The sequence below is a fragment of the Hibiscus syriacus genome, unplaced genomic scaffold (genome assembly GCF_006381635.1).
Source record: "Hibiscus syriacus cultivar Baekdansim isolate YM2019G1 unplaced genomic scaffold, ASM638163v2 tig00000218_pilon, whole genome shotgun sequence".
Lineage (NCBI taxonomy): Eukaryota > Viridiplantae > Streptophyta > Magnoliopsida > Malvales > Malvaceae > Hibiscus > Hibiscus syriacus.
In genome coordinates, this window is record NW_024061774.1 from 727,961 (window position 1) to 800,049 (window position 72,089).

At 32.9% G+C, this 72,089-nt stretch overlaps 4 protein-coding genes and 1 pseudogene across 4 annotated transcripts; 3 read left to right on the top strand and 2 right to left on the bottom strand.

Moving 5' to 3' along the window:
* The first annotated feature begins 22,334 nt into the window (after positions 1-22,334).
* Positions 22,335-24,176, top strand: LOC120149530 (annotated as a pseudogene).
* An 11,473-nt stretch (positions 24,177-35,649) lies between these two features.
* LOC120145416 lies at positions 35,650-38,600 on the top strand. The gene is made up of 8 exons (XM_039159274.1): positions 35,650-35,778; positions 35,905-36,564; positions 36,653-36,899; positions 36,985-37,457; positions 37,548-37,601; positions 37,726-37,876; positions 37,994-38,112; positions 38,220-38,600. Exons 1-8 carry the CDS (start codon positions 35,650-35,652, stop codon positions 38,598-38,600), a joined length of 2,214 nt encoding a protein of 737 aa, XP_039015205.1.
* A 3,091-nt stretch (positions 38,601-41,691) lies between these two features.
* LOC120149633 (mitochondrial import receptor subunit TOM9-2-like) lies at positions 41,692-42,154 on the bottom strand. Its single transcript, XM_039162395.1, has one exon. It carries the CDS (start codon positions 42,078-42,080, stop codon positions 41,784-41,786), a length of 297 nt encoding a protein of 98 aa, XP_039018326.1. The 5' UTR covers positions 42,081-42,154; the 3' UTR covers positions 41,692-41,783.
* A 5,583-nt stretch (positions 42,155-47,737) lies between these two features.
* On the bottom strand, positions 47,738-50,723 carry LOC120152995. The gene is made up of 6 exons (XM_039165056.1): positions 49,911-50,723; positions 49,436-49,608; positions 49,132-49,216; positions 48,813-49,024; positions 48,480-48,652; positions 47,738-47,837 (listed from the first exon to the last, which is right to left on the bottom strand). Exons 1-4 carry the CDS (start codon positions 50,706-50,708, stop codon positions 48,839-48,841), a joined length of 1,242 nt encoding a protein of 413 aa, XP_039020987.1. The 5' UTR covers positions 50,709-50,723; the 3' UTR covers positions 47,738-47,837; positions 48,480-48,652; positions 48,813-48,838.
* A 9,261-nt stretch (positions 50,724-59,984) lies between these two features.
* LOC120145511 lies at positions 59,985-61,292 on the top strand. The gene has a single exon (XM_039159367.1). The coding sequence runs from the start codon at positions 59,985-59,987 to the stop codon at positions 61,290-61,292; it is 1,308 nt and encodes a 435-aa protein (XP_039015298.1).
* The last annotated feature ends 10,797 nt before the right edge of the window (positions 61,293-72,089 follow it).

Consider the following 72,089-nt stretch of genomic DNA (forward strand, 5'->3'; position numbering starts at 1 on the left):
AATTAAATTGAATATACTTAGAAAATCATTTGTAAAATCTTAAAATTCATTTATACTTAATTTGTTATATCAAAACATCAAAATGTTTTCAACAATCTCCCCATTTTTGATATAACAAAACATTTTAGTAATTTTAAGATTTTCTAAATATTTTGAAAAATTACTTCCCCTTACTTTAACACTTCTCCCCCTTTTTTAAAATCAAAAAGACCCTAAAATGTTTTAAACAAGGTTTTTAAAAAAAACATAGCCAATTGATTATAAATAAATATAGCTTAAGTTGCTAAGATTAAATATCAAGAGAAAGGTTAGCCATTAGTTTTCATAAACAATATTCATAAACATGTAATGGATAATTGGTCATATATGTCTAATGATGCAAAAATAAGTATTAATATCAAAAAGAAAATTTAAACCAAACATATATATATATATTAAGATTTAATATCCAAAGTAACCAAAATATAAATCCAAAACAAATTCAAACATCCAACAATCAAAGGAAAACAATCCAAAAGTATTCAAAATGTTTTAACAATTAAAGGTCTAAGTTGATCCAAAACAAAAACAAAGCAATGTCTACTCGTCCATAGAAGGATCGGGAGGAGGAGGAAATCGTGCTTGCATCTCAAGAGAAAAGCATCCATACGTGCAAGCATCTCTCTTTGAAACTCCATTTGTTGAGCTTCCAAAGTGTCTAAGCGATTATTCACCGCTTTGTTGTTTGCAGTTAAATGATATTCGATGGAAGCAAACCGTAGATTAAATGTCTCCAAAAACGAACAGAAATATAGAGGCACTTGATCATCTTGTTGTGTCGGTGCATTGTCAGGATCGTCAATATCTTGAAATAACCCTTGAAGCTCAGGATCATCGTCTGCAGCCGGTTCCGGTGGAGGTTGAGTACAAGAGGAGCTAGGAGTAGGAGGTGCTCGTGAAGAACTCACTCCCGGAGTTTGATTAGAGGGTCGATAAACCCATTGACCAGTTTTCTCATCCTGTTTCCAATCTGCTTTCTTCAAGGATGCGAGATTGATTTGGTTTTGAAGAGGAATGAGATTGTCAAGAGAGACGTTAAGACCGAGTTTGATAAAAAGATTACTAAGTAGACACCCATAAACTAAAGTTTCGACATGTTTAGAAGGGACAACATTTATGGTATCTACTAGTTCACTAAAAATGATTTGTGGTAAATTGATTTTCCTATTATGTTGGATACAATGTATCCATCATAAATCCCTAATACGAAGAGTGGAATACCTACTTCCGGATGGTCTAAACCACCTAGAGATCATTAAATATAGAAAACGATCGTGATGTGTACGTAAGGTACTAACACTAGCATTAGAAATATAGGAATATGCCACAGTTTCTTTTTCATTGTATAGATCATTATTATCTAGCCCAAATTGCCTAGCGATAGACTCGGAGTCAATATGAATATACTGTCCTAAAAGGTAGGATCTAATTCCTATAGTCCCACATTGAGTCTAGTTTTGAATACATACAGCATTAGAGTAGAAAATGCGGACTAACTAATGATAGACGATTGGTTTTAGGTGAAACAATTTATCAAACTTCTAGGATTTGAGAGTTGGAAGGTATTCGAAGTTGGTATCTATCATGGCTTGAACAGAGGGAATACGTTCTTCCTGAATTTTGTAAGATTGGAAGGAGTTCAATTACCTTTGATAGAGTTCATCCCTACGATGCTCAGGCATATTAAAACATGAACTTATAATGGTCATGTTTTGGTCAGTCGGGTTTGGATTTTGAGGTTGAGGAGGAATGGGAGGTCGGTTTGAACGACTCGATGAAGACCTAGGGCGTTTTGGGTTTGACATGATTTAGGAAACAAAATTAGAAATGTAACCTGTAATTTTGAAACACATGTATGCAAAATAATTAATCCAAAAACTCAATTAAGTCCGCAATAATTCTAGATTCTCTAAACCGAATCCTAATGGGCATGATTTTGAAAACTATTTGAAAATAACATTAGAAATATCATAATACATATAGTTTTCATGAAAACAATACAATTAAATAAAAAAACAATAATTTTTGAAAATATCATTTTTTTTATTTCAAAAATTCAAAGACAATGTTGAAAAATTGGTTGTTTTTGATGAAATTGATTGTAAAATCTAGTATAGAATCATAATATAATTAATGCCCGATATAATGTTCATCCTAGAACTAATCAAAACTAGTTCTAAGTTCAAAAATCAATAAAATAGAGGTTTTGAAATATTACCTTGAAAATTTCGGATTGAGATGAATGTGATGTTGTTTTGTATAATTTGATGATAAAAGCAGGATTGGGAGATGAAGAACGATTGAAATCCATAAAAATTACGTTAATTTTAAGCGAAAGGAGATATTAGAGAGAGAGAGGGACGAACGGTGCAATGGAGTGTTTTGAAGAGCTTTGAGAAAATAAAGAAAATCAGGGTTTTTATCCAAAAACCCGACTGATGCATCGATGCATGGCCTTGTGCATCGATGCACATTCAAGGAGTGCATCAGTGCACCTTCATGGTGTATCGATGCACATTCAAAGGGATACATCGATGCACTGTTCAGTGTATCGATGCATTAAGCACAAAAATGTCAAAAATCCGTTTTAAACATTCAAAATGCTAAATTAATAAGCTCTAGTGGTATTTGGCAACTCATATATTGAAAATTGATCATGTTCAATCAATCAATTTAATCGTTAAACTACATTCGAACATAAAATTAATTTTCACTAAGAATCATAAACTCCCCCTAACTAATAGCAAAGAATGTAATAAAAAAGTTATTATTATTATAAGCAATTTTAATTTATTCTTAAAAGTACTAAAGTTAATTTAAACATTAAGTGAAGATAGGTCAGTTAAACCTAATTATCTCCTAAGTGTCCAAAATCTTTCTTTGTCTAAAGGTTTTGTAAAGATATCCGCTAATTGGTGCAAAGTATCAACAAATTCTAGAACTACATCTTCCTTAGTGACATGGTCTCTAATGAAGTGATGTCGAATTTCAATATGCTTAGTTCTAGAGTGTTGGATGGGATTTTTAGTGAGACAAATAGCACTAGTATTGTCACACTTGATAGGAATAGTATCTACTTCAATTCCATAATCAAAAAGTTGTTGTTTCATCCATAAAACTTGTGCACAACAACTACAAGCTGAAATATATTCCGCTTCAGTGGTAGATAATGCAACACAATTTTGTTTCTTTGAAAACCAAGAAAGCAACATATTTCCAAGGAATTTGCAAGTACCGGAGGTGCTTTTCCTATCTAATTTGCATCCTCCATAATCCGCATCAGAGAAGGCATGCAAGCTAAAGCTATAGTCTCTAGGATACCAAAGTCCTAAACTAGGAGTGTCCTTAAGGTATCTAAAGATTCTCTTAACAGCTAGTAAATGTGATTCCTTAGGATATAATTGAAATCTAGCATATAAGCAAACACTAAACATAATGTTCGGTCTACTTGCAGTTAGATAAAGCAAAGAGCCAATCATTGACCTATATAATTTAACATCCACACATTTACCTCCTTCATCTATGTCAAGCTTTGTTGATGAGCTCATTGGAGTGTTATGAGGTTTCCCATTTTCCAGTCCAAACTTCATGAGGATATCTTTGACGTACTTAGCTTGATTGATGAAGATGCCATCTTTTCTTTGCTTGATTTGGAGTCCCAAGAAAAATTAGAGCTCCCCCATCATGCTCATCTCGAATTCACTTTGCATTAGCTTAGAAAATTCTTGGTAAAGAACATCATTAGTAGAACCAAAAATTATATCATCAACATAAATTTGAACTACTAATAAATATTTACCTTTATGCTTTAAAAACAATGTAGTGTCAACCTTCCCTTTTGAAAAACCTTTTTCAATTAAAAAATTTGACAATCTTTTATACCAAGCTCTAGGAGCTTGTTTTAAACCATAAAGAGTTTTTGTCAATTTAAGAACATGATTTGGAAATTTTGAATCTTCAAAACCAGGAGGTTGTTCCACATACACTTCTTCTTTTATAAAACCATTTAAAAAATGCACTTTTAACATCCATTTGATAGAATTTAAATTCATGAAAACATGCAAATGCTAATAACATTCTAATTACTTCCATCCTAGCTACGGGAACGTATGTTTCATCATAGTCTATGCCCTTTTCTTGAGTATACCCTTGAGCAACAAGTCTAGCCTTGTTTCTCACTATATTACCACTTTCATAAAGCTTATTTCTAAATATACATCTAGTACCTACAGTAGATTTATTACTAGGCCTTTCAACTAATGCCCATACTTTACTTCTCTCAAATTGATTTAACTCTTCTTGCATAGCCATAATCCAATGTTCATCTTTTAATGCTTCTTTGATGTTCTTAGGCTCTATGCATGAAATAAATGCAACATAATTACAAATATTTCTAAGAGAAGATCGAGTAGTTACCCCTATGGATGGATCACTTATAATTTCACCATCCTTGATATAGTTGTACTCTCTTGGATAAGATACTTCCCTTTCTTCAATTGTTGGATTCTCGAGAGGATCATGAGTTTCCTCATCTTTTGTTTCTTCTTTTGATGATGATTCTCCAATGTCATGTCTAATTTCATTTGCTTGCATAATACCTACATCATCATCAACACAAGAATCCTTCCTCGGAAGGGGATTATCATCGAAAACAACATGTATAGACTCTTCTACAACTAAAGTTCTTTTATTAAATACTCGATAAGCTTTAGAATTTAAGGAATAACCCAAAACAATTCCTTCATCACTTTTAGCATCAAATTTGCCAAGGTTTTCTTTACCGTTGTTTAAAACAAAACATTTACATCCAAAATAATGAAAATAGCTAATGTTAGACTTTTTATTTTTGAAAATTTCATATGGCGTTTTCTTTAAAATTGGCCTAATCATTACTCGATTTACAATATAACAAGCGGTATTTGTGGCTTCCGCCCAAATATATTTTGGAAAATTATTTTCACAAAGCATGGTTTTAGCCATTTCTTCTAAAGTTCGATTTTTCCTCTCAACAACTCCATTTTGTTGAGGGGTTATAGGTGCTGAAAAATTATGGCTAATACCATTAGAATTACAAAACTCAGTAAATCCAAGATTTTCAAATTCAATGTCATGATCACTTCTAACGCTAGTGATAGAGTAAACTTTTTCGTTTTGGATTATTTTTGAAAATGTGATAAAATGTTCTAATGCTTCATCTTTAGTACTTAAAAATAGAACCCAAGTATATCTAGAATAGTCATCTACCAAGACAAATGCATATTGTTTTCCACCCAAGCTAGTAGTCCTAGTTGGCCCAAAAATATCTATATGGATCAATTGTAATACTCTACTAGTTGATACATCATTACTGGATTTAAAAGAAACTCGCTTTTGTTTTCCTTTAGCACAAGTATCACAGATTTTATCATTATCAAATTTTAGTTTAGGCAACCCTCTTACTAAATCTCCTTGAATTAGCCATTGCAAAACACTCATACTGACATGTCCTAGTCTCCTATGCCATAACCAACTATCATGCTCATCCTCAGCAACTAAGCATAAATTAGTCATATCTATAGAATCTAAATGCACCATGTAAATGTTTCCTATTCTATGACCAACAAGCATAATCCGATTAGATGCAATGTCAATAACTTTACAACCATTAGTTTCAAACATGACATTGAATCCTTATCACAAAATTGACTAATACTCAAAAGATTATGCTTTAATACATTCACATATAAAACATTCTTAATTTGTATGGAAGAGGTATTACCTATAGTGCCTATACCTTCAATGTGACCTTTTGAGTTATCACCAAAAGTCACCTCTTCTCTATTTTTGGAATTGAGCTCTATGAACCGACTTTTTTCACCGGTCATGTGTCTTGAGCATCCACTATCAAGGTACCATGAGTTTGAATTTGTTTCTCGTGCCTTGTAGCAATGCTCTTTTTCCTACAAACATAGATTAATTTTTTATTTTTGGTACCCAGATTCTTTTGGGGTCCAAATTCATTAGTTTCCAAAATCCTAGTCCCCTTAGGTATCTATTTGTGTAGGATAACCTTATCTTTAGTAGTAATGAGTTCTTTAGGAACCCATATATTTTTAATGATTTTTTCCATTAGAGGTTCTTTGGGGACCTCTATGATTGTAGTTTCTAAAACTTTTTCTAACAAAGTTGGTTTTTGAATTTTCTCCTTTTTCAAAACGTTTTGATCCAACTTTATCCAAAGAAGCTTTAAGATCATCAATTTCCTTTTGATGATCATCATTGACTCTTGAAAGTAAATTTTGTAAATCAAAATTTTCTTTTCAAACTCTTCTAGTTTGATTTGTAAATCTTTTATTTTACTTTCAAGATCATTGTTGGTCTTGGATATGAGATTATTTTCATTTTTCAATTTTGAAATATCATTTTTGTATTTTAAAAACAATTTCTGATAATCCGAAGCCAACCCATTATATTCCTCTAATAACTCATCATAAAATAAATCATCTAAATCAAATGAGTTAGAGGTTACCTTAGAATCTTCCCCCAATACCATCAAGCACAAGTTTGCTACTTCTTGTTCCTCTTCATCGGAACCTTCTTCATCGCTCCATGTAGCCACGTGAGCCTTGTGATTATTCTTTGATTGACCTTTTCTCTTTAATTGTGGGCAATCATATTTGACATGCCCCAATTTTTTGCATTCATAGCAAATGATCAAGTCTTTTTCTTTTGGTTCATTCTTGAAGCCTTCATTTCATTTGAATTTTCTTTCTCGGTTTAGCCTCATCATTTTTCTGAACTGTTTGGCAAACAATGTCATCTCCTCGTTATCGTCATCTTCATCCGAATCACTCTCATCTTTTGTTGATTTGAGAGCAACTCCCACGTTCTTCTTCTTCTCATTCTCCTTTGGTGTCTCATCAATCTTATCGAGTTTCACCTCATCTTCAAGCATCATTTTTTGGGTGAAAAGGGAACTGATTATCTCTTCAAGAGTTAAGGACTTTAGATTCTTAGCCTCGATGATTATCGTCTTATTTGATTGTCACGATTTTGGAAGTGAGTAAACTAACTTTCTCACAAGCTTTTCGTTTGGAATGATCTCTCCATATGATTTGAGACCATTGACAATCGTTGAGAATCTATCCGTCATAGCTTTGATATCTTCATTTGGTTTCATCCTGAAATTTACATAGCTATGTGTTAGAAGACTAATTTTAGATTTTTTTACCTCGTCTGTGCCTTCATGAGTGACTTGTAGTTTATCCCATATTTCTTTAGCGATTGTAAAAATGAAAATCTTCTGTATTCATCTGGTCCAATATCATAAAATATGATATGAATGGCTTTGGAGTTGAGCTGGACATTCTTGTCTCCCATTCACTCCACAATCTTGGATGAGTGAGAGGCTTGATATATCTGTCTTCTACAACATTTCATGCTCCCATGTCACTTGCTTGAATGAAATACATCATTCTATTCTTTCAATAGGTATAGTTAGCTCCATTGAAGAAATGATGCTTGTTGACGAGTATCGAATCGAGACTGGAGTCGAAGTTTGAAGTGGAGGCCATTAATGACTTGATAATCGATGTAACTCTTCTCGAATCTACTCAAGAGGTGATTAAACTTTCAAATGAGTGAGGCTCTGATACCAATTGTTGAGTTAATCTATCGATGGAATCGGCCAAGAAGGGGGTGAATTGGCAATTAAAAATTCGGTGGAAGCTTTTGTAGAAAATTGAAAAGATTTGCACATCGATTTAGAGTGGTTTGAATTTTTTAACCAAAGTCTACATCCACTACCTTAGCTATCCACAGTAAGGATTTTCCAACAAATTCAATAATTTTTTCTTTCTTTTGAGGCCAAAGTGATAACCTTACAACTCCCTCAAGAATATACCCCAATTCTTGATAACACTCTTTCTCAAAGAGAAGATTACAAATTTGCAAACTTAATGAAAAACCTCACAAGGTAAATGTGTTTGCATAATTCTAGAATAAAGAAAAGAACACTCAAGAATGAATACAATTGAGTACAAGTAGTGTTCTTGAAAGCAAAATGAATATTGAATGAAAAATAGGATTGAAATGCTCAAACTTGAGGTTTGATGCTTTCTCTTTGATTCTTTCTTAATTCTTGATTCTTGTTGTTTCTTCTTGTTGATCAATGGCTTCTAAGCTTGTTTAAATACTCCTTCAATTGATTCTGAACGTTGGGGATGATTAGTGGAGTCAATAGAGTCATTTAAGTGTGAAAATAATTAATAAAACAGTTGGGAGCGTCTGGTGCATCGATGCATAAGGCTAGTGCATCGATACACTATGTGTAAAATTCAAATATTTCGACCGTTGGACCCTAAAGTGCATTGGTACACTAAGAGTGCATCGATGCATGAAGTGCATTCGATGTTTCAAACAAGCCCGAGTGCATCGATGCATAAAATGCATTCGATATTTTTATAAAAACCTGAGTGCATCGATGCATATAATGTATTCGATGTTCAATTTATTCAATGGTGCATCGATGCATGGATTGGTGCATCGGTACACTCTTTTGAAAAAATTGATTTTAAACTCTTTTTTGTTCGAAATACTTTGTGAAAATTGTTTCAAAAATATTTTAAGATTAAAACACAATTTTACACTTTAGTAAGGATTGAATTTGATCTTTGAAAGACTTTGAGTAATATTTTGATATTCGAGTAATTAAATCGAATATACTTAGAAAATTATTTGTAAAATCTTAAAATTCATTTATACTTAATTTGTTATATCAAAATATCAAAATGTTTTCAACAGTTTCAAAATAATGAATAGAGGTTGATTTCATGCTCGAATCAAGTGAAAACCATGGAACCCTAACCCCTATGATTTTCGACCCTGAGGAAATAATTAGGGAAATTTTTTTGATTTTTTTTTCATGGCTTAGAAATGATGTTTGAAAGATTCTTCAAGGTTTAAAAAGTTATTTGGGCCAATTTGTAACTTTGTAAAAGTTAGGGAACCTATTCGATAATTATGAAAAATTAATGGTTAATGTGTAATTTTTTAATAGTTGTTGTACTTTGCTGGAAATTAATGTTAGAATGTTGGAATTGATGTTAAATTGTGAAATTGGACCACTTTGGAAAGTTGGCAAAAGTTGAGTATTTAAATTACAAATATGGAAAAGTTGGGAACTTATGTGAAAGTGTTATGTGAAGTTTGGATAAATTGGATAAAAAGGAATTGAAATGGTCAACTTGAAGTGATAAAGTCAACATTTATTTTGTGACATGGAAATTGTATCAAATGAGCATCGAAATGTTTTATAGGAAATTATTATCTATTGTGTGCCTATTTTAGCGAGATTCTAACATGTGGTTTGAAATGTATATGTCTTATAATGATGTTAATTTAGATTATGATTGAAGTCAAGATCAAGCAAAATTAGAGTTAAGGATGAATGTGAATTTCTAAGGTTTGTAAGCTAAGGACACCAAGTGAGTGAATATTTATTTGTATTTATGCTATTGTGTAGACATTGGCTTGTGATGAGTCAGTTACGGAGTTGCTATGGTAAGAGTGACTCCTAATGTTGTGTGACTTTGTGATTCATGCATATATGTGCATTTGGTGAACTAATAAAATTAGTGAATAAGCTGAAAATGCAAATTGGTGAAATCTGCCTGGATTTGTGATCGGAGAAGTAAATTTAGAAAATCATTGGAAATTCTATAGAAATTATTAGAGGATGAATCTTATATTGTTGGATTTGTTTATCAGTCTAGTTTGGTTTAGAACAAACAATTACTGATTTCAAGAAGTATAAAAAATATATGAATTTTTAATCGATGATAGGTCAGAAAATAGGGTAGTAGATTCTACTTCAAACAACTTCTATAAGTCAGCTTTGAAAATCACTATAAATTGTACAAATGAAACTAGAAGAAGTGCCTTATATGGTTGGATTCATATTCAAGTCTAGTTTCTATTAGTAATGACAAAATAATTTTTGCATGAGTAGATTAATACAAAATAATATTCCTTTGAAGGTAGTATAAACTGCCAGAATAGGAAGTTGATATAAACTTCATAATAGAAGCAAATTTAAAGTAGAGGATCAAGCTTAAAGCTTAGTGAGGCTTATATTTTGACTTGTATATAAAGTATTAAAGTGAGTGCATTTATTTATGTACTTATATGATATGAGGAAGACTTACGATGAGTCAACCTCGAATGTTTTTAATATGCATATTTTCAAAGCATTTTGAAGTATTTTCATCAAGTTTTATGGAAATGATTTTATGAATGATTTTAGGGTATGAACTACCCTAAAACAAATGGATGTATTTTATACTATTTAACATCTATTGATGTATCAGAATAAATGATTAATCTGCGATTTGGATTTAATAGCCTAATATATATACATTGAGAGTCATAGGTGCAATTGTTAATACCTTAAATAAAGTGATTATCGATCAATTTTGTTTAATGCATTATTGTGTTCTTGTAGTAGTACTTTGTGTACTATGGTACTATGTGTGCAAGTATGGTTTTCACAATGAGTTAAGTTGTGAATTACCATTTCGAAATGTTAGTATAATGTCGTTGTATACTACAATACATATACTTTAGTGGAGCACTTCGGTGCGAATAAGGTACCTTGCATTCTCATATGTCATACATTGGGCTGTGAATGGATTTTGAATACACCGACTGATAAATATATTATGCATATGAAATAATATTTCGCAGGTTATGTGACGAAAACTTGGCTTATCAAGTCAGTTTTATATATTTTATACGATTTAATTCGTATTTTGATCTTTTATGGTTTATTTAAGTTTTTTTAAAATGCTTTACTTAACTTCTTATGCCTTATTAAGTGTATACTTAGCGTGTGATGATTTTCACTCTTAGGTAAAAGAAGTGAGTGGAGTAAGGAGATGACCTTGGCATCAATCATCGAAAACTACTTATTGGTATCAGTAATGACATTCTGCTGTTGTTAAATTTCTGGTTGGCATGTATACGTGTAAAAAAAGTATGTATTATTTGATATGAGTTTGATACATGTTATAGTAGAAATATATATTATATTAATAAACCGTATTATTTTAAGAAACAAAATGTTACTAATTTTCGAGTACGGAAAATATTTTAAAAAGCATGTGACATTTCTGACTCGTGTTTGAGGATGTATACGGGAAAGAGTTGCTACATGCTCCATCAACAATTATATTAAAAACCAATCATGGAAACTTTATCCGAGAGTTGGGAAATTGTTTGCTAATTAGACGACAGAACAATAAGAAGGTAAAAGGAATACCATCAGGCCGCTTGGAACCTAAAGACTATATATGTTTGATAATTAACCTTAACACGACTCTCACACTGGAGAAAAGATGGAGAGATTCTTAGCAGCGAAAAGACGAGAAGAGTAAGGAAGTTGCACGGATTTGTATAAAATTTTAATCACATGGAGAAGGCATTTATGCTTGTTGATCCATAAGAGACTTGGCACTTTCTCCTACCACCCCTTTATGTGTTGCAATTTCATTCGTCGCTCCAAGCTACTTTGTTTCGCAGTACGGACAGAGGGCTGCCTCATGATTCTATTCTTCTTTTCTATAAAGGAGGTTCAAGTCCTAAGAAATATTTCAATTTTAAACTTATTAGATAATAATTCAAGTTTTTTAATCTAACATTACGACGCAAGGATTTTTCATCGCGATGGGTGTCACTGTTTTCCTTAAAGTATGTTGTTTCTCAAGAGTGGAAGAGAAATAAAAAAATATTAAGATTTAACCTAATTATTAAGTATCAAGTATATATTGAATATAATCAAAATTTATGTATGATATCATATATTTAATTATAATTTATAAACAATTTTAATATTTATCTTTAAAAATTTATAAATGTCTAAATCCCAACTTTAATCTTACTCATTATTACTATTATGTAAAATATATAATATAATTGAATTAAAATCGAAATATTAGATACATATAGGGACAGATATATCGTTTTATTTAAGAATCGAACTTATAAAATCTTAAGAAGAGAGAAAATATATAAAATTTTATGAATGAAAATAAATTATCAATAAAAGATTTGTATATTATATGGAGAAAAATTATTCCCTCAGTTTCCTTCTGTTCATAGGTGGATATGCACTGACTTGATATAAGAAAACTCTAGAGATCGAGTGTGGAATTAAGTCCGGGCAAAAGATAAAAAGAGGAAAAATAAATTCCTTTCTAACCATTAAAAAATTATGGGAGTGAAGAAACATTCTTTTCCTCTGTTTCTCTTTAAAGATTTAACCAAAAACAAAAAGGAGTTAAAAAAATTACCGAAAAGTTTAATTCTTGAATCCCTAGCTTTTGACTAAAATATAATATCTACAACGGTTAAAGAAATGATAATTTTTAATCATTAGTATCTGATCTATTAATATACTAATTCAGATTGGGTACTGCAGAGGTTAGGGATACCCTCCCAACCCAATTTGCTCCATTCGCAAATATCAAGATTCGAACACCTAACTTTACTTAACGAACCTAATGTTTCATCCAACTAAACTAATTTATTATAGGTAAAATGATAATTAAATAAATGAAAAGTTTGATATTAATTAATATTCTTTTCCATCCAATGATTTCTCAACAGCCATTTTGCTGTCTCATCCTCTTCCTTAAAGCAGCGTCTCCAAATCCAAAAAGAGCAATGGATTTGTTCCTCACTCCTTACTTCAAACCAGTACTTATCACTGTTACAACTTAGATTCCAAAAGAATACATGTACGAGAATCTTTCAGTCAAACTTGTTCTTTAAGCATATATAATAACTTTAACCTATATTTTGTTCTACTTTCCGCTTCATTTTGAACACCTGATTCTAGTTTTCCTTTTCCCTATTGCATTGACTTGATGGTCGTGTTCATCGAGATTGCAGAAAAAATAATGACCATAACCTCGGTTTATCAGTAATCCAATCTGTCGAGACGTTTCTCTGTCCTGGCAACGGAGAGTGTAAATAGTACACCCCAGACGCTGTAACTAGTCTCGAAAAAGTAAGCGTTTATCTTCTATGAATCAGATTAAATATCAGAGTGTAGAGTTGCCACCAATCTTTTTATTCGGTGAGATTGATCACCAAAATGTCATATTATTTTAAAAAAAAATTCTAAGAAAAATATTAAAATAATACAACTCGGGTCTGTTTACCAGAAAAATGAGTTCGGGAGTCAGCCTCATATGGAAAAGAATTAGCATTCCCACAACGCCCAAAATTAATACCGGTATTTATTAATCAAATGTCTTTGCAGTAATTAAAAATTTGTTTATACTAATTTATAAAGGACCTAAATAAATTATTAATTAATTCTATTAATAATTAAAATAATAAATATATAAAATATGGGTTAAATTATAAAATGTGTAATTTACTAATCATGATATAAAATATAAATACTAATAATATGATTAATATTATAATAATAATTAATGGTTAAAATATAAAATATTGATACTAATTACTATAATTTGAAACAATATTGAGTTAATACACTAATAGTGTAATTTACCCTAAATCATTAACAAGGTCGGAATGTAAGGTATTAAAGTATTAGGGGTTAAATAGGATATTTATCCTAAAGTATATATATATAAAGTAAGGATCGAAACATAAATAAATAAAATTAAAAGACAAAATTAATATATACGAAACATGCTTTTGATGACTAAATAGCGAGGTTACAAAATTACAGGGACCTCGGACTCTATTTTCCCACACCCAAATTACACGCAAGTCCCTCCCCGAAATGACACCATTTGGGGAAGGGTATAAATAGGCCTTAATTAGGCCTAATGAGGTATCATACCTCATTCTCTCGTTGTACTTCTCTCTCTTTAGAGAGAGAAGCTCTCACATCTCTCTATAATTCCCTCTCTAGAGGGAATTCAACCCCGGTTGGCATCCGCACGCCACCGTCAACCTCCACCACCCACGGTGGTCGGATATTAACAAAATACACCAAATCACTCCCCCTTTTCTCCTAAACACAAATCTAGCAACATTTTTCCCCAAAACACTCTAGATCGCAGTAGATCTAAAACATATACCTTCGAAACTTGGCTTCTCCGACGACGCTATTTGCTTCTGTTGATGGTCGAAACTTCGAGGGTAAGACTATTTTCTCTCTTCTCTCTATTTTATGATTTCTATGGTTTGTGTTGCTGCCTTGGCTTGCTTTGTGGTTGGTTGTGTCCTCTTCTTCGCAGGTTCGACCCTATTTATAGGGTTTTTCGATGCACCCTATTGTCTGGTTAAAAGACCATACCCCGGTGAGTCACCGAAGCTACGGTGGTGACTCACTCTAAGGGTGGTGAGTTGTGTGGTGGAGAGACTGGGTGCATTAAATGCACCCAGATTGCTTCGATCTGGAGAGGATATGGCATCACCGTGGCATGCACTGGTTAGAGCATTCGTCGGTGGGGCATCATCATCCCTATGGCGGTGCCGGAATAGTCCTAGGGTTCCAATGAGTACCCTAGGGTTTGGCTGGTTCACTGTGGATCGTTGATTTGCTTCTGGATTGGACGGCTGTGGAGGCTTGCGGCACTGGAACCTTATGATGAAACCCTAGCAGCGCTTGGATTTGCTTCTGGCGTGGGCTTGATGGGCTGTTTGGTTCAAATCTGGGCCTGGATCGAGACTGCTGGGATGCTCGAATTGGATCCAAGTTCGAACTTGGATCATGGTCTGATAGTCTTGGTTTGTAATCGGGCTTTAGGATTTGTACTTTTTTTGGGTCCTGTAAAATATCAAGAATAATAATAATATAAATATAATAATATTTATTATATTTATTATGTATATAATAATAATATAATTATAATGATAATATATATAAACGTCACTTGGACGAAAACCATTGTCGACACAATCATGTTGATCGATAAAAATTAGGCTAGAGTATATTATATAAATGATATCGATTATAAGACGTTTTTTAAGTCTTTCAATTATTAAAAGTTATGAAATAATCTTCGATTATAAGACGCTATTTTGTTGAGTTTTTAACTATAAAAGTTAGAAAATAGTCAATTGAATATTCATATGCTTCAAACTCTTCATTTTCTGTTAAAAAATTAAGAGTTGGACATTAACCTACTGACTATGATATAATAAAATTATATTTTAATTATGTATACTGACACCGTTGTTGCTTTCAAGCATTTGTGTACTTACCCCTAAAAATTAAAGTGATTTATTCACTTATAATCTTAAATTCCTTTAGTGGTGCAAGGGAACCTACGGGTCAGATAAATCATCAGGCATCTGCATTATTTTGCAGACAATGTTCCTTTACTTATAAAACAGAATTCATACATATATATATATATGTGCGAAGGAGACAAGACATTGACATGCAATCTAAGATGTATATATACCAACTTAACATCAATTTTTTTTTTTGCAGAGAATAGTATATATTTGTGTTTTTTCTTAGCTTGATGTCCAGTAGTCGAAAGTTGTGGGTTGAAAAGCAGTATATAAATCGAGATTCTGAATTTCTGATGAAATAGAATGTCTCACTTCTTTTTAACGCAAAGAAGTGAGGAAACTGACCAATACACCTGTCAAATATTCTTGTTTCTGTCTGTTCAATGTTGTTCCGGATCAGGGTAAATCCCCATATTCTCGACTACTCTATGGTCTACACAGTATTTGTACAAGTTTTTTCCCCTAAAGAACAATGTTAATTTTGCTGATATTTTCTTCAAGAGAATTTCTACCCCTCTAATTTATAGGGATCACTAAGAAAATGTCATTTACAAGAACCTATATTGTGGTTGAATTTATCATTATGATCCTATATTGTGTAAACAAAGTTTTAACATGCTCAACTCATCACGTGACTTCAATAATAAAAAAATGTTATTCTTTTTAAAAATTCTGAATTCGAATAGTACATTTGCAGGGTATGTGTCTCATTGTCCCATTTAATTCTTGTATCCATGTCAGGGTGTATCCTCGTCCCATTGTGGTGCACTCTAACAATAGTTATATTTCACTTTTCTCTTAATCGCATTAATGCCCAACTCAAATTTAAACTCCAGAATTACTTTAAAAGGAGAAATTATTTGATGAACTCAGCTCACTACGTCATATGTAGTCTTATTGAATGAGAGACACAAATTTTAAAATAACTTCCAAATAACTATCTACTTCTTATTTACACATAAAAAGAGGTGAAGATTCACTTTGAAAAAAATGATCAGGACAAATATTTTTAGTTGGGACCATAGATAACGTGGTTATCTAGGATCATCTAATAAATTTTCCCTCAAAATAGTTTTTTTTGTCGAGGTTGATAAAATGCTACAAAAATGATGTAAAATCTCTGTTTTGAAAATCGGACCGAACCGGCCGGTTCAACCGGAACCGTTGCCTAGTCCGGTTTAATCTAAACTGGTTGAACCGCTACTAGTGAACCGGCCAGAACCATTGAACTGTTCGAACCGGACCGGCTGAAAACCGGAAAAACCGAAAATTTTGTTTTATTTTTAAAATTAAACCAAACGTTGTTTGTTAGCCAAGTCGAACTCGAGTATTGCTAAGCTCAACTCGAACTTGAAAACTTTAAAAGTAAGCTCAACTCCACTCAAACTCACAAGTTAAAAATTATCAAGTTCAACTCGAACTCGAAATATAATATTGAAACTTGAACTCAAAAAGGCTTGAACTAAAAAAAAATTTAGAAGCTCAATTGAAGCATAAAATTCGAGCTTGATTGAAGTGGAAGAATAGTTCACTCAATGCTCACCAAAAGGCTCCATGATTTTGAATGCCAAATTACCTCTATTATTTATAGAAGTTAGTTGTGATGTTCTTCTATGTTTCTTAGCAATGTGGGATTGTTTTGTTCTCATATTTTTACTCTTTAGACTTTTGGGATGCTCTTCTATGTTTCTTAGCCATGTGAGATTATTTTTTTAAATTAAACAAAACAATATCATTTTGTTATGATTTTTTAGCCCCAAATTTATTTTTTTAATTATAGTTATATAATTATATTTATTATTTAATATGTTTTACCTTAAATATTATGTTGTAGTTAATTTGAATAATTTTGTTTCACTTGATTTTATGGTTTTTAATTTATATATGTTATGACTTGCTTTGAATATGACTTGTGATATAAAAAATTATTTTTTATTAAATATTTTTGGTATTTTTATTTAATTTTTTAAATAATTATGATATCGTCCGGTTCTTCCGACCGGTCGAACCGGTTCGACCGATTGAACCAATAAATTGATAGCATGACCGGTTCGCTAACCGATCTGATTCTGAAAACCATGTGTAAAATGCATTCTAACCCTAAAAAGTACATTTTCACGACTTATGATGCATAATGATGTATAAAAAAGGGCGTATCTACACCTAGGCCTACTTAGGAGCCCACCTCATGTCCAAAAAAGAGTAAATTATTTATTTAGTCACGTACTATTTAGCTTTTGTTTTCGTTGTTTAACTATTATTTATTTTAAATCATACCTAACATTAATTTAACTATTATTCATTTAATCCTTTATCATTTATTAACAGTGTCTTCTCGTCCACCATCGGCAGCCTTTGCTTCTTGTTTTATTTCTTTCTTTGGTCTTCCGACCTCCTGGTGGGCGGTTGTTGTTCTCTTATTTGGGCCCCTCTGTCGACTTCGGATTCTTTGGGTAACTACATGTTCTCTATGAAAATGTTCTCCATGTATTGGATCTTGATATTAAGTTGTTGGATTGTTATTACCCAGTTTGTTCCTAAATTATTCGGCTTTGGTCTTATTTATTTTGCTCCACTTTTTAAAATTTTAAAATGATACTCTAGAAAACATATTCTCATAAAAATAAATAGGAAATCTATAAACGAGACACAAAAAAGGATAGGACATTTTCTATAAATTTGTATTTTGTTCTAATAGGGAGAATACTAAATAATCGTCTTAGACTAAACTAATTTCTTCGTCTTGAATCGTCAAAGATATGATATCTGATGGCTGGGAAAGTTCTTGTAGTCTTACTGGGATTGTCCATGCAATGTCTGTCACCTTATTTCATTCTCTCATCACATGTGTTATCGAGACAATCCTATCTTTAAGTAAGAGAACGGCAATATGTTGTAGCAGGTGAGTTATCTTCCTCTCGAAGCCTCAACTTTGAGTAGTTTGACGGCTTCATCATTGTCTGTTTTGAGTATAATTCTCCTTTCTCCGAGTTTTCATGTATCCCCGAGAACTTCGTATATTTCCCAAAGTTCTGCTTCAAGTATTGTACAAGGACCAATGTTTTTTTTCCTTATAAAAGCCCCACTTCCAGGCTCCAGCAACCATGGTTATCACATATTACTCCTCTGTAGGTTGTGTTTTTTGTTGGGAGATAGTGTGCTGGTATTGAAATTATTATGTTTTAAGTTTGTTGAGTATTGAAATTATTATGTTTTAATTTTGCTTAGTTCTATGTTTTAAGTTTGTTGAGTATTGAAATTATTATGTTTTAATTTTGCTTAGTTCTATGTTTTAAGTTTGTTGATTATAGAAATTATTAAGAGTAAAGGGACACTAATCACTAGCTCATCTTTGGAGCTTCCTACCATAGTGGACTAAAAACAGTGGCGGAGTCACAGCTTGGTTAGTGTGGTCATCCGAATTTTCTTCGATTAGTTACTTATTTTACTGATGGTGTTCACCTTGAAATTTTTATTGCCCACCCTGAAATCTGAATTTTTTTCGATTAGTTACTTATTTTACGTCGACCATTGACTTTTGTCGTCGATGAACCTCCACCCGATCTCACCTCCATCCAACAACCGATAACCCCATGAAAAGCCATCGCAACATGAGCCAACCAACGTGTGTACCCCGACGAACCTTGACGCTACAAATCGCGACCTCACACGATCTCAACGGTCAATCGACGACAATGATTACGATGTTTGACTAGGAATATGACAAAGACGATATCGACGACAGTGGTCATGTCCGACAAGGACGATATTAGTGAGTTAGGTTTAGGGATTTGGGGTTTTTTGTAATGTAAAGGAAATTAGGGTTATTTCTAAATATAATAATATTTTATTTTAAAAAAATAAATTTCTCAAAATTACCAGAAGTCACATATCATTTAACGGAGTTTTTTTACGGGACGTTGCAGTCGGGTCACTTAAAGTGGTAACGTTTGTAACGTCAGGCACCTAGAAGAATCGGGAAAAAAATTGGACACCTATTTGAGAAAAACAACATAGTTTAGACATTTATTTTATAATCAAGTCAAAATATTATTGTTTGAAAGTTGTGTAGTAATAATTAAGCACATTGACAAGATTATTGTGTTCTTGTAGTATAGTATTTACAATTAGAATGACATTGTTTAATATTATATAGTTGTGATTCATATCAACATGGGTAACTGCTCTTCAATATATAAATAATTCTCTTGCTTCTTATGAAGGTAACTGCTCATATTTTCTTTATGGTTCATATGATGTACAATCATCAATTGAGATCTCCCGACTCTATAAAATCTTCTTCTATAATTGACAGTAACTCATCAGTAGTTACCCAAGATCCCACCCACACAACAGCCATTGCACAAAAAAAAAAATTAATTCTACTTTGGAAAAGAATGCATCGCCTAATAAATGCTTCATGTGATAAGCGTTTAACCATGTTTAACATTTGTGGAGTTGAAGACTTCACATGGTGAAAAAACTTTATTATACCAACAAGCAAATTTGAGCAGAACATGGATTGAGAAGACTTGCATCATATAAAGTTTTGCAATTTTATTGTTGTGAAAAGAACTGGGGGCTTATTGGTACACGTTTGAGAAAATTTGAAGTTATTTGAAATACATGGAAGCTTTGTTAGAAAAGCAAAAGCAAAAAGCCTTGTTTGGTAATCATTGAACCCAAGTATAAAATATTAATTACAAGTTAAAATGTAAAGGTAATATTAAAAATGTATTGAATAATAATCATGAAAACTTTCAAATTTAAAATAATGTGTTTATAATACAATTGACATAAATCATTCATATTATCTACATTTTTTTGAGGTATCCTATTCTCTACACTTACATAAAAGAATGAGTGACATCAAATTTTAATTTAATTCACCTATAATTAGATACTTATTTTTATCTTAAGACTTTTAGAAAATAGGGTAAATTACATAGTTCCTCATTGAATTTTACCAGTGCTTCTATTTTGCTCACTCAACTTTTAATTTTTCCAATTTGCTCACTTAAATTTCGAATTCTCATATTTTGGTCACCTTGCCGTTAAATAATTAACGGCGTTATGACATGAAAACCAACACCAAGACGATGTAGTTTTGGATCCCTGTAGAAAATTAAATTTAGACCAAAACGACGTTGATTTGGTCTAAATAAAAATGTATTTTTCATTTTAATTCGTTTTCTCCTCGTTCCTTCTCACTTCTTCTTCTTCATCCTTCCATTTCTTTTCCTCTGCTTGAATAAATCCAGATTCCGACCATTTTTTCGGCCGTTGTTCTGACCACCGTCGGCTATCATCGTCAGAGACCAATGACTCCCAAAATTTCTCACAGGATGCATCTCACCATTCTAATCACTAATCCGATGTTCTTTTGGTCAAAAACACTGCCAAAATCTTCAGTCACCATTAGTGTTGATACAGATGCCGAATAAAATCTTTTCCTCTCATTTTTTAATCTTTAAGTTCATACATTATTGAAATTAAAGCAAAATTCACAAAAATTAAAATCAAAACTCCAACCAAATAACTTTGATTTGTGCCATTTTATCCCAGAACCAACAGCCGCACTTATTCCTATAGCAGACAAGTTTCTTGAGTTCTAATCAAGTTGTCATCACTAATCAACCAACAAATGCTCTCTTCTTAACAAGTCACTACTCTAATCATTTGCTAGGATTTTTCCCTTTTTTTATTTACTTGTTGGTTTATGTTTTTATTCATTTTTTGGTATTGTGTAGTTGTTGAAATTTTAGTTTGGAATATTATTTAGATTATATAATATTATTGAAGGTTTGACAAGTAGAGAAAAAAATTGGGTTGAGCGATGACAATGGAGGTTGAACGTGTGGAGGTGATAATCGGGTCATCTTTGACTTTAAGTGGGTATGGAGCATAACTAAAATCATAGTCGGGGCTAGAACGTTGGAGGCCATGTGCAAATTCTTAAAAAGGGGCCTTTAAATCTCAATTTTTTTAAAGATGACTTTATTAACTAAAAAAATGAGATAATATTTACAGCTGCAGCACAATACTAATTATTGGTATTTCCCATATGGCTTCAATAAGATTCAACTGCAGATTCTGTGGTTTTAGGTTGTCTGCTTTTTTATTGTAACAATAATAATAAATCTAATTTTTTGGGGCCCTTGCTATTCTGGGGCCCTGTTTCGTCGTGCATATTGCGCTGTCCTAGTCCCGCCCCTGACAAATATAAAAATAAAATTAATAAAATATTTATTGGTGCCTATATGACGGTTTAAAAATTAATAATAAAATAATAAAATACCACGTGCTAAATAAAAAAATGACATATCATCACAACGATAGAGAGATAAAAAGAAAGTGAGCGAAATAATTCAATTTGTAAAATTTAATGAGCAAATAAAATAAATAAAAAAAATATAGTAAATAAAACAAGAGGGAATAAAACTCAATAAATAAAGGTGCAATTTATCCTTAAAAAATATTTTCAAAGTTGTTGTCAAGTGAGATGTGCTCGAGTCTATCTTCAGGCATTATTGTATTAAAAACATCATTTTTTTTTGAGAAATAGCCTACGTATAAAATTAATTAAAAAAATAACCCCTAAATTATTTATATAAGATACCTCACGTCTTGTAAAAAGTGAGTAATACCTTACATTTTATGAAAAAACAAGTTTTAAGTATTTATCATTGGTTTTATCTAATATTAAGTTATTTTATCTGAAAAAATTGATGGATCTTGAGTCATATAAAATACGAGATCAATTAAACATGTTTTTTTTATAGGAAACGAGATAATATTAAATAAACTGTTTGAGGTTATTTTTTTAATTAATGATTAGTTTTCAAATAAAAAATAATTAATGGGAGGATTTTATTATAATAACGCCCAATCTTCAATGCACTGTCCAGTTTCCTCACACAAAATCACACTCCCACATTCATACCTCCATTTTACACAAAGGGAATATTGCTTCAACCTTCTCTGCCCTTTTTTTATTCTAAAATTGGCTATCATTTTGTTCTCATTCTCTTCAAACGATTAAACTCAGTTGTTTAATAAATTAATGGCGTCTTTCTGTGTGTGTGTGTTTTATCATTTTCTTTTGTGCACTGTCCCCTCTCTCTCATGTCTTGTGAATAGCAAATGATAAACCTTAGTCTCTCATCTCTCATTTTTTTGAGAAAAAGTGAAGTTAGAAATCTCAAATCCCTTTTCCCAAAGGGTGAGTGAATCTTGGGGAATAAAAAACCCATCAATCTAATTTAGATCCCTACCAAATCTGCAACAAAAAGACCATGATTTGATCCCCAAAAAATGGGTTTTGGTTTCTCCTCAAAACCCTATTTTCTTTTCCTCCCTTTCCTCCTTTTTTTCTTCTCTTCTTTACCTTTTTTCCCCAGTCGAATCAGCTCCAGACTACACAACTCTAGTCTACAAAGGATGTGCAAAGCAGTCCTTCACAGATCCAGCCGGGATTTACTCCCAGGCCTTATCGGCCTTGTTCCAAACCCTGGTTTCACAGTCCATGAAAGTGAAGTTGTACAAGACAACCACCGGCACCGGCCAAACCACAATCACCGGTCTTTTCCAATGCAGGGGAGACCTCAGCAACACCGACTGCTACAACTGCGCCAGCAGGCTCCCGACTTTAGCCGACAAGCTTTGCGGCAAGACATTAGCTTCAAGGATCCAACTTTACGGCTGCTACATTTTGTACGAAGTCGCCGGCGTTGCTCAAATCTCCGGCATGGAGATGCTGTTCAAGACATGTGGCGCCACCAATGGGGCCGGAACGGGGTTTGAAGGGAGGAGGGATGCCGCCTTCTCGGTGTTGCAAAGTGGGGTTGTCAGCAACCATGGATTTTACACCACAAATTACCAATCTGTTTACCTCTTGGGGCAATGTGAAGGAGATGTGGGGGATTCTGATTGTGGGGTGTGTGTGAAAAGCGCTGTTCAGAGAGCTCAAGTTGAATGTGGGAGTTCCATTTCAGGTCAAATTTATCTCCACAAATGCTTTATTAGTTACAATTATTATCCTAATGGGGTCCCTAGAAGGTCATCATCTTCTTCATATGCACATTCATCTTCATCTTCATCAGGTAATTTTATTTGATTTCTTTTGAATACTGATGGATACATAAATTTTGAGTATAAATTATTTAGGCATAATACCAAAAACAGCCCCTACCGTTTACTAAAGTAGTCATTTTGATCCTTAGTTTTCTTTTTGGAGCATTTTAACTTTCATTGTTTCATTTTGAGATAAAAAGGCTCCTCCATGGATATAAACCATTAATTAACAAACATTAATGCTCCAAAATATGACATTTTTACTCAAAATGAGATTTTAGGACCATAATACTTCTTAATAAAAGAATAAAAGTGAAAATGACTATTTAGTCAAACAATAGGGACTTTTTTACCCAAAAAAATGTTGGGATCAGGATGCTTCATAAAAAAGACTAGGGTTCTGATAGTTAATTTTGGCATTGTGCCAATTATGTATTTGATCGGTATAGGAACAGAGCAAAACACAGGGAGGACAGTGGCTATAATCTTGGGAGGGGCTGCAAGTGTGGGATTCCTTGTCATTTTGTTGATGTTTGCAAGGAATGTCATGAAGAAGAAACATGATGGTATGTGCAAAATTTGATCTCAATGTTGAAAATAATTGGTTTTTTTTGGTGAGATTCATGTTTTTTGTTTCCAGATTATTGAATTTTGAAATGGGTTTGTTGGTGAGGAAAAAGAAGCATATGAATTCGGGTTCTCACTTATCAAAATGAATTTGAAGATATGCAAACTTTTGTTATTTTAATGAAAATGTAAACATGATTTTTTTTCACAAAAATGTGAAAAAAGAGAGGATTTATTGTAAAACAACTATTGTTCTGTTTTTGCTTCTTCCTAATTTAGCAGCTTTTTACTTCGTGCCCATGTGGGTGGGTGTTTGTCTTTCTTTCCATCTTCCATTTTCTTCATGTCTTTATATGCTTTCCGTAAAGTACTTTAGCCATGGTGCTTCCTTTTTTATTTTGGTTAAATTATACAATCTTTTTCATGGAAATGTCGCCCTAGAATAGTAGTGCTGTACTATATTTTACATAATTTTGATAGTCAGTTTCATATTAATCTTATCATTATAATTGTTTTTTATTTATTTTAGTTTAATCATCGTATTAATCGATTAAAATAACCATCATAAACCCAAACTTCTTTATACATTTTTGAACCCTTTCTTTCTTTTTATTTGAATATCTCTCACTTGTTATTTTTATATTTAACACTTCTTCATTTAATGGTTTAAATATAAATTAATTATGAGCAAAAACATTTGGTTGGCCGGTTAAATTGTTCACCTTTATTCCCTTGCATTTCATTAGGTTACGGATTCTAAGCCCACTAGAAATATTCACTTTCGTTATCGTAGAGTCCCATCTTCCCTCCTCAAGATTAGATTTAGAATTTATTAAATAAAAATATAAAGTAATTATATAAACCAATATAACTTATAAAGAAAATTTAATTCACACATATGATCTCTGGCGCACGATAGTTGGTTTTCTCTGGTGCACGTTAGTAGGTCTAACGTTTTCTGAGATCTCCGTCGTCGCTCCGGTGGGTTCGTCTGGTTTGCTCGTTCTATCTCATTCTCCATCCTTCGTTCCCACATGATATTGTTTTCATGGATTGGAAGAAATTGTTCATTAGCTCGATAGGGCATGACTTGGAATTTGTTCCCTCAAAATCGCGCGATGGTTCTCCGTTGGTCCAACCTCCACCGGAGGTCTTTGAAGAGGGATTGCTAATTGGAAGCTTTTGTTAGTAGGACAGTTCCTTGGGCCTCCGCCTAACTTTACCACTATGTAGAAAATTATTGATTCCATGTGGAAGAAAGCTCTCAATGGCAACAGTGCTCAAATTAGTTTGGCAGGTAACAAAATTTATGTTTTCTCGTTCGTTTCTGAAGCTGCTAGGAATTGGGTGTTAGAAAATAGCCTCTGACATATTTTAAATAAGCCTTTGATACTTAGGAAATGGGAGCCAAATCTGAAAAAATTAGACTTTGATCTTACTAAAATCCCAGTATGGATTCATCTTTACAATGTGCCCTTAGAACTATACTCTAGAGCTGGACTAAGTTATATTGCAAGTGGCATCGGAGTTCCTCTTTCTATGGACTATGTTACTGCATCTAGGAAGAGGTTAGAGTATGCTAAATTATGCATTGAGATTGGTATGAATGATAATATTCCTGAGTATGTGGATGTGCTTCTGAATGATGGATCTATTACCTCTATTCTTGTTGAGTTACCTTGGTTTCCACCACGTTGTAAGAACTGTAGAGTGTTCGGGCATAGTGATAGAAACTGTAAAGAACAAAAACCAACAGCTCAAATAACTACTCAAGTATGGAAAAAGAAAACTCTTAATACTTATGTAGTACTTATATTAGATGGAGGAGTTGAACTTATTCAGGAGAAAATGCAAACGAAAGATAATGGAGCTGAGGAGCATATTCCTAAAGAGAGTTGTTCTGATTCTGATATAATCAATGGCCCTTCTGATCACATTGATGCTACTGTTTCTAACACTGTTGTTAATTCTGTTTCTAATGAAAACACCATTACTACTGATACTAATGTAGCTGTTACTTATGATCCTAATGTACCTCCTCTGGAAAACATTATTACTGCTATTGAACCATCTGTAGTTAAGAAGGGTAGAGGTAGGTGTTGAAAACATTTTGATATTTCGATATAACAAATTAGGTTAAATGAATTTTATGATTGTGCAATAAGGTTTTCTAAGTATATTCAATATAATTATTCGAATATCAAAACATTACTCTAAATCTTTCAAAAATCATTTTTAATCCTTACTTAAGTGTAAAATTAAGTTTTAATCTTAAAACAATTTCAAAATAATTTTACAAAGTATTTCGAACAATTTCAAAGCCAAAAAATTCCAGGTTGCTTAGAGGGAACCGATTCCCCCCAAGGGGTACCGATTCCCCCTGAATGGTTTGGCTCCGAGAATTTCAGTATGCTCGGAGGGAACCGATTCCCCCTTGTGTAACGGTCGAAATATTTGAATTTTACACTTAGGGAACCGATTCCCCATAGGGGGTACCGATTTCCCCCACGCTCCAAGCTGTTTTATTAATTGTTTTCATACTAAAACGGTTATATTATCTTCTGTAATCATCTCCAACGTTTAGAAGTGATTCAAGGTGTATTTAAACAAGCTTAGAAGTCATTGATCAACAACAAGAAAACATCAAGCAACTAGAATCAAGAGAGAATCAAAGAGAAATCATCAAACCTCAAGTTTGAGCATTTCAAGTCTATTTTTCATTCAATATTCATTTTGCTTTCAAGAACACTTATTGTGTTCAATTGTATTCATTTTTTGAGTATTTTTTTCTTTGTTCTATAATTGTGCAAACAATCTACCATGTGAGGACTTCCTTGTAAGTTTACAAATTTGTACTGTTCTCTTTGGGAGAGAGTGTTCTCAAGAATTTGGGGTATAATTCTTGAGGGTTTGTAAGGTTACTCTTTGTCCTCAAAAGAAAGATAAATTAGTGAATTTGTGAAAAATCCTTAGTGTGGATAGCTAAGGTAGTGGACGTAGACTTTGGTTAGAAAGTCGAACCACTCTAAATCGATGTGCAATTATTTTCAATTTTCAGCAAAAGCTTCCACCAAAATTTTATTGCCAATTCACCCCCTCCTGGCCGATTCCGTCAATCGATTAACTCAACAATTAGCATCAGAGCCTAACACATTTGAAGGTTTGATCGCCTCTTGAGTCGATTCGGGAAGAGTTATATCGATAATCAAAGTCATCAATGGCCTCCGCTTCAAACTTCGACTCCGATCTCGATTCGATGCCCGTCAACAAGCCTCCTTTCTTCAATGGGGCTAACTATTCCTATTGGAAGAATAGAATGATGTACTTCATTCAAGCAAGTGACATGGGAATATGGAATGTCGTAGAAGAATGATACTTCAAGTCTCTCACTCATCCAAGATTATGGAGTGAATGAGAGACAAAAATGTTTCAGCTCAACTCAAAAGCCATCCGTATCATATTTTGTGATCTTGGACTAGATGAATACGGAAGAGTTTCATCTTGTACAACCGCTAAAGAAATATGGGACAAACTTCAAGTCATTCATGAAGGTACCGATGAGGTAAAGAAATCTAAAATTAGTATTCTAACGCATAGTTATGAAAATTTCAAGATGAAACCAAATGAAGATATCAAAGCTATGACGAATAGATTTTCAACGATTGTCAATGGTCTCAAATCATATGGAGAGATCATTTCAAATGAAAAGTTTGTGAGGAAGTTAGTCTACTCATTCCCAAAATCGTGGCAATCAAAGAAGACAACAATCATCGAGTCTAAGGATCTAACATCCTTAACTCTTGAAGAGCTAATCGGTTCACTCCTCACCCAAGAAATGATGCTTGAAGATGAGGTGGACCTTGATAAGATTGAAGAGACACCAAAGGAGAAGGAGAAGAAGAAAAACATTAGAGTTGCTCTCAAATCCACAAAAAATAAGAGTGATTCGGATGAAGATGACGATGAGGAGAAGATGACATTGTTTGCCAAACGGTTCAGAAAATGATGAGACTTTACCGATGAAGAAAATTCAAACGAAATGAAGGCCTCAAAAATGAACCAAAAGAAAAGGACCTGATTATTTGCTATGAATGCAAAAAGCCAGAACATGTCAAATATGATTGCCCACAATTAAAGAGGAAGGGTCAATCAAAGAATAAACACAAGGCTCATGAGGCTACATGGAGCGATGAAGAAGGTTCCGATGAAGAGGAACAAGAAGTAGCAAACTTGTGCTTGATGGCATTCGGGAAAGATTCTAAGGTAACCTCTAACTCATCTGATTTTGATGATTTATCATATGATGAGCTATTAGAGGAATATAATGGGTTGACTTCGGATTATGAGAAATTGTTTTTGAAATATAAAAATGATGTTTCAAAATTGAAAAATGAAAATAAACTCATATCCAAAACCAACAACGATCTTGAAAGTAAAATCAAAGATTTGCAAATCAAACTAGAAGAGTTTGAAAAGAAAAATTTAGATTTGCAAAATTTACTTTCAAAGGTCAATGATGATCATCAAAAGAAAATTGATGATCTTAAAGCTTCTTTTGATAAAGTTGGAACAAAACGTTTTGAAAGTGGAGAAAATTCAAAATCCAACTTTGTTAGAAAAAGTTTTAAAAACTACAATCATAGAGGTCCCCAAAGAACCTCTAATGGAAAAATCATTAGAAGTATATGGGTTCCTAAGGAGCTCATTACTACTAAAGATAAGGATATCCTACACAAATGGATACCTAAGGGGACTAGGATTTTGAAAATTAATGAATATGGACCCAAAAGAATTTGGGTACTAAAAATTAGAAATTAATCTATGTTTGTAGGAAAAGGAGCATTGCTACAAGGCACGTGAAACAAATTCAAACTTATGGTACCTTGATAGTGGATGCTCAAGACACATGACCGGAGATAAAAGTCGGTTCATTAAGCTTAACGGCAAAAATGGAGGAGAAATAACTTTTGGTGATGATTCAAAAGGTCACATTGAAGGTATTGGTACTATCGATAATACATCTTCCATACAAATTAAGAATGTTTTTTATGTGAATGGATTAAAGCATAATCTATTGAGTATTAGTCAATTTTGTGATAAAGGATTCAATGTCATGTTTGATATTAATGGTTGTAAAGTCATTGACATTGCATCTAATCAGATTATGCTTGTTGGTCATAGAATAGGAAACATATACATGGTGCATTTAGATTCTATTGATATGACTAATTTGTGCCTAGTGGTTAAGGATGAACATGATAGTTGGTTATGGCATAGGAGACTAGGACATGCTAGTATGAGTGTTTTGCAACGGCTAATTCAAGGTGATTTAGTTCGAGGGTTGCCTCAGCTTAAATTTGATAATGATAAAATATGTGATGCTTGTGCTAAAGGAAAACAAAAGCGAGTTTCTTTTAAATCCATTAATGACGTATCAACTAGTAGAGTATTACAATTGATCCATATAGATCTTTTTGGGCCAACTATGACTACTTGCTTGGGTGGAAAACAATATGCATTTGTCTTGGTAGATGACTATTCTAGATATACTTGGGTTCTATTTTTAAGTACTAAAGATGAAGCATTAGAACATTTCATCACATTTTCAAAAATAATCTAAAATGAAAAAGATTACTCTATAACTAGTGTTAGGAGTGATCATGGCACTGAATTTGAAAATCTTGGATTTATTGAGTTTTGTAATTCTAATGGTATTAGCCATAATTTTTCAGCACCTAGAACCCCTCAACAAAATGAAGTTGTTGAGAGGAAAAATCAAACTTTAGAAGAAATGGCTAGAACCATGCTTTGTGAAAATAATTTGTCAAAATATTTTTGGGCGGAAGTCACAAATACCGCTTGTTATGTTATAAATCAAGTAATGATTAGGCAAATTTTAAAGAAAACTCCATATGAAATTTTCAAAAATAAAAAGTCTAACATTAGCTATTTTCATCCTTTTGGATGTAAATGTTTTGTTTTAAATAACGGAAAAGAGAACCTTGGCAAATTTGATGGTAAAAGTGATGAAGGAATTTTTCTGGGTTATTCCTTAAATTCTAAAGTTTATCGAGTATTTAATAAAAGAACTTTAGTTGTAGAAGAGTCTATACATATTGTTTTCGATGATAATCCCTTCCGAGGAAGGATTCTAGTGTGAATGATGATGTAGGTGTTATAAATATAAATGACGTTAGACATGACGTTGGAGAACCATCATCAAAGGAAGAAACGAAAAATGAGGAAACTTATGATCCTCTTGAGAATCCAACCATTGAAGAAATGGAAGTATCTTATCCAAGAGAGTACAACTATGTCAAGGATGGTGAAATTATAGGTGATCCATCCAAAATGGTAACAACTCGATCTTCTCTTAGAAATATTTGTAATTATGTTGCATTTATCTCATGCATAGAGCTTAAGAATGTTAAAGAAGCATTAAATTATGAACATTGAATTATGGCTATGCAAGAAGAGTTAAATCAATTTGAGAGAAGTAAGGTATGAACATTAGTTGAAAGACCTAGTAATAAATCTACTGTAAGTACTAGATGGGTATTTAGGAATAAGCTTGATGAGAGTGGTAATATAGTGAGAAACAAGGCTAGACTTGTTGCTCAAGGGTATACTCAAGAAGAAGGCATAGACTATGATTAAACATACGCTCATGTAGCTAGGATGGAAGCAATTAGAATGTTATTAGCATTTGCATGTTTTCATGAATTTAAATGATATCAAATGGATGTTAAAAGTGTATTTTTAAATGGTTTTATAAAAGAAGGAGTGTATGTGGAACAACCTCTAGGTTTTGAAGATTCAAAATTTTCGGATCATGTTCTTAAATTGACAAAAGCACTTTATGGTTTAAAACATGCTCCAAGAGCTTGGTATGAAATATTGTCAAATTTTTTAATTGAAAAAGGTTTTTCAAAAGGGAAGATTGACACTACATTGTTTTTAAAGCATAAAGGTAAAGATTTATTAGTAGTTCAAATTTATGTTGATGATATAATATTTGGTTCTACTAATGATGTTCTTTGCCAAGAATTTTTCAAGCTAATGCAAAGTGAATTCGAAATGAGCATGATGGGGGAGCTCTCATTTTTCTTAGGACTCCAAATCAAGCAAAGAAAAGATGACATCTTCATCAACCAAGTTAAGTACGTCAAAGATATGCTCAAGAAGTTTTGGCTGGAAAATGACAAATCTCATGACACTCTAATGAGCTCTTCATCAAAGCTTGACTTAGATGAAGGAGGTAAATGTGTAGATGTTAAATTATATAGGTCAATGATTGGATCTCTACTTTATCTAACTGCAATTAGACCGGACATTATGTTTAGGTTTTGCTTATGTGCTAAATTTCAATCATGCCCTAAAGAATCACATTTACTAGCTGTTAAGAGAATCTTTAGATACCTAAAGGACACTCCTAGTTTAGGTTTTTGGTATCCTAAAGACTCTAGCTTTAGTTTGCATGCTTTTTCTAATGCGGATTATGGAGGATGCAAATTAGATAGGAAAAGCACCTCCGGTACTTGCCAATTCCTTGAAAATATGCTGATTTCTTGGTTTTCAAATAAACAAAATTGTGTTGCATTATCTACCACTGAAGCCGAATACATTTCAGCTGGTAGTTGTTGTGCACAAGTTTTATGGATGAAACAATAACTTTTTGATTATGGAATTGAAGTTGGTACCATTCCTATCAAGTGTGACAATACTAGTGCTATTTGTCTCACTAAAAATCCCATCCAACACTCTAGAACTAAACATATTGAAATAAGACATCACTTCATTAGAGACCATGTCACTAAGTTCTAAAATTTGTTGATACTTTGCACCAATTAGCGGATATTTTTACAAAACCTTTAGACAAGGAAAGATTTTGGACACTTAGGAGAGAATTAGGTTTAACCAACCTATCTTCACTTAGTGTTTAAAATAATTTTAGCATTTTTAAGACTAAATGAAAAATGTTAATTTTTAATTGCATTCATTGCTATTAGTTAGGGAGAGTTTATGATTCTTGATGGAAAATTAATTTTATGTTTAAATATCATTTAAAGAATAATTTGATTATTTGAACATGATTAATTTCAATATATGAGTTGCCAATACTACTAGAGAAAATTAATTTAGCATTTTGTGTTTAAAATCAGATTTTAACATTTTGGTGCAGAGAGAATCGATGCCCCCATGAGGGAATCGATTCCCCCTTTGAAGGGGAACCGATTCCCCCCCACAGGGGAATCGATACCCCTTGGGGTTCTGGTTTTATCGGGCCGAACCTCATTTTCTTTGCTCAAACCCTATTCTCTTCACGTTGTTTCTTCCTTCTACTCTCTCAAATCTCCATTCTTGCCTCAAATCAACGTTTTTAATCGAAATTCACTTCAAATATCATCTTCTAAACCTGTTGGAATCATCAAAAACTTGCAAACTTCATCTAATCTCACTCAAATCTGAAATCCTTCAAGGTATTTTTCCAAAACTTCTATTTCATCAATTTATGAACATATAACTAGTTTTAATTAATTCTAGGTTGAACTTTAGATCGGGCATTGATTATTTTGTGATTAGAAACTAGGTATTACAACTAATTTCATCAAAAACACGAATTTTTCAATAATTTTGAAATTTTCGAAATAAAAAAAAAGTTTTTCAAATTATTGTGTTTTGATTGAATTATGTTGTTATGAAAACTATACATATATTGTTTCTCAAAATTGTATTTTTCAAAAGTTTTCAAAAAACCTTGCCCATTAGGATTGATTTAGAGAACCTTGAAATATTGAGGACTCAATTGAGTTTTGGGATTGATTGAATTGCATACATGTGTTTTCTAAATTGCAGGTTATTCATTCTATTCCGATTTCCTAAACCATGTCTAATCCTAAACGTGCTAGGTCGTCATCTAGTCGCTCACACCGTCAACCAAATCCACCTCCAAATCCTCATCATATTCCTAAAAATCCAATTCTTAATCCTAATCCCATTGATCCTAATTTGACTATCCAAAAATTCGTGCTTTAATTATCATGGTCCTAGAAATCATTATTTTTGGTATTATCAATATTTCGACTCTTACAAAATTAGAGAAGAACGTATTCCTTCTCGTCAAGCTATGTTAGATATTAATTTTAAATATCTTCCTCTTTTACAAGAGTGGAAATTTGACAAACTTTTTGATCTTGAACTCATTGTCTACCATCAACTTGTTCGTATTTTCTATTCTAATGTCGTTTGTGTTAAAAACCGAACTGAAACCAAAACCATAGGAATTCGTTCCTACCTCCTAGGACAATTCTTATATATTGACTCGACTTACATAGCCAATGCATTCGGATTAGATAATAATGGTATTTTAAATGAAAAACAAATCTTAGGATCTCGTTATAAAAGAATGGATATTGCAAGTGTCTTAGACCTTCATGAACGTTTTCTTCATCTAATGATTTCTTGGTGGTTTCGACCATCCAGAGGTCGTTATTCTACTCTTAGAGCCTTGGATCTTTGGTGGTTACATTGTTTTGAAAACGGTATTAAAATAAATCTACCTCATATTATTTTTGCTGAAATTGTTGAAACTGTAAACCTTGTACCTAACAAGAATCTCTGTTCAACTCTAGTTTATGGTTGGATTTTGAGTAACCTATTTTCTAAAGCCGGACTTATAGTAGGTCTAGATGCCTCCTTTCCTATAAAGAAACAAATTAATCTTCTTTCCTTAACGAGAGCAAGATGGATTAAGGATAAGGAAACTGGTGAATGGATTCGATCGTCTGAAAGTACTCCGGGAGCAAGTTCTTCACGAGCACAACCAGAAGCTGACGACGATCCCGAGCTTGAACAATTAATGCAAGACATCGATGAAGACGAAGATGATCCTGAGCAGCCCGATGAGCAAGCACAACAAACGCACCAAATGCCTCCATATTTTCAATCTTTTATAGAGACATTCGATTTCCGATATGCTATCTTGGATTCGCGCTTTACTTCTATAGAGTCCCATTTATCCACAATAGGAGCTCAACAATTAGAAATTCTTCGGGAGATGCGTACAAACAACGAAGCAACCAACGCGCGTATTAATGAACTCACTCACGAAATGGCTGCTATGCGAGCTCGTTTTCCTCTTCCTGATCCGGATGTTTGATTCTATGCTTAGTTTTTAAAAACTTTGAACTAAAAGATTATTGTTTTAACATTTTGAATATTTTAGAATGTTTGAATTTGTGGATTGATTGATTTTGAATTTGTTTGGATTTATGAGAACTTATATATTTGGTGTGGTTAAATTTATTCATTACTGCATCATTTACATCATTTTAGCAATATGACCAATTTTGCCATGTCACATTAATTATGAATATTGATTATGAAACTAATGGCTAACGTTTCTCTTGATTGTGATCTTAGCAGCTTAATCTATATACTCAATTGGCTAAATGATTTCAAAACCTTGTTTAAATTCTTTACAAATGTCTTTTTGATTTAATAAAAAGGGGGATAAGTGTTAAATGTGTTAAATGTTTTAAAAGATGAGTAAGTGTTAAAGTAAGGGGGAGTAATTTTCAAAAACGTCGGTTTTTGATTTCAAAATCTTAAAATTACTAAAATGTTTTGTTATATCAAAAAGGGAGAGATTGTTGAAAACATTTTAATATTTCGATATAACAAATTAAGTTAAAAGAATTTTAAGATTGTGCAATAAGGTTTTCTAAGTATATTCGATATAATTATTCGAATATCAAAACATTACTCTAAATCTTTTAAAAATCATTTTTAATTCTTACTCAAGTGTAAAATTATGTTTTAATCTTAAAACAATTTGAAAATAATTTTACAAAGTATTTCGAACCATTTCAAAGCTAAAAATTCCAGATTGCTCAGAGGGAATCGATTCCCCCCCAAGGGGTACTGATTCTCCCTGAATGGTTTGGCTCCGAGAATTTCAGTATGCTCTGAGGGAACCGATTCTCCCCAGGGGTACCGATTCCCCCTGTGTAACGGTCAAAATATTTGAATTTTACACTTAGGGAACCGATTCCCCATAGGGGGTATCGACTCCCCCAACGCTTCAAGCTGTTTTATTAATTTTTTTCACACTAAAACGGTTATATTATCTTCTCTAATCATCCCCAACATTTAGAAGTGATTCAAGATGTATTTAAGCAAGCTTAGAAGCCATTGATCAACAACAAGAAAACATCAAGCAACTAGAATCAAGAGAGAATCAAAGAGAAAGCATCAAACCTCAAGTTTTGAGCATTTCAAGCCTATTTTTCATTCAATATTCATTTTGCTTTCAATAACACTTATTGTGCTCAATTGTATTCATTTTTTAGTGTTCTTTTCTTTGTGTTCTAGAATTGTGCAAACAATCTACCTTATGAGGATTTCCTTGTAAGTTTGCAAATTTATATTGTTCTCTTTGGGAGAGAGTGTTCTCAAGAATTTGGGGTATAATTCTTGAGGGTTTGTAAGGTTACTCTTTGTCCTCAAAAGAAAGACAAATTAGTGAATTTGTGAAAAATTCTTAGTGTGGATAGCTAAGGTAGTGGACGTACACTTTGGTTGAGAAAGTCGAACCACTCTAAATCGTTGTGCAATTATTTTCAATTTTCTGCAAAAGCTTACACCAAAATTTTATTGCCAATTCACCCTCCCTCTTGGCCGATTCTGTCAATCAATTAACTCAACAGTATGCCTCCAAAAGATAACACTAAAATTGTTCTTGCTGGTTCAAAGAACAGATTTGCAGTTTTATCTGCATCTGAGGATTCTGTTTCTCCTACAGATCTTGTTCTTAAGAAAAGAGCTGCTTCTTCTGGAGTGGCTGCCCTTTTAACTGAACTAAAATCAAAAAGAAAAACAGAATGAAAAAGTTAAGAATGCTGATGTGAGTAGCATTGTGGCTACCACCTCTTTTCATTCTCAATGATTGTTGGTTTTTGGAAGATTAGAGGTATAAATAGTCTTTTAAAGCAAGTAGGTGTTCTTAAGAGAGCTATCCTTAATAAAATTGATGTTTTGTGCCTTTTGGAAACTAGAGTGAAAGCAAGTAATGTTGCTGCTATTCTTGACAATAAATTTGAGCACTGGAATTCTATTACTAACTATGATTTTGTTGATAATGGAAGGATTTGGATCATTTGGAAAAAGAATCTGGATTTTTCTGTTATTCATGTTTCTAGCCAATGTATTTCCATCAAAGGTCATTACCTCAGTATCCCTCTGATCATTACAGTTGTCTATGGAAGTAATCATGGAATTCTTCGAAGACAACTTTGGCAACATCTTTTTGATTTGGGCAAGTTGTATGGTAATCTTTCTTGGGTTCTGGGAGGAGATTTTAATGTCATTCTTAACTCCAATGAAAGCTCTAACTCTTCCAGTTTAGGACCTTTTCTTTCTTCCGACATGAAGGAATTCCAAGATGTTGTCTTTGATTTAGAACTCTCTTATCACCCTTTCTTTGGCCCCACCTTTACCTGGAGCAACAAACAACAAGACTCTTACCTTGCAAGGAAGCTTGGCAGAGTCATTGTCAATCCTAAGTGGTATAGATCATTTCCGAAATCCCATGTTGAATTTCAAGCTCCGGAATTTCTGACCATTGTTTGGCTATTACTTTGTTAACTAAAGAACTCATGTTGATCATCCAAAGCCTTTCAAATTCTTTAACTTCTGGGTTCAACATCCAAAGTTCATGGATGTGGTGAGACAATCATGGCAAACTCCTTCACAAGGCAGCCCCATGCAGAATCTATTTTTCAAGTTAAAGCGCTTAAAAAATAGCTTGAAATCACTTAATCAACTCTTTTATAGTGACATTTCAGCACGTGTTAAACAAAAGAAATTAGAGCTGGAAACGCAACAATTGTTATCTTTAAGAGCCGAAGATTCCTACCATAAAGCTTCTTGTGCAAAACGAGCTGAAAATCTTAGAAGAGGCTGAAAATATTTTCTTAAGGCAAAAGTCTAAAGTCTAATGGCTTAAAGATGGTGACAAGTGTACAAAGTTCTTTCATTCGGCAGTTGCTATTAAAACAAAGAGGGAAACTATCAGAGTTCTTGTTGATGACAATGGAAATAGACTTGAGTCGTATGATTCAATGACTTCCGAATTGATAAGGTATTTCACAAACTTGATTGGATCTGAAAATCCTGCAGTTAAAGTATGTGACCAGACTTTACTTCAAGAACTAATTCATTACTCTCTGCCTTCTGATGCTTCCAATGCTCTTATAAAAGAAGTAACTAGGGATGAGATTAAGGAAGCATTTTTCTGTCAAGGTAATGAAAAAGCTCCAGGAACTGATGGCTACACTCCTTATTTCTTTAAGAGCATATGGTCTATTATTGAAGAAGATGTGGTTGCTATTATTACTCAATTCTTCAAGGATTTTACTATGTTGCCTGCTTTCAACTCGACTTCAATCACTTTGGTTCCTAAAGTCCCAAATCCTTGTAAAGTCAAGGATTTCAGGCCTATTTCCTGTTGTTCAGTGGTATACAAAGCTATTACAAAATCTTGGTTAAAAGACTCACTTTTTTACTCCCTGATATTATTTCACTCAATCAATATGCTTTTGTTAAAGGAAGGAACGTTGTTGATAACACTCTTTTGGCATAGGAGCTTGTCAAAGGTTATGGTAGGAACACTATCTCACCTAGGTGATCTTTGAAAATTGACATTCACAAGCATTCGATTCATTGCATTGGGGATTTGTTTTGGCGGTTCTTAATGTTATTGGCCTTCCTCCTACTTTCATCAAGTGGGTTAAAGCTTGGTACTCTATCTCGTTCAATGGAAGTCTCATAGGATATTTCAAGGGGCCAAAGAAGACAAGTGATCCAAATTCTGGTACTGTCTATGAACGTGTTATCAAAATTCTCACTGCTTTCGTCGATGATCTACTTATTTTTTGTAAGGGGATGTGAATCTGTTGTGGGAATTATTAGTGTTTTGGAACACTTTTATGTATTTATGGCCTTAAATCAATGCTAAAAAAATGTGAATTCTATGCTGCTGGAATATCCCTAGGCAAATTGAGGAAATCAAGCGTATTATTGGGTTCAATCAAGGCTATTTACCAGTTTAGATACTTGGGAGTTCCTCTAGTTTCTAGGAAACTCTTAGACAAGATTGTGTTGCTCTCATCGGTAATATCAGGGAACGCTTCATCAATGGTCACGAAGACACTGAGCTATGATGGTCGATTAGAGCTTATTAAAATTGTCCTGCTTAGCATCACAAATTTTTGTTGTAGGCAATTAATCCTACCCAATCTGTCCTTCATAGAATTGAGCAACTATGTTCACGTTTCTTTTGGAAAGGTTCGGACAAGTCAGCTTCGGGTGCAAGAGTGAGCTGGGGGAAACTCTGTTTACTTAAATCTGAAGGGGGTTTAGGACTTAAAGATATAAAGTCCTGGAACAAGGCATGTATGATGCACTTGATTCGGAAGCTGCTTGCGGGTGGTGGTTCATTATGGATAGCCTGGATTAGGAGTTATATTATTAAAAATTCAGATTTCTGGAATCTGGAAATTGGTCTTAACATGAGTTGGATTCTCCAATGTATGCTTAAAATGTGGTCTCAAGCTTCGAATGTTCTTTCAACGGGAGCTCTTACTATTAAGGACTGTTAGCTTCAAATCAGAAACAAGGAGGATAAAAAATTTGGCATAAGTTAATTTGGTTCCCTCTCCATATCCCAAAGTTTAGCATTATAACTTGGATGGCTTTGCTAAATAGACTTCCAACTAAAGATAGATTGATTGGAATGGGATTTCATATTGATAATCAATGTGTGCATTGCAATGACTTTTTGGAATCTAGGAATCATTTATTTCTTCATTGTCCTTTGTCTAGCTCATTATGGGATGCAGTTTTACACCTAAATGGCATTCGAAGAAGATCATGCTCTTGGGATGATCACATATCTTGGGCTTGGGCTACATGGAAAGGCAAATACCTACTCTTCACTATCATGAAGCTTGCTTGGACTTCTTTTACTTATACAATATGGGAATAGAGGAACAAAAGGTTATTTACAGGTTGCTCAAGATCTTTTGAAGCTTTGTTCCATGCCATTCAAGATATAGTGGCTATAAAATTACGGGGTAGAAGCATTAATAGGAATGATAGTGTTAATATCTCACTTTGTAATTAATGGGGTATAGTTTATTGAAGTTATTTTGTTGTAAATATTGATTGTAAGTTCTTGTTACTGTTGTAAGAACTTACTGCTTTTTGTAGCAGTTAACGACTCTTTGGATAATAAAAATGATTTATCCACACACAAAAATATAACTTATAAGGGTGACAAACTTCGTATTTAACGACGTTACAATCCAAAGGTTTTTTAAACTTGACACTTCATCAAATGGATGTTCTTTGGTATAATAACCTTTTTAGCCCCTAATTTTATCGGTTCAACCATTTTAGCCTTAAAGTTTTATTTCATCTCTTTCGGCGTTGCACATTTATTTTATTGTCAATCTGGCCCAAATATGATAGGCAGTAACAACTTCGTTAGGATGATATTAGTTATTTTACCCTTTTTTCTATGCCAACAAAAAATTCAAAAATAATCTCATAATATTTATAAAAATAAAAGTTCGAAGAAGCTTTTAAAACGCTATAGAATAAAAGTAATATTAGTTGAATTAATTGGACAGACCAGATAATTTTTTTTTGAAAATAACATTATTGCATTAACCGTGAAGGGCATCCCAAATAAGAACATCAGAGATACACATAAGAAAGTCATGAGCATAGAAAAAGAACTAGATAAAGATAAAACATATTGTGCAAGACCATGTACTGCAGTATTGGCCGAGCCGCGGATGCAACGAACACTAAAATTCTACTTTCATTTTAAATTAAGTTATTAAAATTTATAAACGAACAATATATTAATTATTTTTAATTACATGAAATATATATGTATATATATATACATATTTAATTAAAGTGAAAATTAAATGTAAAAATACATTTGAAATGCACATGTCAAAAGAAATTAGGGTAAAATACGAAAATGATCGCTTACCTTTTATTTGTATACTTTACTCACTAAATTCAAAAAGGTTAAGTTTTGGTCACTTGTATTATCGTTTTATTGATTTTTGGTCACTAGGACGTTGATTGCCATTAATTGGATGACATAACACGTTAGTAAAAGAGTTTACTTTTTATTTTAACCCTTATACTTTATATAAAATACTAACTATTGACCTTTTTGTAAATTTAAAGTAGTTTAAGGATTAATTTTTAGTTTGCCCTTTTTCAATAAAAGTTTAAGTATCAAAAGAATAAAATGAAAATTTAAGGGCTCAATTGATTAAATTTGTAGAGTTGGAGGACCAAAAGATTTTTTATGCGTTCTTTTGTATTGAATGTCTCACTCATTCATCAAATTTGCATTGTTTCATCCCGAAACAAACACCAAATAATTTAGCCTTATGTCTCAAGCATTGTCTTTTTTTTATCCTCCAGTTTCAAGGTTTTGCCTTGCCTAATCTGAACTGACTCGAGTCACACACCTGACTTTGGTGGGTGAGTCTCCCAACGAAGATTTTCTGCATACACAAGGACTCGAACATGAGACATTACTTAAGCGATATCAAACTGTTTATCACTTGAATCAACTCGTTGGTTGTCTCAAGCATTTTCTTTAAACCGCACATTTATATTTTTTTTCCACAAAGGAAAATTCTCTTTCTTTTCCTTTTTTTTTCCATTTTCAACTGAAATTATTGAGTTAAAATGGGTAAGACTGTATTTTTGAAAACATGAATATGATGAGATGCTTTTTTTCTATTGGTGAAATTTCATTAAGCTCTAAGTTTAGGTATTAAACCTTAACGTATGCATGAAGCAACTAGTGAAGTGGTTGGTTCGAGTAGCCGATTAGAGAAACCACAATCACTGGTATTTAGGGTTACATCTTAAAGCAGCCCTCTTTTAATACTAAACTTTTATTTTAAGCCTTTAAATCATTTAGTTATAAATGGAAAATTGCACTCCCAAACCTTCCTAAAAATTAATTATTTAATTCGAGTCCTTTCAAATAACTAATTTGGTCCTAATTACACGTATTAAAGATTTATAATGAATCTCTTCTATGGGTAAGACCCCATAGAGATTGGCTAAGTTGGAATTGCTTATTTATGTTCATTTTCTTTTGTTTTTTGTGTTGTGTATCAACTAGTGTTCCACCTAAGATTCCAACAATAGATAGCAACATACTTATCAACTAGACTGTAATTTCACATGGATGTAGTCTATTTGTTAAGAGTGGTTAAAATAGTTAAAGTTTTTCTTAGGTCTTTAATATTTTCCTTGGATGATCATTGCGTGTGTGATCTTGAGTGAATAGTTTCTTGTGTTTATGGTTATAGGAAAATATTCTTATTATGTGTTTAGTTTACGGTTATAATTGTAAACCTCCGTTGTAATTCTAGATATTTTCTCATTTTTAATAAAACTAGTGGCTTCTATTAATAGAATGTTAATGGGAGGTATAGTATCCACACAAAGTGATCGAAGCAATAGATAGAGTAGAATTTTGAACGATTGATGGTGATTCTAGAATATTTGGGAATCCATATTCCTTGACATTTATATAATAAATTAATGGTGAATTCGAGTGTGACTACGATCATAAATTAATGGTGATTTTCAGCACAACAAAACAATAAAGCTCAATAGTTGTAAAACAATAAAATTCCATATTCCTCATATTCAATCTAATCCAATTAAAAACAACTCTTCAAGTTTTTAAATACCCTTCATACTCATCCATGGAAGCGATTTATCTCTTCATTTTACTTGGGAGGAGGGCGTGAGCCAAGGAGGCCCTGCTGCTGCAACTGAAGCTCATTGAATTGCTGGTCACGGTCCATCTCGATGATAAGTGGCACCACAAGTATAAGGAGCGTTGTCCCCGCCAACCATGCCGCTTTTCCAGTGCTCTTCATCAGCTTCTTCGAGACGTAGGCGGCGTCATTGGCGACCCTCTTGGTGGCGTTCGTGATTCCGGACTCGGATACTGCGCGGGACAATCTAGCCACGATGCTCGTGCCGTCGTCGTTTGCGGTGGAGCCTTGCCCGAAGACCGACATGCTTTCTTTATAAATGAAATCTCGAGGATAGAAAACCAAGCGAAGGCTTTTGTCCTAGAGATAACGTTTTGGTTTTAACATGGTTGGCAGTGGCGTAAGGCAAGAGGGGCTAGTGGGAGCCATGGTCCCTCAAAATTAGAAAAAAAAATACAGGCCCTTAAAATCTTCAAAAAAATTTAATTTGGCCCTCTCAAAATTTTTAGAAATTTATATTAAACTTTAAAAAAATTTAATATTCTTGATTAAACCCCTTCCCATGATTTTTAAAAATTCTCATTAAGCCTCTCAAATTTTCAAAAATTTAGTTAGACCCTAATTTTTTGGAAAAAATGTAAACTAAACCCTTCAAATTAAAAAGAATTAATTTAAACCTCTAATTTTTTAAAGTTTTAAATTGGTCCTCCAAACTCTATCACCAAGTTTCGTTTAATGATGGTTGGGGATTTTCATTTTTTTCTTCATTGAGATAAATTTTATTTTTTATTGCACTTAAAAGAATGTCTGATATTTTTACCAGGTATATTGGTAATGAAATTTAGAAAAAGTTTAGTGGGATGAAGTACTAGAATCATTAAGTAAGGTTAGGAGTTGAGTTGGGAAGGTCGTTCTCGCATGTACAGTACCCGATCCGAATGAATCTATTAATAAATTAGATATTGATGGTTATAAAAAAATATTTACAAGTTATATTTTAAAAATAAATAAATAAATTTTTGATAAATTTTAATTAAAAATCATTATCAATAAATCAAAGTTGTTTTTGAAGTTATATTGATAATGAAATTTAAAAAATTTCAAGAATGAAGTTGAAAAATTATCCAATGTCTTCAAATTATATTTAAAAAGTTATCCTTATTTAGATTTGTTACTAATTAAAATATTTTTATCAGTTAAATAAAAGTTTAATTATTTAAAAGACATTATTGATTATAAATTATCGATTGATCTAGTAAGATGAAATATTAAATATATTTTTTCATTAAAAATATTAATTTTTTAAAGGTTTGGGCTTTCATTGTCAAATGGTTAAAGGAATGGTTGTTATTCTCAGAGGTCTCAGGTTCAGACACCAGTGACTCTAAGGTATTTGAGCATTCACAGCCAAATGGTTAAAGGAATGGTTGTTATTCCTAGAGGTCTCAAGTTTGAACACCATAGACTTTAGGGTATTTGGACATTCATTATCAAATGATTTAAGGAATGGTTGTTATTCCTAGAGGTCTCATGTTCGAACACCAAAGATTGTAGTGTATTTGAACATTCGTTGTCAAATGGTTAAATGAATGGTTGCTATTCCTAAAGGTCTCAGGTTCGAACACCAAATGCTAGTATTTAGGTGTTTATTATTAAATGATTAAAGGAATGATTATTATGCATAAGTCTCAAGTTCATGCTCCAAAAACTACAAGATATTTGGACGTTCATTGTCAAATGTTTAAGATTTGAATCTTGAATTTTTGTTAATAGAACAATTTTAATTTTAAGAATTGATTTTATAGTGAAAATTATAATACATAAATTGTCATACCCTAATTTAGGGACTAAATTACAAAGCTATAAAAGTTTTTATGTTTTTTGTGAGCTCTCAATAGTGTAGGGACTAATGACATAATTAGCCCATTAGTTTAGGTTAAAACCCAATTTTCTCTCTTTCATTTTTTTTTTCTTGTTTGTGTAAATCCTCCAGGACTTTTTTTTTCTTTTTTTGGCCAATTCATATTTTGTTTAATTCATCGTTGCTCAGTCCGTCACGGTTGTCATCGTCGAAGTTATTATGGTTGGCTCGTCATCCTTGTTTATCCGGTGTCCTTGATTCATCGTTCACCGTCGTTGTTTGTAGCCAGGGAAGAGTTGAACGTTCGATTTTGTTAAAAACTCTCTCATCATAATTCTTTTCTGGAAAATAACGTTTGTGACTCATCGTGCTTCAAAACTCAATTCTGTAATTTTCCATATTTTCCAGCCCCTACAGCATGCCTCACACGTCCTCACGCATCGATTTCACGTGTGGGAGTGTTTTATCGATTCAAACAGTGAACTGGTCTGACCCTAAATCATTTTTGACCCAAACTAAACCGTTGATCGTTGATTATTGACCGTTAATGTAACACCCCAAATTTCGGGCTAGTAGTTTCGGGTTTATCCGAAAGGTAAGTGGACCTCTTAAAATTTATAAATTAAGTTGTTGGGTTTAATTGGGTTGGTTTTGAGGCCCAATTAGACATAAAAAGGAGATTTTAAAATAAGGGACAAAATGCAAAGGACCAAAAGAGCAATTAGACCATTGATGGAAATTGAAACTAAAATTTAACATTTTATACCATTTTGGACGTGGGTTTCTCTCATTTCCTCTGCATCCTTTTACTTTCTCTTTTTCCTTCCTTTCCTATCCAAGATCCATAGCAAGGTAAGATCTTGAGCTATTTTGTACTTCATTTTCGTCCTAATAAATCTCCCAACAACTTCATTTTTGAAGATTCAAACTTTTGCAAGAAAAAAGGGGTTTTCATCATCCAAGCCTTGAGGAAGGTGATTGCTAGCTAAAAGAGCTCTATTTCGGGATTCAAACATCAAGGTTGTGTATTTATATTCATTTGGAGTGTTAAGCTTTCATAAATTTAAAGATTTTGCTAAGATTTGAGTATTAAGCATTTTTAGGTTTATATTTGATTTTATGATCAAATGACGTTTTAGAGGTTTAAAAAACTTTTTTATGCCACTTTTAGACCCTAGTTAACTCCCTAAAGCTTTAGTGGACATATGTATTCATAGGACCTTACTCATGTATTCAATTTATTAAACTCAATGTTGTATTATTTTGGTTTTAAAGTATGTGTCACGGACCTCTGGTTTTGTAAAATGATTTTATATCAGTTATTTATGACTTATCATGATACCATTCAATATGTTTGAAAAGAAAATGAACAAGTTTTTAAAATCAGGGTTGCCTCGATAGCCTAGTGTGGCACTTTATGCCCAATCGGGTTTAGGGTGTTATAATTAACTTTGATTGTTAGCCGTTGTCTATTGACTTTTACCGTTGACTTATCGTTTTAACCCCATACCCACATGTTTTTCAATGTTCTGAGTCTATTTTCATAATCAGTTTTGTCAAATTCTGAACCAAAAACCGCATTTTGCGTCATTTATTGTTTTAATTCATAATTATGTTGAGTAAATTATGGAATTTTGGGCTCACTTTTTGGTATTATATTCTGAAGGTGATCAGATTAATGAGTCCTCGTATTGTTTTCCTGTAGGTTCCCACCACCCTAGCTTAGCTCAATTTCATTATGCATATTCATCTCGAGATACGTGTAAGTGTTGTTTAGTAAACTTAATAGTCTGTTTCTTTTTAGATATATGATTCCCGTACTCATATAATAGGGTATTATTTTTAGGTTCCCATTCCGCAAGATCTAGTATTACCAACCGTGAAAAGCGTAAGACTTAGTTGGTATTGATCAGCTGCTATAGAAGTGCCCCATTGACCCACAAGATGTATTTAATAATTTTATGTTATTATATTGTATGATGATATTTGTACGTATGTTCTTATTCTAGTTATGTTTATCTGTGAAAGGTTCGATTTTTGATTGTTGTTACATCACCTTTAGTCTGTGTTTTAATGTATTTTTTCATCTGCAATGGGATCTTCTACGGGGGTAATATCTTCGTCATGTTTCTGCATGAGATTTTCTACAGAGGACAATATCCCCGTCTTGTTTCTGTTTGATATCCTTTTCGGGTGGCTATATCTTCACCTTGATTTCTGTTTATGACTGGGATCATTTTTTTGAGGGCATTATTCCCATCTTGATTTCTGTAATATGATTTGGGTACCTTTTCGGAGGGTACCATCCCCATCATGTTTATCCGCGGCAAAATAAAAGGTTGTGTGAAATTTTTTGTTAAAATATTCTTGTAATGGACTGTTAATTTATTGTTGCATGTGTTTTGATTTATACTTTATTTCTTATCTGAAGTATTTAAAGACTTATTATCAATATCTGATGCATTTAGAGGACACATTGAGCTCTATAGCTCATTCTTTTAGTTTCTGTCTTTTCAGATCCTTCTTACTTTTAGGATTGTTACTGGTATTTGGAGGATCGGCTAGTACCACGTTTTTATTTTAGACATTGTATAGATGTTTTCAGACTATTTTATTTCCTTTTCCTTTAACTTTTATATATTTATATTAGGGTTTTGGAATATTATATTTTATGAACTCATATTTCTGTTTACAAATTTACATCGATTTTTGATAAAGCATGCTATAATTTGAAATTTTCATGATTTATATAATTTGAATCATCGTGATCTTTAAGATTCGGTCGTAATGTCCAGACCAGGTCTAGAGAATCACATAAATCTAAATTAATCAATTATTATATTAAATATTAAGTGATTATAGAAAATTTCAGCTTCTTCTGAACTCCTACTATATCTTGCTTTTGATGCTAAAATGTTCCGGCGTGTGCAGGATGTTGGTGTTTGTTATGCATTCGTTGAGTTCGAAGATATAGTGAGCGTCCATAATGCAGTCAAGGTCTGAATTTACTTCAAGCATCTACCAAAAACACACTTTTCTTGTTTAAGTAATATCTTAGCTTTTTCATCCATTTTTCTTCTTTCACACTGTGTCCTTCCTATTTGTTTTGGTGTTTAAGATATGATATCAATGTAATTAATTCATGTTCATATAAAATTTTCATCTTGATAGATATTATTTACTAATCTAGTGAAATCATGTGTGCATATAGGCAGGAACTGCACAGGTTGCTGGACAACAAGTGTACATTGAAGAGCGGAGACAAAACGGCTATATCCCATCTCAAGGAGGAAGTACATATTTCTTTCCCTTTTCTTTTAATGGATGTATTATTTCCGTATTGGAATATGTTTTATATTTTCAAATTGATACATTTGTTTCCCATACTTATTCGGCAGTTAAAATGTTCTGGACAGGGAGGGGTAGAGGCCGGGGAAGCTACCAAACAGAAGCTCCGATGGGGCACTTTGGCCCTCGAAGTTATGGCAGGGGAGGAGCCAATGATAGAAGTGAGAGTCTACAGTAGGTCCAGAGGAAATAGTTTTTACCACCCAACTCCTAGACAAGATCGAGTCTTATCCGGCCAACAAGTATCAAAAATTGGACAAAGTTCATAGAGCAAGAATCTTTTATCATCAATGAAGGGATCAAACTATGGTTGCAACCACCACAATTCAACATATTTATTTATAGTTAGATTCAATAACTGATATTCAATAACAATATATCAGGTATTTTCGTTAGGTAGCATACTATGAATAGGCAATATGCTTTTATAGTTTGGTGTACTTTTTCAATTTAAAGGAAACTAATCCTATTTTTCCTCTACATTGTTCATGCTTGATCTAAAGTTTGATACTTTTTTTCTTCTTTTGGATGTATTTATCTAATCAACAGGCTCATTAGAAAGACTGACAAAAGGAAGATATTGCTATAATAGTGAAAGGATGTAAGATAAAACATTAATATATGTTTTTTTTCCCAATATTGTTTGATAGATGACAAAAACATTGGTAACTTGAACTACTGATGCAGTACCTTAAATTTAAGCTTTTTATGAAATATAAGAGTGTATGGCCTATGAGTTTTTTGTAGGCAAAGCTCCATTCTGAAGAGAAACTAGAATGTGATCTTGCCTTGTGTTGTCATCTTCATCTTCTTATGTTTCCCAGAGAAAGCTAGCATATGCTCCAAGAATATTGCTGTGGAGGAGAAAACGGGACAAGAATTTCCCAGGTAGATCATTAATAACATTTTCTTGTAATTGATACCCTAATAATGGATTTTTTTAGGGTAAACTACACATTTAGTACCCCAAATATAATTTTTTTTCTGTTTGGTCACCAAACTATTTTTTTCAAAATCACACCTAATGTTTAGTTTTGATTATATTTTGATCACCTATTGTTAAAAAATAACGATGATGTTGACGTGTCATCATAAGGTAATGTCATGTCATCATTAACAAAAAAAAATGTCACGTTAGTAGTTTTGTTATTGTTTACTATGGATGACCAAAATGAAATCATAACCTAACGTAACGTTAGGTATGATTTTGAGAAAAAAATAGTTAGATGACCAAAATGATAGTTGGATTACTAAATGTGTAGTTTACCCTTTTTTAACTAAAGAACAAGATTAAAAGATTCCCACATTTCTCAAAATCATTAAAGAATAAGTGTCAGTTTACTAATCTCGTTTATGGAGTATAAAACTCATTTGATGGTGGATGGAATCATTTTTCTTAAAAATAATCATTTTTATTGATAACTAAAATCACTTTAGATCTCCAAGGCATTGCAGAAAAATAGAACAGGAGTCGAGTTAAGTAAAGTTTAAATTACCTATTTCCAGGATTAGTTTCAACTGCTAGCTCAAAGTAGTGTGAAGCTTTATCATGGTCATGGCGAATATCCCATACCAATTTGGCATATTGTGACATGGTTTCACCATCTCCAGGGCCTGCTTGTATGGCTCGTAAATAGTATTCCTCAGCTCCCTCGAGATCTCCTTTAGACTGCCAATTAACAAATAAAGGGCGAAAATGGCAGTCAAAATGAGAACCATCCACTTATGTTGATGAATACAAATCTCTGTTGCATTATGTTTTCCTATGCACTCGTGCAGATATTAAGCAAATTAAACTAAAAACGCGAGTGAGAGAAAGAAATTTATACCTGGTGTAAAAACCGAGCATAATTGTTTAAAACTGAAAGTTTCCGGGATTTTCCTGAACCATCCTCCTATAATAATCCTCCATATCAAGATCCTGGATATCAGTATGAACCCCAGAGCCTGCTGGATTTGGAGGGTGCATGGATAGGTTAGCTAGCTTAGTTTCTTCAGGTAGTAAGTTTTTGGATGCCTTCATAATTTCATCTCCTTTAACCTGAGAAAAAGTAAGAGCCATTATAGCATTGCCAACAGTATGCCACATGTTTATTCTCTATAAGAAAATGAAGATGGCTGCTCTATAATTCAAGAATCAAATGCGACCTTCAGGTATTCTTGCTGGTCTCCATGTTCCTCTCCATCATCCCCTATTTCCCAGAGGAAACTAGCGTATGCTCCAACGACATTGCTGGAAAACAACGAAAAGAAATGAACAAACTAAACTTGGGATCTGGATCTGACCAGTTCATCAAAAATGCAGTAGGCAAGTTCATCTTACCCTTGTTCTTTTCGACAACAAAATCATGCCAGTTAAACAACAAATTTCGAAACACAATAGTAATTCGCTTGACGAGACATTAGATGACTGATTTTTAAAGTGCCTGCCCTAGCATAGATAAGCACTGACCTATCTTGAGGAGAAGCTTGAACAGCACGTTCAAAGTAACTAAGGGCTCTATCTTTGTCATGGTGAAGATCCCATACTATTTTGGCATACTGCATGAGATTTTTGCTATCTTCGGGGTCTGCTAGCGTTGCACGATGATAATAGTCCTCTGCTCCTTGAAGATCTCCCTTGGACTGTAAGAAGAGATTCAATCATGTTCCAAAAAACCGAAAGATAAACCGTTCTTTCATTCTAGAAAACAAAAAGGGGAAAAAGAATCCAAGTTTCATAAGCTATCTGTGCATTCTGAAGCAATTTACATGGGATCATATGATCATCTTCTGTAAAACCTACTTTGAAATAGATCTAAAATACACCTAAAAAAGCTAAAGCTCGGTCAAATTTTGGATACCTTGATAATTAGCTTGTTCATCAGTCACATCGCATATATCAAACAGATTACTTTATATCTACAGCAAACATCAAATAGTCTAACCTGCAAGAATTTAGCATAATTCCTTAGAAACAAAGGATGACAAGGGTACTCATCAACCAGCCTCCTATGAAACTCTTCAGGATCTTCAGTCTCATCAAGCTCCATGGAACTTAAATCAGCACCATCAGCCATGGAACTAAAGCCAACACAATCAATCCCAAGACCTGCAGCAAGATACATGGGAGGACTAGGTGGCATAAGTTCAACTTCTTCATCATCATAAGTACTTCGAATTCGGTTCAATCCTTCCTTTTCCTCGTCTCCTTCTTCTTCCTGAATTAACTCCATACACTTCTTCCGGAAGCTGAAATCCAGATTCCCCGCAGCATCAATGCCCTCACCAATTGTAACCGTTCTCTCCAATGCCTCCTCCCCCACTGGGCCATCTTCAACCCCTTCACTGAATATCGAAAAAGACGGTGCACTATGCAACATTGTTATATCATGCCTATGGAAAGATCCTTTCGATGTTCTGATATCAAGAAACTGACCTATATCACAAGAGCTGTAATCTAATCTTTCTAAGCTTCCTTCAGACTTAGATCTCCGAAAGCATTCAAGGCGAAAACTAGCCGATTCCGAATCGAATTCAAACAACCCTGAAGTTGAATGAGACACGGCAAATGAACTACGCGAAAATGGTGTCAAGTTGAGTCTTTCTTGACAATGGGAGTTGAGGTTTCCCCCCTGTTTGCCATGAAGTAACCTGTAAGTAGCATCAAGATCTTTTTTTGAACCATCGACAAAAGGGAAGACAAGGTTTCCAATAACTGGGGTCGATGAGCTTCTTTGAAGCATTTCTTCAGTAACCTTAAATACTGATCTCTTTTTACCTAGATTTCTGTGCCAGCGAGCTGTTGAACAACAAAAAATATGATTAAACTAAACTCAAATTGACTTCCAAATTAATAATACATTAAAAGGGGGGAAATTCCAATATGCATATTCCTGCAATCTCAAGTAATCTTTGATCATTTGCCTCATTTTCTTCACTTCTTACTCAAAAATACCATTCCTTTATCATAACAAAACATACACCAAGTGGGAAAACAAAAGCAAAACACATTTTTTATCAGTTAAGTACAAATTGAAGAAGAAAATAACTTGGATTGATAAGAAAGTAAAGAATAAAGAAAGATGCATGTGATTCCTTATTGAGTAAACTTCATTAAAGCATCACATGAGGTTTACCATTTAATTTATTGTTGAATCTAAAAAAGGAGCAAAGAACCCAAGTGCCAACCTTATCAGATCAATTATTATTAAACCACTAGTCTAGATAATGGAAACTCATTAGAAAATAAAAAAAAAGGAAGAGATGCTACAGCAGTTTGTAGTAATGGTAAAGAGATGATAGCTCCACTTGTGGACATTTTTTTCCCGATTAACACAATTCCCAAATCCCACAACATAGTCAGAAAATGCCGCTCTATTTTAAAATATTAAATTATATTATTATCATAATACTTTTATGGTTTTTTAAATGAATAATAAATGCAAGGGGAAAATAGGATGTAGTTTGAGAGAGAGAAAACTGTAATATGGTATGATTGTAACAACGGTATTTATTTAATCTGTATTTAATAAGATGTTTGTTGATATAATTTTTAATTAATAAAATATCTTGATTATTTTTAAATAATAATAATAATTTTACTGAAACTCCAAATTCACCCTTCACTTTAACTTACAATTTTTCTCGTACCTACATTCTTTAATTTTTTTGTATTCTAATCTAGCTATTAAAATATACTTTTATAATCTTTGTAATTTGGAGATAATCTCAACTTTGTATTAAAAAATATTTTTTAGTTTTTAAAAACTATTCACTTAAAAATGATTAAAAATATAAAACAATCATATTTGATCGATAGTCAAATTATTTGTCTTTGTTTCTTCATATTTCTTTAGATTATATGTTTCACATTCATGAGTACTTTCTGTCATTCTCTTAAAGTTTCCCTTTCACCTCCTTTTTAAATAGGTTTAAGATTAGGATAAGTCGCTCGATGAGAACTATTGAACAACACTAACGATGAGCATCGTTGAGCACAATTAAATTAATTTATAAAAAATTAAAATTCTAAAAGAGTATAATTATAAATTAGTTAAAAATTTAAAGGTAAATTATTTCATATAAAATATTAATTACATTATTTTTTATAATCTTTTTTCTAACAATAATTGAATCAAATACCAACCCCTAAATTAAAAAACCTTAAATAGTTTTTGCCATTGAAGTCGCCGTCGCCATTAGCCTCTTCCACCAGCGAGATAATCTCCGTCATTTCTCCCCTATGTGGTCGCTGCTTGAAATAATGTAATTAATAATTAATATTTTATTTGAAATAATTTACCTTTAAATTTTTAACTAATTATAATTATAAGTTATGTCCTTTAAAATTTTAAATTTTTATAAATTAAATTAATCATTAGTGGTGTTCAGTGGTACTCGTCGAGCGTTATAGAATTTTTCTTATGATTAAATTTAAAATTTATCAGAAAAATGATACTATAAGTTTTAACAAATAAATTTAAAATTGTACATTTTAATATTAATATTTTAATTGTTTAAACTCGTAATACATCATTAAATATAAAATTATTGTTTAGTCTTTTCTAATTTCATAAATTAATTTAATTTTATTATCATATATTTTATTTATTTTTAAAATTAATTCAAATATATAAATATATATATGAAAGATTTATTTTCTCAACTAAAATGTTTGTTATAGTATAAATAGAAAAAGAGAGTTTGATATCTTTGAAGAAGACGCATGAAAAGTATGACGTTTTTCAAAAGATGCATGAAAAATATGACGTCTTCTCTATTTTATATATAGCTCAGTGAGCTATACAAACTAAAAATCATCGGACCATTTAAATATAATGATGTACATGTGTTGGGTTGGGTCAGGTTTCTGGCCAACCCGATCGACCCAAAAATTTTACACTGTCCACCCGAAATCCGACTTGACCTGAGTTTAAAGTAATTTCACCCAACTCGACTTTTGAGATAAAACTCGACTCCGACCCTACTGTAACACCCATGGCTTGTATACGTCTTGAAATATGAGCTAAAGATGTTACTTCAACTTGTCAGACACTCATTGAACATATATGGTTAAAGTTTTCTAAACATTCATATTTAAATTTATAAAAATGTATTCTTAGTTGATAAAGTCAAAAACTAATATAAAAACATCGAAAGCAAATCCATTTTCTGAACAATTACGTAGTTTAGTGATGTTTCATAAACTATATAGTACTGCCTAAACACTATTTAGTTTTAAAACCATTTAAAATATGATAGCATAAATAGTGGTTCGTTCATAAATACGAATATATCTAGTCTAATCAAAATAAAATGGTCCTAGTTATTATTACATGTCATTTAGAATAAAACTGATAAAGCAGACTGATTATATAAATATACATGTCATTACTAGTCAAAAGTAACATCAAAGATGTCTTACTGATACTGATAATGTAGACGATCTTCAAAAAGATGCTTGGGAGGGTCATCACTGCACGTCTGTAACTCTATTCGAACCTACACAAGAAAATCATTACGCACTAAGTATAACTTAGTGAGGCAATAATAACCTAAGGTGAGATAAAACATGAAAATATCATAAATAAAATAAAGCATTAAAAGTAAATTTAAACAAACGTTAAATTTTCAAACCGACTTATTCAAGTATGGTACTTCATTGTAACCTGAAAATCAACTTGTTTCATATTCTTGTAAAAATCATAATAAATAATATCGAATAACATGAACATATCATATTTTCTGCCAACTTAACATATTCTTAATTTGCATATTTATTTTTCTTAGCCCAAAGTATATTTAAGAGAATATAAGGTACGTGAGTAGAACATAATGGACATGAGCACCAACGGTGCAAATCATATTGTACATGAATGTACCATAACTTAACTTGAAAGTACTCAACTTAATGGCATGTGAAATGTACCTACGACTCTCAATGCAACATGCAATGGGCTTTTAATTCATAATATAATCATTTATTAATCAACGTCTGAAAATCATAAAAATTTAGAATTCTTCCTAATAAAATTCGTACTTGGGCAATTCATACCATAAAACATCCATAAAACATTTATGTAAACATTATGGAAATAATCCATAATTAAAGTAGAAAACATACTTGAAAAGTAATATGAAATTGACCTATTGCAAGTCATCATCTATCAAAATAATTAAATAAATAAATTGCACTCAACTTTGCCTCACTACCGAAACTTTTACACGATATTCCTAATCACGTGCTTTGTCCTTTCCTTTTGGGTCGTTTGAATCACTAGATTTATCGTAGTCTGACAACATAACATAATAACATATTATATTCAAACTATATGTTAGTATCGAACTAACATAATCTGAACTTAAAAATATAAAAGTCTATGAAATAAAATTGACACTTAATTGATACAAAACTAAATCATACTCCCAACATAAATTCAAACTTCTCATAAATACTCATTCAATTCCATAATGTTTATTTCATCATCAACCCTTCAACTTTTACTATGTAACCCCCTAGACCCGACCTTTGCGTTACAACCAGATCTAAAGGATTACGATAAAGTTTTCCAAAGCATTTTTCAATAATGTAAAACCATATTACAAATAAATATCGTTAAAAATATGGTTGATAACATTAAAATTCAATTCCAGATAATTAAAGTCATAAAAACTTAATAAAATAAAATATTCCAACATTTTCAAAAATATAGGCACATGTCACCCAAATTAAATGCAGCTCGGAAGATAAAAACATTACAACAAAAAGTATTGTATGAATGTGTCGATCCTCTAAGTGCCAAGTACGGGTCGCTTATCCAAAATATATGAAAGAGAAAAGTTTGGGGGAATGAGCTAGGAAGCTCAGTGTGTTCCAACAATGCAGAAATAAAGCATGTAATTAAGTTTTTTTTAAAATCAATTCAAATCACAGTTATTAAAACATCAGTAGAGTTTTTAGTTTAAAATTTCAGTATCGCCCTCCAAGTGAACACCATATGCAGTTCCCCAGAACTGTATCCATAAGGACTTACCCTAGGCCCGAAGAGCGTAGGTGCCAACCTAAGGGAGCACCTTGGGTCCATAAGGTCTTACCCTAGCCAAAGCATAGGTGCCCACCTGAGGGGAGTGCCCTCAGGCCCATAAGGACTTACCCAATGCACACAACAGATGTATCACCACTAAGCCCATTAGGCCCAGGAGCCCACCCAAGAGTTGACTTAGGTCCATAAAGAATTACGTCCAGTTCGATCAGTCTGATCCTATATAAGGAATTACCAATTTGACATAACTGAACTTGCAAAGACTTCGTACTAAATCCTAGAGTACCCCGGAGAAAAATATTTTTCATATAGTAACTAATGATAGTAGGAAATCAGAGTTCAGACATATTTATTTATCAGTAAAAATAGTAACCAGAGAACAGAAATCAGACAATCAGGCTTACTTTGGTAAAATAAAATATCAAACTTTAAATCATACGAAATCAAGTCAAACAGATAGTCACAATGCAAAGCAGATAAAACTTCATGTGCACATGATTTTTCAAACAGATATTTAAAACAGTTGTGTGGCATACAATGAACACACCTTGCAAAAAGTATCAGTTCGGGAGATCTATCGAACACCGGGTTCACTTGGCTCTTCGATTGAATGAGAACCTAAGTTATTACAGAACAATGTTATAATCAGAATAATAATCTAAACTGAATATTTAACAAGATCATAGAACTATATAAGTAATCACGGGCTGGCGCAGACGGACAGATCGGGAGGAATCGGGTCGAGCAGGCGAACGGCCAGGAGTTCCACGAGTACCTTAAATATTCAATAACATTAATTAGTCATTAACCCTTCAGTAAAATTTGATGCACTGAAATAAATACTTAATTTACACATGCACAATCGGATTTAACGGTCAATTCGAAGGCTTTCGGGTTTGAATTTGGCAAAACAGACTTCGGATTTGGACTCATGACATTAAAAAACATAAAATATGACTTTTCGAAAAATTTAACTTTTTGGTCAAAGTCAACAGTCAAGGTCAAGGTTAACGATCAACTCTGGTTAAAGTCAACGGGTCAGGTCAAGTCAATGGGTTGAGTTGGGTTGACTCAGTTCGAGTCAGACAAACCCGATTCAAACCAAGTTAGGCTGGTCCAGACCGATTGGACCTGTCTAGAAGGTTCCCTAAAACGTGAGAGAGCCCCACGCGCACACGACGGCGCGTGGCGGCACGTGCGACAGGCAAAACTTCGGTAGAGGTTGCCCAACTATCCCCCAAAGTATCCTTTCAACATCACAAACCACAACAAGCCAATAATCAACATTAAATCATTTCAATTTAACAAAAAATTAAAATCGTTCTTACCAACGTCGGCGGTCGGCAAAAACAACAACGATGGGCGACGACCCGGTCAGGTTTTGGTCGCACGGAGCTAGGGAGTCCGGTGCTCGGGGCGGTGAGGAGAGGGAACGATCGTGGCGGTCAAAAAATTGCGAAAACAGTGGCGGTGATGGGTTCTAACGAAACTTCAATCGACGATTCACGGCGTTTCACGGCGTTCTACAACAAGTCACGACGAGTAACCGGTGGGGTTTTGTTCTGGACGAGATGAAACTCCTACTGGTAAGGACGATGACGCTCATCGTTGAAAATCAACGGAGATCAGAGGTATCGGGTTCGAACGCGTTTTTGTTGTTTCATGCATAACGATGGTGGTTTAGGTGTTGATGGTCGGGGTTAGGTTCTCTAGGTGTCGTATGTGCTTGTGGTGGTGGCAGTGTGCGCCACTGCTGGTCGGAGACGGCTGGATTGGGAGGGGCGATAGGAGGCTTGGGTGGGTTGATTTGGGGTTTTTGGTTCACTGCACCGGGGGGTTGGTTTTGGAAATAGGTTATATCTCGGATTAAAATAAATTAAATATTATATTTTTTAAATTATAACAAATAGTGGCATAGTCTAAGTGGTAGATGCATGGTTGGCCATACCCTAGATAACGGGTTTAAAGCCTATCAACCTCACCTTCTTCAAATTTTTTTATTTTCTTTGCTGACATGTAAGGGTCAAATTCAAAGTTAAGTCACTAAACTTTCAGAAGCTTTAAAAATTGACCCCAAGTTTAAAGTTTTACAATTTGGTCCTCAAAATTAATTAAATAAATTTAAATTAAAACAATAATATTGAGGGTGTTACATACTAAATACATAATTAAGCCACTAATTTTAAATTCTTTCTAGAATTCTCTTTAACTTTTCCATTAAATTCATAATAACCCTCACCATTACCATTATGACCATGTCACATTAATGGAATTGAACCCAAGACTAGGGAGTAGACAAAACACGCGCCCAACCACTGTGCCATCTTCCACATACTTGCTTTTAAACTACTCAATAGTATATATATTTCATGTTGTAGGTAATGCCAGAATAGGAAATCAAAAGAAATCAGAGAATAAATGAAAAGATTTTATATTTTATTTATATAAAATTAGGAGCAACAAACCATTGAAGCAAATCATAAATTTAGATAATAAATGAAAAGATTTTATTTATATTTTAAACATTAGTTTATATAAAATTAAAAGGAAAATATAATTTAAGATTTATATATTTTTATATGATTTAAATTGAGTATTTTTAAATTAATTGATAATTTTATTATTTATTATAAAATAAAATGTATGAATCATTTTATATTTTAGTTAATTTTTATTAGGTAATGTAGTTCAAATCGACTTTAACTTAAGTTTCATTAACATGATTAAAATTGAACATTATTAAAATCAACTTTAAATTGTACAATTTGAACTACACAATCTAATTAAAAAAATATTAAATTTATTTTATTTTTTAATAAAAATAAAATTATTAATTAAATTTAAATTTATTCAACTTAAATCATATTATATTTTTCTTTTAATCTTATACAAACCAGTATTAAAAATATATATGAAGTGTATTCATTAATTAAATAAATTTAAGATTTACTTTAGTGGTTTTGTGTTTCTAAATTAGTCAATGTCCTAGCCTAGGACATTATTGTGTAAGAAAAATACAAATGTGGAATTCGGTTCAGTGGTTGGGCGAGTGGTGGGTGCTCATCAGTTTCTTTGATTTCCTCTAACCAGATGCTGAAATTAAAATATAAAAACCCTTTAATCTAATGGTGACACATGTCATCATATAATTGATAGATTAAATTTATTAAATTAAATTAAAAATAAGACTAAATTAATAAAATGTATAAGTATTGATGACTAAATATAAATTATACCAATTTTGTTAACATACACGTTAACACTTTTGTCAATTCTTAACGGTTAGTGGATTGATTGACAATAATTAAATAGTTAAGTGATCTGATTGACATAATTAAAATATGACAGCAAAAATAAAATGACTAAATAGTTAGGTGATCAATAATATAGTTAAATCTTAAAAAAATATTAGTAACATATTAAAGTTATTTAATTTAGATATAAATTATTTTATATTTTTATTAAATTGCGTTATTAATTTTAAAGGATTAAAATTAATACTATCAATAGATATAATTTTTCTAATATTGATACATATCGGTATTAATGTACATCGATCTATCATTTCTTTCAGGTTTATCATGTTAAAAATAAATTTGATATATAATATAAAACAAATATATTTTAATTACGTAAATAAAAGTATAAAAAAATTATTTCATATTAAAATTCCAAACTTAAAGATTGAATTATTATTAATTTTTATAATTTATTTATTATAGATATATCCAATTGTTTTGGGGCATAAGGGGCATGGCTCAGGCAGATCTAGACTTGGATACTCCCTGATTAGGGGTGAACAACACCGGGTACTCACTTATTTTTTTCGAAACTGAAACCGGAACATGTTATACCGGTTCCTAAAAAATGGAATCTGGAATAGAAATCTGTTTAACTGGTTCCTAAAAATTAGGATCCGAAACCGAAACCTGTAAGTACTGATACAGGTTCCGAGTATCCTGTTAATTTGATAGCTTTTTCATTCAACCTGTTAATTGTTACACATTAAGTGTGATGGTATGTCGCCTCCACGTTTAAATTAGCCCTTTTATAAACGGTTAATTTATTAAACTAAAATGCTACTACTTATTACAAGTAGAACTCTTTTCTATACAAAATTTATCTACCATTTCATACTTAAATAGTAATAAAAACACTAACTCAAAGTACATATAACGAAAACACAAAGTTAAAAATCAATTACAACAAGTTTAATTTAAATTCAAAAGTATAGGGTTTCTAATTTTTGACTATATATTTTTAACTTTTTACGTTCAAAGTATTTTTTTAGTATGGGCTCAGTTTATTTGAGCTCTAATATTTTGGACAATATAATATTATACGGTTTCAGTTTCGGTTTCAGTGTACTCGATATTGGAACCGTTTTTAGCCGGGTACCCAACCGGTTCCGGTTCCAAAATTTTGGGAACCGAAACCGATGTCAACATGATCCTTATTTTGCTACCCGAAACTGAAACCGCTAGGACCGGTTTCAATTTCGGAACAGGCAATTATTAACCGGTTTTGATCCCGGAACAGGGTTCACCATTCTTTTGCTCACCCCTACCTCTGATACTGATTAATAAAAATTTTAATATTTTTTAAATAATTTCAAACAATAAAATATAATTATTAAAATTAGTTTTTGAACTTAATTAAAATTTATATTTTTATATATTTATTTAAGGTATATTTATTCTATATAATATAAAAAATATATTTTTAAAATGATAAACTTGAAAAAACAAAACCAGTGGATTCATCTCCTAAAAACACCATTTCCACATGCTCTCAAAGTTTCATTCCTCTCCCTCCGAAATTCCTTGATTTTCTCCTCATCTCGTTGTCGTCCAAAGTCGGCTTCCACCTTCTTTCTCTTTTTGTCACCAATAAACACCATTGGTGACCAAAAACAAGAAGAAGAACAAACACCTCGACATCAGCAGCATTTTTTCTTTTTCTTTTTTGGCCGGAATTATGAGCGTTTCGGCGCCATTCCAGCTGCTTGAAATCAATATGATTTCGGCCCAGGATTTGGAGCCCGTTTGTCGACGTAAGATGAAAACTTACGCGGTGGCTTGGGTTCATTCCGATCGAAAACTCTCCACCCGAATCGATACCCAAGGCCATACCAACCCGACATGGAACGATAAGTTCGTTTTCCGTGTCGACAATGAGTTCATCCAACGCGATACGTCGGCCGTCATGATCGAAATCTACGCCGTGCATTGGTTCCGTGACATCCACGTAGGCTCCGTCCAAGCCATCGTCGGTAACCTTATCCAGCCGGACTCTCAACGGCGCCACCGTCAAGAAATCGAACTAGGGATGCAGTTCGTCGCGCTTCAGGTTTGGCGACCGTCGGGTCGACCCCAAGGGATTTTGAACATTGGGGTGGCGTTGCTCGATAACACAATGAGGAGCATGCCGTTGTATTGGCAAATGGGGTCGTCAGCGGTCGGATACCGGCATTTAATGGGCGAAGAAGATCCGTTTCAAAACGGCGCCGGTGTCCATCCTGTTCCAAGCACTAACAAAAGCAATAATTATCAGCAATTACTTAATGGGTTGCTCAAGCCCGAGCTTCGGCGAACCAAGAGTGAATCCAGTTCCGTTTTGGGATCAGATTTAAAGCCGAAAGGTTCCTCCATTGTTATTGGTGGATCAACGGTGAACGACCCTGAAACTGGAATACCCAACCATAAGATAGCTTCAAGAGGGAGTTCAATGGTGAATTACAAGCCTTATAAAATCCCCACCAAGGGAAAATCTAGTTTGATTGAGAACGGTGCTGAAAAAAACAACCACAAGATCGGTTCACGAGGGAGTTCAATGGTAAACTACGTGTTCGATAAAAATACTAACAGAGAAAAACGCGGCAACGGTGCGAAACTTGGTGGGTCGATAATATGGACGGATTCAGAACTGGGTCCTTCGCCTTCGGAGGCGGCGGCGGCTGTGGCTAGGAACCTACAACATAACAGAATGGAAGAGACGGGGAGTTCAGAGGCGGATGATTGGAGTTTAGACGAAAGCATCGAAGGGCTTCAGTCGAAACTGGGAAGGTGGAGGACCGAGCTGCCGCCATTGTACGACGGAGGGGAGCTTTCGAGTTACACGTCGAGTGGGGTTCCGACGACATCGACGGTGAAAAACGCGATGAACGATCGAAGAAATCCCCGCGGCAAAGGGAGAACGTTTACGTGTTTCGGCAACATTTTCGGATGTTCCATTTCGATAACTTGTATGCCTGCGGCATCTGGATCTCTAAAAAAGAGAAATTAATACTCCTTTTTTCTTATTTATTATTTACATTGGATTTGAGTACAAAAATGGCGTTCGAAAGACGATTTAGGCCATTTCCCCCTTGTTTCTTTTTCATTTTGATTTATGTATTGTGGGGAAAGGATAAGAACTTTGGTGCTGATGGTTTGAGTGAGACTTTGTTCCTCGATGTTCAATCAATAATCATATTTGCTTAAAAGCACAAGAAACGGCTATACATGGCACCAAATTACAGAAATTCCTGAATTAATATTATCATCTTATTTTTTATAGCTAAAGAAATAGATGATCTCCTAAACTATGTTACTCAATTTGCAGCCTTCTTCTAGCAGTATATCATATAGGTCTACTGGAGGCGTTGAAATTAAAACATATAATATTCAATTAAACAACATTAAATATAAAAAACATAACATTGAACATTAAAACTAAATATAAAAAATATAATATTCAATGAAATATAATATAAAAAACATTAAAGATAATATAAAAACATAAAATTAATACATAATATAAAAATATTAAACATGAATATTATAACATAAAAACTAAATATAAAAATATATAATATTTAATTAAAAACATAAAAAAACATAATATAAAAACTAACTATGTCTTCTTCGTGAATGCGCTCCACAAGACGGTGGTTATCTATTTCGAGTAGGATTTATTCGTATAGATTGCTCTCCCTCTCAAGTCTCATCATCTTCATCGACATCAGCTTCATCTTATTGGGTCAGAGTTGATATCGAATAAGGACCTACATGGAATAACAAACGTGGATGTCTATGATGAAAAATCTCACTCCTTGTTGAGAATTACGAAAACTGTGAAAAAAATTATATCTAAGACTAGGTTGTATACGGTGGTGGTGGTGGTGGGAGAGTACCACCCGCCATATACGATGCATATGAAGCGAACGTTGGGTCTATAGGAGTAGACATTCATTTTCGTCGGATAATTTTTAATTATTATTATTATTATCTAATTATAATTATAATTTATTGTTTAATTTTTAATTTTATTATTATTATTTTGTAGGTTTTTTTACTAGCCCAAATTGGACCCTAATTACAAAGCCAACTGTCCCAAACAAGTGGCCCAACTAGTAGGCCCAACAATTATAAAACCCTAATGGCCCATTATGTTACAACTTTGGTTAACCCTAATTCTAGGGTTAGCCCCCTACTATCGCCGTCGAAGAGCCCAACCGAAAAGCAAGTCGCGCCAATCGTCAGAGCCATCAAGCCGAGCCGGATTAGATCTTAACCAAATCCGAGGCATTTAATGCTTTACCAACCGAGCAAGGCAACCATACATCCCTGCCACACATGTCAATCATCAACAACTATCAATCAACAGTATATGTCAAAAGATATTTTATTTATTTTAATCTCTGTAAATATGGGTATAAAACCTGAATCAGTTGTAAGAAAATGGATCCCCTTTTTGTTTTCAAAAGAAATACACAAAAATCTTAAGGTATTTCCCCCTTTATTTTCAGTTTCGAATATTAAAAAAACTAAACATATTTACAAACAAAAAAACAAAGGAAGAAGAAGAGATCTAGAGAGTTACCTGAGAGAGGAGCTGAACCATATAGCTGGTTCATCTTCACGGCCAGAGAAGACGAGAAACTGAAACATCAAAGAGTTTTTGTGGTCTTTTTAGGTGATTTCGGCCTTAGATCTAGGCCTAGGAGGGTAGATCGGAGTGAGTAGGTTTTTTTGGGTCAGTTTAGGAGTTTCGACTGCCATATGTGGCGGTCGAAACGACGGCCAGAGTGGCGACGTATGGTGGTCTGCTGAAGGAGAGAAGAGAGAGATGAGAGAGGTTTTTTTTAATTATTTTTTTGGTTTTTCGGTTGAAAATGAAAAACAAAAATGGGTTTTCGTAGGGGAAGTTTAGGGTAAAATCACATATAGGTCTCCCATAGTTTAGCGCGTTTTTGCATATTGGTCACTTGTGATGACCAAAGTTGTTATTTACCCGTTTTCATGCATGTTATATATTTTTGGGATATTTGTTGTTCAGTCCCCTATATTTTAGCGTGTTTTTGCATGTTGGTCACTTGTAGGGACCAAAGTTGTTATTTACCCATTTTCATGCATGTTATATATATTTTGGAATATTTTCTGTTTAGTCCCCCTTATTTAGGCGTGTTTTTGCATTTTAGTCATGTGTAGTGATTATTTAATTTTATTTTAATATTTTTGGACTGATGGGTTTTATAGGGGAAGTTTATGGTAAAATCACACATAGGTCTCCCATAGTTTAGCGCGTTTTTGCATGTTGGTCACCTGCGATGACCAAAGTTGTTATTTACCCGTTTTCATGCATGTTATATATTTTTGGGATATTTGTTGTTTAGTCCCCCATATTTTAGCATGTTTTTGCATGTTGGTCACTTGTAGGGACCAAAGTTGTTATTTACCCATTTTCATGCATGTTATATATATTTTTGGAATATTTTATGTTTAGTCCCCCTTATTTAGGTTTGTTTTTGCATTTTAGTAATGTGTAGTGATTATTTAATTTTATTTTAATATTTCTGGACTGATTTAGTAATTTACACATTTTTCTTTAAAAATATGTTTTAGGTTTGTAAAAAAGGAATAATTATTAAGTAGTCCTTGTAGTTTCAACATGTTTTATATTTTGGTCTCTAATCTATTTTTTTTATTTAATTTAATTTAACCATGTAATTTTATTTTAATTTGGCCCCCATATCTTATTTATTTTTATTAATTACAATTTTAGCATATACTGTTAAATATGTTCATTTTGGTCCTGAATATATGGGTTTATTACACTATTGGTGCTTGTAAAGCATGCTTTTTATAATATATGTTATGTTATTTATTTGATTTGATGTTGTGACACTAAAGTTTTCAGTTTTATTATTTAGTCCTAAATTTGTAATATGTGTTTTGAATGTTGCATGTATATAAAATATATATTGATATTATGTAAATATTTGTGTATTTTGTGGCATATAGGTTTAGGATTTAATTGCATGAAACCTCATAAGCATTACTTGACTTGATTCAAATAATTTAACTAAGGGTAATATATGTTTATTTTAAGATTATTGTAAAGTGACTATCTTAACATATAAGAAAGTCACTTTCGATAATTTTAAAATGAAAATGCATCCTATTAAGTGACACGAATAGAATTGATTACATTTAAATTTCGGGATTGAGAAAAAGATTATGTTCTTTTAATTAAATTCACCGAGAAAAGACTGTTAGATCGAATCTAAGGTCATATCTCGATGTATTTAAATAATTGAACATCCTTATTCTCATTAATGGTAGGTAAAATAATTAATTAATCGTATTTGTTTGATATATGTTTGTAATTTTTGTTTTTCTTTGGTATATATTTTTCATGATTTCAAAAATAAATAACACTCAAATTAATATTGAATTTTAGGACAAAACAATAATATATCTTCATTTCGCTTGGAGTAATAAATGACTGCTTTAAGGCATAAGAGGTTATTTATTCTCGATTGGAAATAATTAGATATTATCGTTTTCTCTCTTAAAATTCAAAGAATATGTTTTAAAAAGAAGGTCTTAGAGTTATTTTGTTTTATTGTATTGTTATTTATGCGCTTAATTTTTGAATTAATAATGAGCTTTAGAATGGAATTGTAACATTTCTTTATTTCGATTGGACTAAGAATCGATTGCTTTAAGGCATGAGGGGTCGATTCTTCTTGATAGGAAATGATTAAATATTATTATATTTTGTTCTAAAATTCAAAGAAAATTATTTGTATGGGATCCTAAATTAAATTAAACTTGAACTCGTAAATTTCATTGCAAAGAAAACTAATTAATCGACTAGGTATCGATTTAGAGCGTTGTGGGGTGCTAATCTTTCCACACGCGTAACCGACTCCCGAACTCAAATTTTGGTAACACATACCATAAATTTGCTGTTTTAATTAAAATGAATATTTTTATTAAAATAACAAATATGTTTTTTGGGTGCCCAATCACACCCTAATCAAAGATTGGTGGTGACTCCTCGAATCACGTTTTATTATTAGAAGGTCACCAAATTATTCGAGATGGATCTTTTAAAAATCAGATTTTAAAAATTAAATTTGTTTTTTTTAGAAAAATCGTTTCGACAATAGGTATATAATATACTTTGGGGGACTCAGAATGTAAACTAATAGGCTCGACATATAAATCGAAGCAACGACATGTAAACCGATGTACTTGGGATATAACCTAGTGGGCTAAACATTAGTCTGGGTAGTGGATACTGTGGTGTTTCCGGTGACACTATTGAAGATGGATCGAAAATGTCTACTCTTCATTCACGATTAGTCGTGGGACAATGATACTTAGTCGGTGGATATTTTTCCTGACGAGTTTAATAGACCCACATCATGCCTCATCAAAAAGTATGAACGAATTCTCATTTATGTTGAACCATGAAATATATTCATATGAAACCATGATATCAGTTTCTGAAATATAATGACGAACAGGAAGGCGTTCATATCGGTGCTCCCAAATTGTTATCCACCCGCTATGCTTCTCCCTCCAATCAACACTGTGCTTGTCTCGTATATCAAGGTTATACATATTTGTCAAGATTTGCAAGTGCTTCTAGAATAAACTGTGTGAAACCAAATTGGTGAAGTACACGATCACTCGGATGCCACTCAACAGTAGCATAACAGATAAGAGACACAATCGCAAGTTATACGTCCAATAGACCCATCAAGTCAGGTGAGATTCAAGCCCTTATTTCTTCATTCATATATAGCATCTATTGAAACTAGAAAGATGTATTTATTATCAAAATTTAAATGAAATTTTAATTATAACAATGATGAAATAAAAAAAATTAATAATTAAAAGCATACATCTGAACTTGGTTTTTGCTTGATTAAAAATTTGATATCTTGTAATTAACTAGGCATATCACAATGATTTTTTTATTAAAGACAATCACCTATATAATATAAAAATATTTTAATTAATTGTATAGTAATAAATTATTTATAAATAAATTAAGTACTGAAATTACCTTAATAAGAAAATGAAGATAGATGATTTTTTTATGATCGGACATAAAAAAGACATGTGATACCACGCTAAAGATTGGAGAAGACGAAGACAGCTGCCGATATCATTTTTGGTATATGTCTCTACTAGACACATTTCCCTAAAAAAACATGCTAAAACAACCGATCTCCAATTGAACATTCTCGATTCTTCAAAAAGTAACGAGGTGATGCAACCACATAACATGCACTTGGTTGCGAGATTTGTTATGTATCAAGATCCTTCCTATGAGTTATAAAATATATATTGGAGCAAAACAAATTTCTCCTCATCAAAACAATTTTTGATCAACTCTCAAAAATTTTTCTTGAAGTCACGTCAATATGATTTGACCACCGTTGAACGAAGGCGGGGACGTTCTTAGATACTCCATATACAAACCATGCCAATTATCCAACTACACACCAGTAAGAACACGCCCATCTAAAGGAAGTCATAACTGCATTGAAACATCCTCCAGAGCAATGATGCACTCCACGCATGAAAGATGTAATGTATGTGTCTCTGGAATCCACCTCTCGATTAAAGCATAAATAATAGTGGGTTGAAGTCTACAACCTCCACTTATTTGCTATATGTACCCTAATCCAGCATCAGTTAAATAACTCCAAATACGAGTCGATGTGGGCATGTTAGTGTTAATGATAAACACTTCCAATATACAATCGTTTTTCCAATTGATAAAAAATTAATATATTAAAATTTAAAATATTTAAATAAACATAATTAAATATTTTTACCATGTTCACAAAATGAGACGAAATGTGATTTTCATCCCATCACAGCAGCATGTCTTCCATTTTTTTAACTGCACACGTTTTAAAAAAATAGTAGCTAAAGTTAAGTAAAAAAATTTAAATACATTTATTAAAGGAATAAAATAATATTTATACCTTAAACTTTAAATCGAACGTTTTGAACCCAACAAAAATAAATTAGAGAAAGAAGCGAAAGTAGGATTTTTTGTGTGATTTGAAATATGTAAGGGGGTTTACATAGGGAGGAGGAAAGGCGGGGAACAGGAACGGAAAAAAACCTAGCAAAGGCGCTTTTTGGGAGAAGCCCCTTTGCTATATCAACTTAAATCGCGGACCTGAAAATACACTTCTTAGATGGCATACCTGATCAACATAAGGCACGCCTTGTGAAACACATCTTTGTTGTATGGGATTGACACGTAGACTAAACACGTCCTACAAAATGCATCTTATTACCACGTTATACAAAATAGCAACATTCCGATAAATAATGGTCAAAGGGTGCTATTTTGTCAATTTGCATCTTTTTTATCGTTTTTAAATAAAAATTTAGGTTCGAGCCGGGTCGGGTTAAGTTTTTTAAAGGTGATGTTCAGGTCGGGTTGGATTCGAGTTTAGGGTGAAAAATACCTAACCCGGAAAAAATTTACCTTATATTTTTAGGAACAATTACAATAATACCCCTTTATATATTAATTTTTTTTCAATTAAATCACTGATTTTATTAAATAAAAATAATATTTTTTATTATTTTGGGTCGTGTTTGACCGGGTTCAGATTTTATCTCAAAAAATTTGGTCGGGTCGAGTCAGGTGAAAGATGTAAAATTTCCAAGTCGGGTCGAGTTAGTCGAAACTCGACCCATGTCTATCCCTAACTATCATCGTAAACTAAATACATAATTTGGACATTTTCCTATAATATTGAAACTAGCCACTTTAGATCATCTAAGGTCCATACATGAAAAATGTTAAAAACCCAATCAAAATACTTGAGAAATAGATATAGAAAATCCGATTGTATCAGTAAAGGAACCACAAAATAGAATTAAGCTATTGAAGTACCATTGAGAATCACATATCAGAGCTGAGTGTCGTTAGAAACAATCCACAAACGTAAAATCGCGTATTCAAATTCAATATAAGGGTCCATAACAGAGAAGATCAACAGGATTACAAATGAGTGTCATCATAATTAGTTTTGGCGTCATCAAAATCCAACTTTGAGAAAACAAAAAAATAAAAAAAAGAACTACCAAACGACCGAGAAAGATGAAAAACGTACCACAAATGCAGAGAAAAAAACACCACAAATGAAGAATTATAACACCCTAATATAGTCTAACTCGAAGATCATACGGTTAACGTATTATACATACCATCGAAGTGGCTAACCCAAAAATTTCTTCCAAAACATTTGTAAAACATCAATGAATCATTCATCATAACCTGAATAAAGAATCATAAATAAAGTTTACAAAAATACGGGAGTCTCCCAAATAGTACAAATACACTCACTGAGTTTTAAACCAAAATAGAATTACGACTCGAATAAATACAAGGTTCACATAAATATATGCCCTCTAAATGACCCAAGACATACTCTGTAAAAACGTCTGGTCTGGAATATATCTGCGCGATAGGCTCCTCATCAATCCTCTACTGACCTGAGAACGAAAACAAATTTTGAACGCTAAGCTCACAAGCTTAATGCTACGATAATAATTATGAAATACTACATGCATTCATTACATGAACATGCCGTGCGTAAAGCCATGGTATGAAAAAGTATAGAAAACAAACATGAGATAGGTCTAGTAATGTAGTCGGAGAAATTTTACGTTCATCTTGAGACCACACACTAGCCTACCTTACATCACTCGAGATCTCGTGGGTAAGTATCAAAATTTTATTGCATGAGAAGCTTACATCCCTAGCCCATATGTAGGCGCTCGAGTGTAGGGCACAATTCAAAATTTTACATTCATTGAATATATACGCGATAGACAAAATCCAGATATTTCATCACGAAGTACGATCGTCGTAATACTACAGTAACTTGGGTGTCCTGACAGTTTTTCAATCATCACAAAATTACTAGTTTTATGTCATCTTAATTTGCTTGGTTTCTAGTTGTAATTTCAGTTACTTTAGTTGTTTTCACTTGTAGTTGAGTGCTCAAGGCCTCTATGAACCCTAAATCCCCAAATATAAACACTTGAACCAATTGGGCAAAATTGCCCAAACTATGACGATGGTATCGATACTCGTAAGGAATGATATCGATACTACCTCGAGTACCGATACCAAAAATAACTTTGATGTTTTGAAAATACCTTAGTATCAATACCCCTATGGAGAGTACCAATACTCTACCCTTGGTATCGATACTCCCAAGAGTATCGGTACCAAAAATGGCTACTGGAATCCTTAGATGTCCCCCGGTATTGATACCACCCTATGAGTATCGAAATTGGACTAACAGTATCGATACTCCTTGAATGAGTATTGATACACACCCTTCTCAAATCACTCTTATTTTACCCTCATGAAGAACAATATCGGTATTGTTCTTCCAGTACCGATACTCACAACTTGAAGTGCCCTATTTTGGGCACGAAAATGTGTCCTAAATTTCCCCATTCACCCCTCTAAAGCTAGTAAATGTTATTAGAGTTTTATTTGAGGTCTTAGAGGTCAAAAGGAGTCACTTTTCATGCTTACAAACAACAAAAGTGGAATTTATTATGAATTACTTGAGCATGCTTCATGAACTTAACTAATCATTTATGCACATCTAATGATCTACATGTGGTATGGACAACCATTATCCGTTTGATAATCAATTATTATGACCGAGACAATTCTGTTACCTATTGCCTCGATAAGACTCCTTTTGTACAGGATCGCCGGTAGGTAAGGTAAGCGAACCCTAGCCATGATACGACTAGACAGGGATTGAGACGGCTGAAAATCAATGGACCAAGGTTTTACCGAGAGATAATGATTGAAGATGGTCCAAGGGCTTTCGGTAAGGACTTTCAGATAGTCGCTCTTGGTACTAAATTTTGCCAAGAAAAAAAGTCATTCTCTATATCCATAAGCTTGATCGGATGTGCCGGTTGCCATATATTGAAAATACAGTTCTGCAAAGTATTATAGCCGATTCTTCGACCAAGATCCTTGACTACTAAAGTGAGATCCATGCTTTTGATGGCTAGTTGTTGAACCCGTTCAGAAAAATCTATAGATGGAATACCATTGAGATCGCCGATAGATACATCACCATCAAAGAGCTCGATATCATCATCATCCAAATCCATGCATTCTTTATCCGGATGAGTGTTCAGGGCACTGTGACCACGTCCTTGTAGGAAGGGAGAGTGGAGGGTTGATGATTACCATCACAATCCATATCAGCAGACTGGTTGGGACAAGGAGGATCCCCTGGGTCGGGAGGGATACCATCAAGCCGGCAGGCTTTTTTCGCCGAGGGATTGGGGCAAAGGGGGAGGGAGAGCCATATAAAATCTGATTGCGTTGTTGGATACTTTTTTCTTTCTTTTGCTTAATGCATGGTTCATTGAATTTTAATAATCTTCAGAAACGTATTACATGTAAATAATCTAAAAAATTAAAAAATATATTATTTGCAATAAAACCAACGTTTCATATACAACTAATTTAATTAATTTGAACTTTAAAACTTTTTCGTTCCAAATTTATTTATAGTATTTTATTGTCAGTTATTTAATAAATATAAGAATTGGGAAAAGTTATTTAAGTGGTTTGATGAAATTTTGGACAATTCGATTCACATGTTAATCATGAATGGCTAAATAAAAATAGAATATAAATTTAATCTCCATACTAAGGTAGAATAAATATTATTGAAGAAGAGAGGCTACATCCTTTCTCTCGGCCTCAATCAATAGATTTTATAATGATTCAATAAATATGACATTTTTATTTTGAAAATTTTACGAAATTTTAAAAAAAGTAGAAGACATATGGAAAATTGACTCTGATATTAAATATAAGCATAAATCAATATAAACATAAAGAAAAAGATCAAATGTAAATATCTTTTATCATTGTCTGAACCGAATGCCAAAACTATATACCATAACTTGAGGTCATGGGAGGTTCACACAGCACAAAAATAGCCGTCATACCTCACATTGTATGATTCAAATGACATATATTATCCCATGAAACACCCTAAGTGGTTATCCAACATTTGACACAACGCATAAGAAATTGTTATCCCTTGCATCAGCCGATTCAATGGAATGCTTTGGATATGCGTATGTTAATGTGATCATCGAGTCAACAGAAAATTTTATTCAATTGAGAAACTCACCTAACATTATAGGTTTTAATCATAATTCTTACTAAATATCTAATTTTCTAGAACGGAGAAATTTACATTTTAAGTTGGAACTAAAAATATTAGGTTGTTCATACTAAATCATATTAATGAATTATTTAGGACCACAGGTTAAAACGTAAAAAGATAATATCAATGATAAGTTTTATTCAATTGAGAAATTGTGTAACATTATAGGTTGTAATTAAAATTCTTACCGAATATGTAACCTTTTTAGAAGAGACAATGTAACATTTTAGGTTGAAAACTGGGACTTATCTTTCTCAATTTCTTATTTCTTTCATCAATGGTCACAATTTTTTCTTTTTATCGAAAATCTCATCCAACGGCTCAAACTCAGTAGCTTGTTTTTTAACCTCATTTTTACGTGTTTCACTTTAGACAATCCCAGGATGGACCAAGGTATGGGGACACCGACTATGGGATTCATGGACCCGAGGACCAGCCTGTGCCTAAGGGTGGCCCTCCCGTGGCAGGGTGTAGGGTTTAAAGGATTATGGTGTTGCTTTGGAACTTACCATTTTTGATATAGTTCTGCAAGTAGAGGTTGATCT

What these genes read in the sequence shown, in the direction of transcription:
- LOC120145416 (XM_039159274.1), top strand. Translation starts at nt 35,650, where the DNA reads ATGCCTCCAAAAGATAACACTAAAATTGTTCTTGCTGGTTCAAAGAAC. An exon ending in CTCCGGAATTTCTGACCATT is followed by an intron (nt 36,565 to 36,652) that starts GTTTGGCTATTA and finishes CAACATCCAAAG; the next exon opens with TTCATGGATGTGGTGAGACA. An exon ending in AGCTGAAAATCTTAGAAGAG is followed by an intron (nt 36,900 to 36,984) that starts GCTGAAAATATT and finishes TTCATTCGGCAG; the next exon opens with TTGCTATTAAAACAAAGAGG.
- LOC120149633 (XM_039162395.1), bottom strand. Translation starts at nt 42,080, where the DNA reads ATGTCGGTCTTCGGGCAAGGCTCCACCGCAAACGACGACGGCACGAGC.
- LOC120152995 (XM_039165056.1), bottom strand. Translation starts at nt 50,708, where the DNA reads ATGCTTCAAAGAAGCTCATCGACCCCAGTTATTGGAAACCTTGTCTTC. An exon ending in ATTATGCTAAATTCTTGCAG is followed by an intron (nt 49,609 to 49,910) that starts GTTAGACTATTT and finishes CTCTTCTTACAG; the next exon opens with TCCAAGGGAGATCTTCAAGG. An exon ending in ACCAGCAAGAATACCTGAAG is followed by an intron (nt 49,025 to 49,131) that starts GTCGCATTTGAT and finishes ACTTTTTCTCAG; the next exon opens with GTTAAAGGAGATGAAATTAT.
- LOC120145511 (XM_039159367.1), top strand. Translation starts at nt 59,985, where the DNA reads ATGAGCGTTTCGGCGCCATTCCAGCTGCTTGAAATCAATATGATTTCG.